The sequence below is a fragment of the Blennius ocellaris genome (genome assembly GCF_963422515.1).
Source record: "Blennius ocellaris genome assembly, chromosome: 9".
Lineage (NCBI taxonomy): Eukaryota > Metazoa > Chordata > Actinopteri > Blenniiformes > Blenniidae > Blennius > Blennius ocellaris.
The window spans coordinates 11,564,017-11,636,105 of NC_137658.1; the positions used below are offsets into that span (position 1 = coordinate 11,564,017).

The window sequence follows — 72,089 nt, forward strand, 5'->3', positions numbered from 1 at the left end:
CACTTTCTATCAGAGCACCGCAGAGAGTCCACTGACCACTGGTACCACTGGCCTGTGGTACGGCAGCTGTTCAGCTGCAGACTGGAAGGGCCTCCAGAGCGCGGTGAGGATGGCAGAGAAGATTATGGAGACTTCTCTTCCCTTCTATCCAGGACATGGGTGCCAAACGCTGTCTGTCACGAGTGAAAAGCGTCATCAGAGACTGAACACGTCCGCATCACAGGCGGTTCTCGCTGCTGGCTTCTGGCAGGAGGCGCCGTAGCCTGAGGTGCAGAACAGCCAGGCTCTGCAAACAGCTTCAGACCTCTGGCCAGGAGACTTCTGAACTGCAGATAATCTATAGTCTGTTGTTAGGTTTGAGGATGATGCAGTATGCAGTGCGATAATCCAGTACAATAATCCAGTGCAGTATTATCCAGTGCGTTTTATCACTTTATTCCTATTCACTGTTTTTTTTTTGTTTTTAAATATTTCTTTTACAGTTTGGTCTTAGAAACCTTTATTTGAAGTTTTTAATTACTTGTGCTTCAAATGTTGCTATCTGAGCCATTTGTAACAACATTCTGTTCGTGTGTGAACCTGCAGTGCGTATTTTGAATGACAATAAAGATTTATCTCTCTTCAATCATACATAAATACCAAAAAATCGGACTCAGACCAACAATAATAATTTAGAAAAACCTACAAAGAGACACAAATCAAGTTCAAAGAGATGCTAAATTATACTGAGGAGACATAAAGACATACAAAACAACCTCTATAAGAACAAAAATAACCACAAAGACTGTAAACAGCCTTGTTATTTGTCTTGAGGAAGGCAGGGGGTCCTTTTAAATGTCTATGCCCGAGGACCAAAGATCTTTGATGTTCACATGTGTGGTGTCGTTTCTGACAGGCTTCTAAAAGTCAGCGATGATGGCAGTTTTTCATTATTTCAAAAGACACACTGATGCACCTTCGGTTAGTCATCTCAACATGCAGTCGATCTTGTTCATTGACGTCAATGAAGAGTGGACGAGTTTTTAAAGCATGGTGTGAGTAATAGTGGTCTCACGCTGATCCCAGTGCAGTCGTGACATGCAGATCAATAGGAAAATATCAATACTTCCGATACCATGTATGTCTCCTGTTAAAATATAAGTATTATGTAGTGAGAGTGCATGTGTTTTTTTTTTTCTTCCTATTTCCTGCTGGGGGCTGGGGGATATAAGAGGGGGGGATGAGGTGGGGGGGGGGGGGGGGGGGGGGTAGAAAATAAACACTGATAAGGCTTTAATAATATTTACATTTAAATCAAGCATCTGTATGATTCCCATTATTTTTTTTAATCAAAATTGCCACAATTGCATATTCCCTGTTAAAATAATGAGGCAGCTCGAGCTGGGCCTCACATCAAATTACACAATCCCATTAAAACTGTGTCGACCCTCTGACTTGAGGCTTTTATTGCAAGAACTCACTTCCCATAGAAACAACCGGTCACGTATTTTGTGTGTCCATAAAGTATTTAGTTTTGTTAATGACATGACCTCTGCGACCCTGCAGGGGGCAGTGCTGAGGTGGTAAGCTTGTTCTGCTGCTGCTTTTCTCGCTGCACTGAGCTCAAAATGTATTCTTTCATCTAATTTTGAGTGAGCAAAATCACATCTTCACTCCATGATTGCAATTAATATACAATCAAACCTATTATGGCTTTTATTCAAAAATGTTTTCTTCCCCTTTCTTTCATTCAAACGTGTTAAATACTAAACTTTCTGACTCCTCTAAATCACATACGTTCAGAGTCTGGAAGCCTCCGACATTTGGCTGTTGTTATCGGTACTGCACCGGTATCGGTGATGTTCCGCTCGGTGTTACTCGGCTTTACTCGGGTGTTCTCGGCTCGGGGCAAGACGGGTGGTAAACTGTGTACATCGGTGCTTGTGCGGCCCAGCGGGCCGCTCCCGCTGACCCACGTGACGCGTGACGTCACACCCCGGTCCTCCTAAAAGGAATTTGAGGGAATGATTCTCCTGCTCACCAGGGGGATCGGCAGTGGCTTCCTGACGTCCACTTCAAGGAAGTCCAACAAGTTTCTTCTTTACCGATTAACTTTGTCGTTGTTCTTCTCGCTCGCTGCGGTGATCCGGTGAACTCGTCATGTCTGGAGAGCAGAGTCAGGAGGTAAGAGGCTGTGCGAGCGCTTCTGTGCATTCCTCCCTAACTTTTCACTTCTTTCTCTCCCCGAAAGTCAGTCAGTCGATCGATCGTGCAAACGTGGGGTTTTTGGATTGTCTGCGTCTGAACTGTGAAAGTTTTTGAGTCTCGTGTCTCCTCCTCTTTCTTCTTCTGTCCCCACTCTTCTTCTTCTTCGTGCTCTTTAATTACCAGTCAAATTATTGTCTTGCACACAATGGAGTCATTCAAAACTTTTTCCACGTATTTTGCACGTGAATCAGAAAATAAAATAAGCGTACGATTTAAAAAAAAAAATAAAGTACCTTCATATCTATCATATGCGTCCTCATAGAAACATTATGGTAATGCAATATAGGTGTTTATAAATAGCAATGCCATAAACAGAGACTACGTAACGCAAACATCCCTCAGCCTGATGTTTTCATTCAGCGTGTTAATGTAAATTACAGCTACACAATAATCAATTGGCAGTGTGTTGTTATCATAAGTGAAATCTATCCTCCCATCCATTACTTGTTGCTGCTCCAGCTCTCTCTCAGGAGGTAATTGATTTTTTTATGCTCTTGCATTTCTCCACAACAAGAAGAAAGCTCGTCCCACCTCTTTGGCAATTAGGACCCAGAGACCATTGTACTCGTGCTCAAACCTCATAAATGAACACAAACAAACTGTTTTTTTTTTTTAAAACAGGATTTCCACTCAGATCTGCAGGTTTTTACTGCTTGGATTATTTTGGGTGCTTGGCTGGCTGCTTGGCACTATATTGGAGCAGTAGGGCGATATTACTATTTCTGTGTTACCTATGAGCGCAGCCATGTGGCAGTGTTTGCCATATGTGAGCAGCTCTGTTGCTTTAAGAACGAGATGTTGAAATATAATTGCTGGGTTGCTGGGTTTTTAATGCCCTACAGAAAGAATGCAGACTTCCATAAGCCTCACTTCAGTTGTGGCCGTCTGCCCTTTCTCAAGTGTGCTTCTTATGAAAAAAAAAAAATCCATTGACTTTTACATAGTAGGACTTCTCCAGAATGTAGGGGTAGTTGACGTTACCGCTCTCAATCCTCCTCTGCAACCACCCCTCCCGTCTCCCTCCTCTTCCCCCTCTCTGTGACTCATGTGGGTGTTGGGCTGAAATAGTTTGGTGTAGTTTTACATTCCTTATATAGCCTCTGAGGAGTGAGCAGAGGCGAGGGCTTGCCTGTGTCACGGACAGCATCGGGGGGGGTTGGTCGGGTTTGCCAACAGACAGGGAATCTGCTTGCCCTAGCTTACTGACTCCCCAGCTTTTCTCGCGGGGATTGAGCTACCAGCCGGCTCCTGAGGACAAGGTGGGTCTCGGCCCGAGGTGGCCGTGTGTCACGAGCAGCGATGACACCTGACAAGGTGGAGGAGGAGGAGGAGGAGGAGGTGGAGAAGCACAGGCTGGAGTACGTGTGCAAGTACAGAGGTCATCGGTAGGGCCTTCACTTGGTTATTGGGAGGCAGCGACACAGTTTTTAATCTCAAGTTGACTTCTCGCCTTGGTATTTAGTGCTTTGACATTCACTGTCATCGCTTTCCCACGGTGAGGTTGGTCCATGTAGTTTTCACGGTTTATCAAGCGGTGAAAATGGTGTGAAAGATCGATAATGTCAAGGCAGGTTTGGATGTTGAGCACCCGTGGTTTTCGTGTTTTATCGCTTTGCCATTGTATTGGATGAATGCAATAAGTAGCCTGCAGCATTTCCACGGAATCCGCTAACTTTTAAAAGGACGTTGTTATTGTTCAGTTGATTGTTGACGCTGCAGTTTATTGTGCTATTCATTTACTCAGTCTCTGTGTGAAATGTTTTCCTTAGTTTGTTATGCAAGATGTATCTGTCTGTTAGTGGGTTGGTCAATGCAGGAATGTCAAGTCCCAGCAGCACCTCTGACATTTTATTGCTGCGTGTGTTAATCAGTTAGATGAATTCAAACACTCGCATAAACCCTTCCAACAGAAGACGTGTTTGTTGAATCACTCCAGCTTTACTCAGAAGATTTAATGTCGTCGAATGTGCGAGGAACGACTTGAGCGTCATTTCTCTTTGGTATGTGTGTGCGGTGTGTTTACATTGGAAACAAAAGCAGACAACCCGCAGCCAGGATTCCCCCCCCCCCCCCCCCCCCCCCCAGATGATCTAGAAAAGGACGAAAGGCCGTGAAAACTTTCCCATGAATTCTGGCTAATTGAGACATTTCTTCTTTTCCTCTCCTTCAAGGCTATGAACATGTACTCCGTCACCCTCAGCGGCCCAGCGCCCTGGGGCTTCAGGCTGCAGGGGGGCAAGGACTTCAGCATGCCGCTCACTGTGTCAAGGGTAAGAAACTGCTATTGGACGTCTTCGGTATCAGTGTACCATTGAGGCTTCCTCATCATTTGCTTGGGACATCGTTCTGTCAAGCCATTTATCTAAAGCTTGATCTATTAGCCAACATCTGTTGGTGTTAACAACCAGACCGCTCTCTCCAAAAAGGACTCAACATGAGCAAAAACATATGGCCTCTGATTGCTTTATTTGGCATTGTAGCTTGACACGGGATCTAATCTCTCGGCCGTGTTGCTTAGTTTCACACCAGTCAAATTATATCGGCCTAAATGTCAAACCGTTCCACGGTGAGATTTACCATTGCCGTGTCTCCGCACAAAAAGCGTCCAGCGGGTCTGATGTGGGAAACATGCCGTAGTTTATTTGATAGTGCTGTGTGTGCTCTCCATGTTAGGTCACTGAAACAATTCTCCAAATACTCTATAAACTGCTGTTGCTGTTGATGCGAGCAGCAACCATTTTCCAGGCCTTATAAGTGCAGTGCGCTGCTTTGCTTGACAAACATACAGACACACAAAGCAGTCAGTCCAACTTCCCTGCCAGGTATTTCACGCACCAGTGGTTTCTTTTCTTTCTACTCTGATGTTGTCATAATGCTCCCTCCGAAGGTGGGATTACCCATAAGTATTAAATGGACCTACGTTTATTAGTATATTGTCTTTGTTCCGCTTCCTCTATTATTATAGATAATTGAGACGTAATGGGTTCACCTTCGACCATTCACGTGTGATTGATATAATGATGTGCATAACCTCTCGGCTCTTTGTGCTAATAGTTGGTACATAGTCACCATGGACAATTAAGATAAAATCCAACAATCAGGTGCGCTGCTGTTTGTTCTTTTGAACTATATGGTGCACGGCCTTGTGAGTAGCATGGTGTGCGTGGAGCCGATGTACTCCTGTGGCGAGGGCAGCAGTTATCACCAGCCTTGTCAGTACATGTCTTGTATTTGCTCAGCTTTCTGGCAGGCATCGCACTCAAAAAAACACAATATTCCTCTTGGATGTTTGACAAGAAGCATTTTTCTGCTGCTCGTAAAAGACCAAACAGACCTACGAAAAATCCTTTTTTTTTTTTTTTTTTGATGAATGGCAGCAAAAGAAAAATAAGTTGTTTCTTTTTCCGGTGGGATATAGCTATTAGCTTTGAAAGATTTCAGTCGAGACAGTTGAAGCGTACTGTATCAATTGGTGAGTCAGTAGTTCTAGTTGAATTGTCTCCGCTCATCAACCCTTGTAGGATTGCAGTTTTTCCTGTAGTCAAGGTACATGCACATTATTTTCCACATTGAAAGAGCACTTCACATGCTCGGTAGTTCAAAACCAATCTTCACCGCCTGAGTTTTGTCAGATTCTGGTGAGCTCAAGCAGCCTGTTGTAAGACTGACAGTTGCGCTGTATGTGAAGAACACAGCATATTTCTATGCTTGGAACTGAACTACCAGCCAGGGTCGAACATATGTTGCTTGTTTCAGCACTCCACCAGGTTGCAGGGTTTATAAAAACGTGACAGGTTTTCCTTTCTTTGCCGCTCAGGGGATGTTGGCTTTTGTCGTGATTGCCGTGAAAGAAGGGACCGTGAACCATCGCAGTTGTAGAGGATGAAAATGGCCCAATAAGGGGTTGTAAAACCACAAAGATATACAATATCCCTTAGTAACAGGAAGAAAACTCAGTTCTGTACTCACTGCCGTCACGTCTGATGAATGTAGTGGGTGGTCTGTCTCTAGTGACTTGTCGGTAAAGAGATAAGTATCTCAGCTCAGTCAGTTTAAAGCAATTACTAAATGAAGACCATGTGGACTGACGGGACAAAAGGCTTTTAGACTGTCTGCATGGCAAAGAGATAGCAAGCGATAACTCCTCAAGGATCAATATATCTAAGTGTGTTTTTTGAAGAGCAGCCAGCGTTGAGCATTGTCCGAGGCTGGATTTATAGGAGCCGGAAGATATTTAAATCATTTCAGTCCATTTGTGTTGTGGATGATTGTGACAGTAGGAAAAAAAAAAAAAACCTTGAATTGACCAATTCGGACAGTATCTGAAGCTCTTTGGGCTGGCAGGTTGTGTGTCTGACTTGTTACCTCCTATATGAGTGAGTTGGGGTGTGGGTTTCCATGCTCTACAATGCTCTCGCTTCCTTCCTCTGTGTGCATGCTTGGAAAGCTATCCTTTCTCAGCATTCCTGGGATTTTTCTCATATCCACCCCGTCTGCTGCCAACAGACAATCCATTTGTCTCCTTTCTGTGTCTAATGTCTCCTCCACACTCGCTTTTCTCCTCTGTGTGACCGACACTTTTTGTCTGAACGGAAAACTTCTCCAGGCGGATCGTATGGATCATGGCCATTATTCTAAGTCACTGTGAAAGCAGGAAGATAAAAAGACCGACTGAGGATAAGAGTCTTAATGTTAAGGCCCCATTTACACGACAAGGTTCAAGTTGAAATGCATCATTTCTACATTTTTGTTTCAGAACGGTATGCAGGGACCAAGCTAACATTTTGAAAACGATACCGGTTTACGGAAATGGCAGAGACCCTGAAAACAATGTCGTTGGTATGCCAGGCCACGAGTTGGAGCTCTTGGTTGTTTTTGTAATGAAACCACACACGCACACATGCAAGCATGCAGATATTACTGGTGACTTCGAACTATAAAACTACCAAATCCCAGGAGAACATGGACCGGGAGTAATGACACTCTGGAGGCCGCCATTGTTGTTTTTGTCCGTCTACTGAGTGTGCGCCGAAGAAGCATTTATTACGACCATGGCGTGCATGCATAGTAGCAGTGTTTTAGAAAAATTGTGTTTTCCCATGTTTACACGTAGACTGAGTCGGATCATTTTCAAAAAGTTTCACCTTGTGAGCCATTTTCAAAAAGTTTTCAGCAACTCCGGGCACCATTGATGTATAAAAGGACGCCAAAACTCAACAGAAGTTTTCCATTCTCACTTGAAAATGTTGTTCCGTTATAGGGGCCTAAGCGACATTAAAAGGTGACACAAGCTCCCAGATGTGTGTTTATGTATAGTTTGGTTTAATGGTGTACTTGTCTGACCACATAAACAGAACTTTATGTGATGCTCATGAAGTTCAATTCTCACGTCATGGCTGTAGCAAACCAGCTATGTGTTTGAATGTCTTAAGACTCCCATGACCTTGAGAAGATGACGACGTAGTTATTTAAACGCCTCCAACGACGCCTCTAACTACGCCAGTATCAATATCCTGTTTTAAACTGGAAATGTATCAAATTTAGTAAGCGAGATGTTGTGGTAATCCATTTTCATTGCCGTTTCAATTGATTCTGCTACACTCTTGAGCAGCCCTGCAACTACTTTGAGGACGTTGTCCATATATCTGCCCCAGATCTCGTGCCACCGCGATTCCATAAACATTATGGTACTATAACGGAGACTCCGGAACTCCATCTGGTTTCTATCGACAAACGCATGCCACGGCACTGAAATGAAATGTTCAGGAGGAAATTACAAGTGATGTCATGTCGGTGCGCGAGGGGTGGGTGGATTGAGTGTCTCCGCACCACCACAGCTGGATGTGTCATCGAGTCTTATAATCCTATGTCTCTGTGTCTCTGTTTGGCTTGGACGCCATCTGTTGCTTTATCACCGGTATCCTCTTAAACACTCCCCTTTCTCCACTACACACACACACACACACAAATTCGAGGAAAGGAGGCCGTGTTGGGGGTACTGGGTGGAGGAAGGTTTTCATTAATAATTCAAAGAGTACTGATAGATTGGCCTCAGGGGGCATTTCTTTTGGCAGGATGTAAATGTCTTGTGTTGTGAGCTGTGTATTAAGGTGAGGTAGTGCTAGGTGTGCCCCTGTAGTCATTAATTGGGGGGGTGGGGGGGGGAGAAACCACATAGTTGCAGATTTGGTTTTCCATTTCTCAGAGTGATATTTATGGCTTTGCATCAGCTGTGCTGTGTGAGTGATGTAAGGACAGACTGTCTCTCGGCCTCCAAATAGCCGTGGAAAGAATAAAAGTGAGCTGGTGCAGAGTTACAAAGCCAGAATATCGGCAAGCTGTAGATAAACTTCTCCGCATTATTACTTCCACCAAAAAAAAAAAAAAAATCAAAAAACGAACATAATCAGCCCTCGGAGTGAGCGTGACGCCGCGGCTCTCCTGAAAATTCACTCGAGGGACGGACTTCAAAGGTGAATTCTCGACGTTGCATTTTGAAAGGTTGGCTAATGCTCTGAAATGAGATGGCGCGCCAAAACAACTCTGCTCTGCCAGAAAGCATTGAAACAGCTCGGCTACAATGTGAGCATATTTACGGCAAATTAGTGAGGTTACTTCCTTGTTTTGCCGCACTGGCACAGGGAGCGCTGCTCGTCACGCAGCCGACTTTGGTGGTGTGGCTGAAGCCATCTGTCACAGCCCTGGTTTGTAGATGGAGATCAGTGCATTTTGCATGAGCAAGAACATGTTTTTCACTGTCCTTTGCTGTATTGACAACCTGCTGGCTGAGAGGAGGAGAAGAAGGAGGACGTGGTGGGTGTAGGGTTTCTGTCCGGCCCCCGACCAAGCAAAGGTCTGAGCGCAGCAACTTTATCTGCTCCCTTCTCAAGTGAGCCAGCAGCTGCACTCTGAACCTGAGCCAGAAGCACAGGTGTCGGCGTCCATCAGCTATACGCTCTCACATACGTGTTGCGCGAAATCCATCAGGCTTCGGGATTTTATAAACCATTTCACAATTTGTGGGGGGAAAAAAAAAGAAAAAAAAAAAAAGGTACCCACTCAAACTGAATTTGTTTTCCAAATTATTTAGGACAAAAATCAACCTAATTGCTTGATGAGTAAGTGGGATTTATGCATCTGCGCTACATTCAATGCGACCTTCTGCACCTGACATGTTGTGAATATCATCGGTCACTGTGATTCGTCAATCATTGCCTGTCGTTGTCATTTACAAGTCGTCCTTTTCACAACCTTCTTAGAATTGAGTTTAGTCTTTGATGCCTGACGGTACATAAACCAGCATATGCAGCACATTTCAAATGTACTGTAGTGTCTACATCAGGTGTTGTACCAATGTAACCCTCCGGAATGAAGGCAGTGCTTGTTATAAAGCTATAAATGCCAGTCTTTAAAAAAAGTAATAATGATGGAGAGATCTGTGTACCATTTCTCTTCTAAACGGCTAATTGCAATCCTCATATGGAGCTTCTTTATTAATTCTTTCCCAAATCTCTGGGGGCTTCTGTCCATTATGCTGTGAGGGTATCTAATAGTGAGCTGGTTAACATTTTATAAGCTCCTCAGTCTAACAAAGATTAAAGAGCGTTCGTTTTGTTGGCGTTAAACATGTACAGCTCCCATGAGGCTTTGACAGCCTTTCTGTGGCTAAAACTAATAGGATGGTGTTGCTCAGTGCTAATGAAATAATTGTGTTTTTTGGCAAAACAACAAAATACTGTAGTTTTACTATCTAGTAAAATTAAAGGAAAGGAAACGCCATTCCAGCTTTGTAGCAGACCTCAGTGGCATTAAGCCAAACTGGAGTCTTTTTGTTTTTCTGTTTTTTTTTTTCTCACAGAATACCTTGCCATGTGTCCAGGTCATTGTTATTTTTCTCCAATGTAAGCTGCCAAGTCTTTGAGGTTCCGTCTAAAATGGAGAAATTATATCTTCCCTCACCTCTCTAATTACTTCCAGTGAGTGCAAATCAAAGGCAATTAAAGTGATGTTTGAACTTGGCTGTAAAATAAGAATAACTTTGCTTTTACCCGCATTTCTTCCTATTATTAGCCTTCCCATGTTTTTGAATGGGGACCAGCTTTAGCTGAGTTGTCTTCGTGGGGTGCAGAGCAGCCTTTTCCAGCACTGAGCTGTCATGAGTTCACTGAGCGTATTACTTCCCTGCTCACACAAGTGTTTATGTTTAATGTGCAGAATCAAAGCGCTGCGTGTGATGGCTTAGCTGAACATGGCAGAAAACTATTGATTGAAGCTCCGAGTCCTCTGAGCTTTTGATGAGCTAACATTTGCAGGGATCCATGACATCACAGAGTAATCCTATTACTTTTATTTTTTTATTTTTTTATCTCCCCCCCCCCCCCCCCAGAAGTCTTGGCACTGCTTATCTGATGCTGACCACTTTGTTCTTTGGTTATCTGAGAGTTTGACACACGTCTTGAGTTTCATTAAGCCACCCGGACAAGCTGACTAAGCCCTTACAAAAACCCCTGCTTGGCATCTTTTCCCGGTATATTAGCAGAGTTAAAAGGACACGATGGGCACAGTTGTGTATGAGCACATGTAGATAACCCACGACTGCCTGTACTGACTATGTCGGGTTGGTGCTGTTGAAACCAGACTCTGACTCGATAGGGTGCGTGACGGCACCAAAGGTTGATGTCATTTTTTTTTTTTGTCAGGTGGTGACTTACCTGTCTGAATGAGAAAAAGGTAAATGATTCATTCCGGTAAAGTGATATGACTGCTGGGAACATGTGGCCCTTGTCTGCAGATATCTCACAGTTGTGACTCACATCTGCGGTAAATCATCCGCTGCTGACTGATGACATCATGATGACCTCTAATGCCTGTACTTAGTCGTGTTGAGTGAAGCAGCCCCAGAAAGACAGACTCCCCAAGCTGATTATTAAGTGTTAACAGACGCTCCAGAACATGGCTGTGTGTGTGTTTTTAGACTTTCCGCATGTTGCTTTCAACTGTTCACATCGTGCATGAGCTAATGGCCTCCAGTGTGTTGAAATTAGGAAATAAAGAGTTTGATGGTAAGCCACAGTGAAATCTCTCATGATTAATGCTACCGTTTCAAATTCGGATCAATTGAATTAGTGTTTGATTGCAGTGCCTGGAAAAACCTCTTGGAATGTACAATCCAGTTCAAACTAAAGTTAGAAACCGTCTCCCGGACACAGACAGAGCAGCTCAGTTCAGCGCTGAAGGAAAACACAGTGCAACTCGATAAGGATTTAGTTGTAGTTTTAATAGTTTTCTATTCTAGAAATAGTTTTCTATTCTATTGCTTTGATTGAAACAGTCTGTATTCAATTATTAAGGTTACAGCGTTTTTGTCAATTTTTCCTGACTCTCATTAAGAAAAAATAGAAAATGATATGGACCAAGTAAAATACAATAATGCGTTTTATGCAACAGGGTACCCTCTGTTGGAGCTTAATTTTAATACTCGGGGCAAAGACAATAACAATTACATTTAGCATAATTATTTGCTTTCTTACTAATAAACAATATCATATTATTGCTTCAAGATTATTACAGTTAAAACAGTTTTAAAAAAACACGTTATTCACTTTATTACGCCATTATTGTAATTATCAGGATTTTGATGCCATCACATTTCACACAAGGTTGTAAGAAAAAAAAGATACTCTTTTATACATGATACTTTACTTTATATGACTGATGGTTTCTTTGAGATCTTTTGAGAGAGACTGAAATGAGACGTCTCTCCCTGTTTTAGTTAAACAAAATTATTTGTGTTGTTATTGAGACTTTCAATATATGGCTTTGTTTACGTCATTTATCATGATATTTGGAATCGTAGCTCCTGCATTATGTGAATTATATTGTCAGCTTTTGCCAGTACACAGTTTAAACTACTGTCATATGAAGTATTATGGTCACACAGTGACGTGTAGCACATGAGTCATTGTGATTTTAAGCCTTTCCTTTTTTTAATAGAGACATAATGTGACAAAAGTGAATATATAATAAAGATTTAAAAATTCCGAAGTTGTTTTTATTTCATACTGGGATCAGTATTTCACTTTTATTTTGTCATTTTGTTTGTAGTCACATTTAATTGGTCCGATAAATTAGCATCAGCCCTGTGAATTATGTCGTTACCCAATCTGCACTTTTGCCCCTGAAACAGAGTTTTGTTTTCCTCCTCTCTTATCACTGTCGTCTCCCATTAAATGGATTTCTCACAAGGGGCCCTAACCTCTGTCTGAACGTCTTTTGTTTTCCTACCCTCCAGCTGACGCCGGGTGGCAAGGCGGCCCTGGCTGGCGTTGGCGTGGGCGACTGGGTGGTTTCCATTGATGACTCCAACGCAGAGGACATGACCCACGTGGAGGCACAGAACAAGATCAGAGCAGCGACAGACTCTCTCACCCTCAGCCTGAGCAAGTAAGCGCCACAAAGCACAGGGAAATGCCACGCTATCGTTCACCTTCTGTTTGCTTTTCTTTTCCCAGCGTTATTGTCTGTCATTCCAACAGCAGCATAAATCATCACCCATCATCACACCACCTTCCTTTATTCATACTTGGAGAAGATGAGATATCACAATGTCCTTGAAATCACAACGGTTACGAAATGCATTGAAGTGATGGTTCATGCCATTGTTTAGCGTCCCTCAGGTTTAAGTTACTTTTAGGTTTGGACCTGACTGAAGCTCACTGCATCACAAAGGTTATAAAGTAATGAGGTGATTTCTGCCAGAGGCCTTTTGTTTGTGAGCTTGTTTGACTCTCTGTTACTTGTAGGATATTTTATGAAATGCCAAACAAATCATGTTATATTGGCAAAAACAAAACGAAAAAACCCCTCACAAATTGTACGACCATATGGTCATTTGAAACACATGTAGTTTTCTTCCTGACAGTCCTGCAACTTTGTAATTTAGAAATAACATGCTTTTCTAAGCTTTGTTGTGTTTTTGGCGTGTCATCTATCTTGTTTAAAGGTGTACCTGCGTCCGCCCACACGTGTATGGCACAAAAACTGCAGCTTTCATATTTTCATTAGAGAACCTGAAAAAGCATATTAAAAGTGTGTCCCATGTTGCATTTCTAAAAGTGGTTGCCAAACTCTTGTTGGCATGGACGAGTTGAAGCTAATTACTTTTTAGTGCATTTGAAAGCACAGCTGTTGGGCAGGTGCACAATTCAGCTCGGAGAGATGCCTCAAAATATGTTGGCATTTTGCTTGTAAATGTAAAATTAAGAACAAAAGCTATGCTCGGACTTGTGACAGACTGGCAACTTGTGCAGCCAGAGCCTTTTGGCTGGGATTGACTGCAACCCTTTATGGCTGCGATGCAGACAAAGTGGTTTAGAGTGTAACTGGATAGCAGGGCTGTAACTTGCACTCTGATTTTTGCACAAATAACATGCATTACTATACATTTATTATCCATCCCGGCCCCCCCCGGGTTCCCACCAAGCCAAAGGTGCAGGGATTTGACCCCACCGTCACCGCGTTTCGGTTATGGAAACGGGAAAAGGGAGAAAATTAAGCACTCATTAACAAATGGATGCAATTTAGAGCCACCAAGAAATGAATGATATAGGGAGAGGACATGTAAACTATGCAAACTTTGCACCTGGATATTGTTTTAACTCTACATTGGAAGAGCGCGTAAATTGTACCCGGGGAGAACATGCAAACTCTCCCAACGCACCTGTTTTGTTTTTTTCCCCTTGTGTAACAACGACATCACCTTGTCGATGTTACACAGGAAAATGTCGTCATTATCAGTTATTACATGGCGTTGACTGAACTTCAGGGTCTCTGACTACTTTCAGGCTTTGTTCAATAATATTCAGTCTTTATAATCCCTAAGTAGCCAGAGCAGAGGTGAATAGTCGGCACTTAGCAGCAAATATGCATGCCAGCAGCTCTTAAGTGGATGCGTTGGCTTTTGTTTGGTTCAAATGAACCATTTTCAGAAGAACCTTGGGTATCTTACAATATGCCTCAACTTTGTAGCAGAATTAGTTGAAACATTTCCTCCCATTAAAAGATCTAAAACATGGCCAGGGAAGTTAATCTTTCCTTCTCACAGTTCCTTTTCTTGCATGCATTTAATTAGGACTGGATAACCTTCCTATAGGCAGCGCTCACACCTGCTCACGTCAGAAAGTCTCAGCCAAAGTGTTTCATCAGGAGCTTAATTATAAGAAAAAAGATTTCTCCCCAAAAGAGAGATGAATTGTAATCACTCAAGAGTCTAAAACCTTCAGAAAATGAGAAGGTATTGACTTGTAAAGCTATAAAAATGAAGCTGCGGCTGTCATGGGACTCGTTCAGATTTTGTGATCCTCGTAAGTAATGTGAAAGTAGCATTGTTCACTTTAATGGTGCCTGCCAAGAGTCTCAGCTGTTTAATTCTCACAAATCTTCTTTGTTCACTTAGTTTGTTGAGAGTCAGAACAGCTACGGGCCATTTATATGGCTTTTCCTGAGAGCTGATCTGAAAATCCTAGCTGATATTTAAACTGACACAAATGTCGTAAAATAAGTGAGGAAGAAAAATAAACAAATGATGCAAGACAAGAATGGATCAAACCTTTTTAAAATATGAGTCGCGACTTAAAATGGAGTAAAATACAAATCAGATTGCATCCTCTTTAAGGAGAAAGTATTATAGAAGATATACAAGATAAATGAGGAGAAGTAATGTATTGACAAAGAGAACTGAAATGAAAATGAGATGAAATCAACGATGAAACACATTAACGTATTAATATTATCGCATTTCTTTCCACACAAAGAAAGAATTGTAGCACAAAGTACTTCACATCAAAAAACAATATATTGAAAGCTGCCGCCATTCATTCAGTGTTATTTGTGAGCAGGAAACAACTGGGAACACATTATTTTTACTTTGTAGTGAGAAAACACTGGAGGTAGAAACCTTTTCTGTACATAAATGCTGTTGGAGCGACGTTGTTTCCTGACAGGAAACTTCTTGCACTGTGAGGTCGTCTCCCCTGCTTCAGTGAGGAGTGACATCATGCAGTCAGGCTTGCCGTCGTACCCAAGTTTGTGAAATCCGCATAGCACGGTGTAGCAGGTCATAGTTTCTATGAGCAAATCAAACTTGGACAACCTAATAGCAGACAAAGCCTCGGGGCCCCCCGTCACCTCTAAGACTTCCCCTTTGATTTGGGAAAACTCTAAGAGAATAGTTGTAAAACAGTTCGCAAATAATAGGAACTAGTATCGATTATTTAAGTCTGATCTATCGTGCATTTCATGCGCCTCCACATTAAAAAGTTTTCATCCATCAAACCCAGCAATGAAGTTATTGAGTCTGGCTAGAATGTTAAAATGTCCGTCTTTGCTTGCAAACGGCCGCAGTTTGTTCCTCGTGAGGCCAACTAGTAACACTTCTGTTTGTACTTTCTGTGCAGAATAAGGTCGTGAACTATTCTGCAACCTACTGGATGCCTTTAAGGGACACTGAGGGTGTGTGAGACGGAGACGGAGACGGGGAGAGCAGGGCACTCTTTGTTTGGGCGTTCGACGTGCGAAGGGGTGGAAATGAGAGCAATTAAAAGAAAAGCTCTGTGAGAATCGATAATGCTGCACGGAGAGGGGATTAGAAAAAGATCTCTCTGTTTGTCATATTTCTATTTCTGTTTATGTTTCACTCCGTCTGTATTCATCAGGTGAAGGAAGATTAAATGACTGAGCAAACTGAATTTAAAGACATATTGTTTCTGTGCACTGCTCAAGGAAGGGAGGACTTCTTTTTCCACCATTATCTCTCAGGGAGTGGCGGTGATGCTTTGATGGACCTGTAATAAGCCTGTATGTTTACTTAACACCCGCCATACTTTTCCCCGCGCTCTGTGGTTTCCCTCCCCTTATTTCTCGTCTCCTTGTGGAGCCTGACTATTGTAAACATTTCACATTCTTCCACTCTCGTCTTGTTTTCTTTCACCAATGACTTTCTTCCCATGGATCCCGAGCCTCCCCTCTTCATCTCACCCCGTCCTGTTGTTATTACACTTTAAGACAAGCAAATATTGTTTTCCTGAAACACTTCTCAGAGAGGAGCCATTGTGGCTTTTATTTATTCCTATTCTGGCTGCCATCCACAGTTCTTTTATGTCAAGAGAGGAGGACAGCTGCAACGCTGATGAGATATGGTCTATTGTTTGGTTTAGTGTCTCATTTTGTTCAGCACCAATGATCATCTTGTGTCGTTTTTTTTATGGGAAAGGTTTTCCGCTTTATCCGCAGGTTTTTATAGAGCGTTGAATCAAAGAAAATATGACCGCTGGAGATCATGCCGCAGCTATAGGGACAGATTCGGGCCATATTTCAGTTTCAGTATCCGTGAACTAGAGTGCACGGTGATGCTTGAAATATGTCAGTTGTTTGTGCACGTTTGATTGCAGTATCAGGGGAGAAGCGGTGAGTAGAGGTGGGAGAAATCTTTTTTTTTTTTTTTTTTTTGCTGCCTTTATCTGACATTGGCTCGAAAGCCAAAGCACGCATCAGCTGAAATAAGTGATCCATGAAATGAGACGGGAAATGATTTCATCCACTGTGCATATTCAGTTTCAGAACAGGGAGAGCTAATTTCTTCCAAGAAAACTGGCGACTTATTCATCTCCAAATTCGCTCGTTTGCGTCCACGGGGCTAAAGTAAATACAGCACAAGAGCAGCGATTCCTTATGTCCTCGATCTCCAGCATGACTCACTGTGACACAGAGTCCAGAGGAAATGCGGCGGGCGCAAACATGTCGCTATGCTTTCCCTCTCCGCTCCCGCCCGATGTCAACCCGTCTTTAAATCGCTCTATCGGCGGCGGAGCAGGCAACGACACAGACCACATCCACTTCTCTCTGTCACAGGAAGTGCAGCCCATTGTCTGGCGTGTGATTGCAGCGTGAAATAATGAGGCCGACTGCAGTGACGCTTCATCCTATAGTAGCTTTGTTTGGCATTCGCTCACAGGTCAGGAGATAGTCGTAATTCACGGCCCGTTATTTCAGGAGCCCACAGCAATGCCAGGTTGGGTTGCCGTGTGGCGAAGGTGTAAAGATATTTTAATAAACGTCTGCTCCGGTTCAGCAGCGGCACCACAGTAAAGTGAGGCCCAGGATTAGAGTTAAGAAGTGTGCAACTCTGTGGCATTTGTATTTTTAGCTCGGTGGGCGACGCGAGGCTCTTCTGTTTGTGATTCACTACAGTAACTTCAGGTTTATTTTTTTTTTTAAATTGCTTGTTTCACCTCTTCTTACTTATTCATACCGTGTACTGAAATATGAAGACAGAGCTGAAGTTTTGTAGCCTGGAATCCAATAGACTTCACTTTATGCATGCCACGCATTCATAATAGATGGTTGACGTAAATGATTTACGACTAATGTACATCAAACCTGTTATGAATTGATTACCAGCAAATCTCAAGACGCTGTAGTTCATCCACTCCAACATAGTTAAACCTGACTAAATCAGTCAGTTGTTCACTCGAAATAAACGCGGTGATGAATTCCAAACATAAAGTATTATAGGAATTATTTTTATCTTCAATTTATGTTTAATTTCGAGGTTTTAAATCTCCCAATTTCAGCCTAAACGTTGAGAATCGAGAAGAATTCTTCAGAATATTGTCAATGTTATGAGCAAAGACAATATGCCTTTTCCCTTTTTTGTTTTTGGCATTTTCACGCATGGACCGCACCTTTTCAACCTATAGGTCACAACAAATCTTTCACTGCTGCCTCACTGATTTCATCTGCTGTGTTTCATTATGACCTGCGGTCTTACACAAATCAGTTAAAGTCATTACACTCTGACAAAAACAACATATTGTTGTCCAGTTTACGATTGCATTGCTTTTGACCCGTAAGCTTGCATGTTTGGCACGGGTGGATTTGATGCACTATTTATTGTGATTATGTTATGTTTGTCCTCTGAATGTTCTTCTCAATGAAGGATTGTCTCTCACACAGGCAGCGCTCAAAAGCTGTGTTTTATATGATAGAATTGTAGCTTCTTTTAATTGGTGGTTGTATCAAAACGAAGCTAATTACTCTCCTTTCTTTCCTCAGAACCTTCAAAACTGGAGGAGAGCAGAAGGTAAGACTCATCCGAAACCCTCCGTGTGAATATGTTGGCATGCTCTGTCGCTGCACTCCAGCGACACCGAATTTAAAAGTTCCTTTAATCATTACTCACGACTGGAGTCGCTGTAGTGTCGTGTCACTTTGTGTTAAATTCCTCCGAGTCACCTGCGTTGTGAAGCTCTCACACAGTCTGTGCACGGCGCGTTAGCCAAGCATCAACGGGTTGCTAAATGAGATGCTTGCTGGATGGACTGTTGAGTGTTGCCCCTGGAAGTCCCTGTAGTTTAATTTTGGGCCGCCTTGCACAATCCCCAGTGCCAAACAAATAGCGACAGAGCTACTTGCCAAACCGAATACAATCTGAATGGTACCACAGTGTCACAAACTGCTCTGTACTGCACAGTTTTTTTTTTTTTTTTAAGCGAAGGCAGCTGGCTTATAATGCTAACAAAAAGCCCGTGTCCCTTTTTTTGGGGGGGGAGTCTTTTGCAGCCTAAAGCTCTGTCAGAAATCTCATTACTGAGAGATGTCAGTTAAATTGACAGCGTTCTCACTTTGAGTATTTTCCATTTCAACCGCACCAGCAGATTACGTTGGCCAGCCGTTGGCCGGCTGCCAATACAAATAAGGCGACTTCTTAAGCACTTCTTCTGTGTGTAGAGGAAAGCCTGCAGGCTTTGACAGGACTGCTACTGCGGTACCAAGTAATCATTTGCCACGAGAAAATATTAGCCTGCAACCGGACAGCTTGGGATTGTGCAACCGCCTCAGGAATGTCTTTTTTCTTGGGGGGGGGGGGGGGGGGGGGGTGTGTGTGTGTGTGTGTCAGAAATGTCTTAACTGCATGTCATGCACTGTGCTGCATTGTCTCCCTCTTCCACACTCCTCACAGGACTCGCTCACTTCAGCTTCCGCTCAGCCAAAGTACTCCTTTGCCCCGAGCACGGCCATTAACAAGGTGGCGAGGCCATTCACAGCAGGTGGCGCTAGTGTCAACTCAGGACCTCTTATTAAACCCGTGGCCTACTCGCCTAAACTTAACGCCCCTGGCTCACAGGGCGGCGCCAGCACGCAGCAGCCACAGAATGGGTAGGTGGATATCAATAAACACTGTTACCTTTGGAGAGGCGACGTGACTAATGTGGGTTTATTGGTATTTTTGATATCTCATTATTCTGGCTTTATACTTGAAAGGAAGAAAGAAAAAAAAAAATAGCCCCTTCAGGATTTAGGAGAATCCAGCTCAATCACGGCCGCAACATGGGGCCAAAACCATGTCTCATACTTTCAGAAACATTACAGAAGCAGATAAAAAAAACAGCAAATGTCTGCTGACTCACCACTTTAATAGCAATGCCAGTAATTTGGCACACACGATGGAGAGCATATGATGATGCTTTTCTGTTGAAACTTGCGCTGATTGCTACAAGCGGCAGCGGCAATTTGAGGCCGTCATTATGGATTGTGTCACGATAAACTGTGGAGCTGTTAGCAGAATGCAGAATATTTAGTGGGAACGTGCTCCATCTGACAAATCGATGCGGCAGAATTTAACGGATGACAAACAAGGCTTCATCAAACGTCGACGTGTCAATAATCAGTCACAGTTTTATGGCTTTCTAAATTGCTAGTAAAATTTCCTCTGTTCCTTACAGCCTGTGCACTTGTATTAGTGACACTGGAGCGACCAAATGAACGTTTGTCAGCTATTTGTTTTTTTTTTGTGCCGATTGTGCGCAAAGATGTGGTTTAAGGTTAGGTGCAGGTAAGGCAACCATAGCTTGCGTTAAAGTAAGTCTGCAGAAAATGGATTCAAGCGAGTGTAGTATTTGCATATGTGTGTGATGCAAAAAATGAATTTGTTTTGGAATGTAGTCGCATATTGTCCCTCATAACAAAAGAGAAATTTCATTTCATTCCATTTCCTCTAGACGTGATTTTCTTTTTCCATTTCAACAGATGAACTATCTACCTTCTGGGATTATTCTTTGCATCCTTGAAACTTCAATCACTAGTTTGCTGGAAATGCATCTTGTGGAATTCACTCGGCAGCACACATTTAGTTTCTTTTATTCACCAGGTAGAAAAGTGGGCTGTCATGGTTGTTCAACAGAGTACTGAACATTTCCCCTCAAATACAACTTCTGATTCACTCAATTAATAATATTTGTACTCAATCACAGGTAAAAGTACTGTTGCTAAAAAATACTCAAGTAAAACTAGAAAATACTCAAAAACTACAGATAATTTAATTGCATTATTGATGGCTATTTCAATGAATTTGTCTGAGAAATGTGCATTAAACATATATCTTATTCAGATGAGTGCATTATGAGAATTAAACTTTTGCAAGTTGTTGAGAAAATGAGAAAGGAACTTAAAAAAAAGGGCTTTAATATTATACTAATGATAATGTACATATATTACCTTAGCGGAGGTCCTAACAACACCTACTACAATCCCAGCTGCCCTTTGTCCCTGTTGTCAGTGACTATAATGTTTATATTCCTTTTTTAAGTGCTTGATTTCTTGAATCCAAACGTGTTGCATTGTCTTCCCAATTCCAAAGCTTTTCCTAGTTATTTGAAAGTTCTCGATTTTAAAAGTTAATTTATAGCCCTCTGATCAGTGCATGGATTCTGTATATTTTCTGGTAATCCATTATTATATGTATTGTGTGTGTTGTACTAATGTACGAGTAAGCTACTTAGAAGAGCTTAGTGAGGTACAACAACCCCAAAAATGTAATGGAGCAAAATCATTGATTTCAGTACTTGTAGCTTCCACTCCCCTGGTGTTCGCCTTCTGGTCATTGACATTGATAAAGTAAGAAAATAATTATATTTGTTTAAAAAAAGAAAAAACCCTCCAATAATATATTATATACTCCGACTATTACCATTATGCTCAGAGACAATTAACTTTAGTGCTGTGAAATTTCTAGGGAATCTCATTTCGTATGTAATTTCATTTGAAGCTAATTCTAATTGACTGGACTGTGGAAATAGTTTGGTCTTGCTGCCAGATCATAGGAGAAATTTGGGGGGGGGGGGATGTTTTGGCCATGTTGCATCTTTTTTTACTTTAACTGTGGAGTGTTTTCATCAATCCACTGGGTTTCCAGCTGAGACGCTGAAGCGGACAATCACTAAATCACAATTAGAGTCTCCGGTTAACCTTAAAGGCATGTCTTATAGTGTCTCATCAGTTTATAAGAGAGATATGTAGTGCATCAATTATTGTGATGAAAAAGATGAGTCTTGTTCTTCTGGAAGCTGTAATTGCCCAGTTTTATTTTCAGCCCAATTTCAAGATTTTCCCTTGCAATTAGGGACTCTGTTAAAATATGTTTTACAAATCCAGCAAGTGGCAGACTGGCACGAAACGGTCTTCAAGGACGGGACGGTCCACTTCTTGTAATTTGGGTCACGGTTGTGCTTTGACTGGTGAGCTGCGGCGTGTTGCTGTATTTAGCCTCACTCATAAATTCTGCTGAGTTCTCACATGGCTTTTACAGCTCTTTTGCTCTCTCGCTCTGTTTTTTTTAAAACTTTTTTTTCCTTATGCAACACCACTTACTTTCTCTGCAGTGGCTTCACGTATTTGTGAAGTACCACCCTCTCCTTTTTATCCTCGAAGACGGAAGGAGCGCTGACCATTTCGGCGTAGTCTGGTGAAAACGTTGTTCAATTCTCCTCATAAAACGGCAGAAAGCGGCTCATGTCTGATGTGTCCGGGCCTGACTCCTAAAACAGGTTTGGTGTCATGCTGTTTGTGCGGTACGTACTCTTGTCATGATGCGTCACCGCTCTGGCATTTAACGTGATTTCCAGTGTATGGGAGCGCAAGCGAAGTGCAGTGTCAAATAAATTGGGGATAGTTTTGTTTCCCCCCGGCAAAGGCTGCACCCATTTACATAACTCTTTGTGTTCGGCAGCCCGTCTCTCCGAGTCATTTTGGGTCAGGGTGACAATGGGCGATCTGACAGACGAACAATGCTGTCCTTCACCCACTGAGCCCGTTGACAGTGACGGCATGTCTCGTGTCACCTCCCGCATGCTCTCTGCATTTTGCACTGTTTCCTTTCCTTTTGGTGCGTACGTCTGTAGACATGCATTGACCCCCCCCCCCCCCTGCCCGGAAAGCCAAGCTCTGACCCCTTTCTCTCACTTTGTGTTTTCCTCTTTCTCTTTCATCTACACAGATGGAAACTCTTGAAAAGTCAGTACTTTTTTTACTCCTTTTGTAGTCTGATGTAAAATATTGATTACTTGTTTTTGTTGAGAGTAAAGGTGTATATACACACTACAAGAAGAGAGAGATTTGGTTCCGTCTCTCAGGGTTCAGGTTTGAGAGTTTCTGTGGTTCATTTTCGACTCGCCGTCTGACAACTAATGTGCGATTGGTTGGAAATGTGAAGCGGATATAGTTAATACTGAAAAAGCCATTATGTCACCTACAAGCAATTTTTTTCCCCCTCCCCCGTCTCGTCCAGGAGTTCTCAACTTGAGCTTCTCATGAAGTATGAAATTACAGAATTTCTCTGTTCTTGCAGAGTGTGTATCCACCTTAACTCTCCTCTCCAGAGGTGTCCAAACTCCTCAGGCCACATGGGAGAAAAATATACAAAAGGCAGAGCCACCCATTGGAGGTTGATGTTAATGATATGTTGCTTCACCTCTTGTGGTTTAATAGTACCAATCACAGAAAATGTACATGATACTTGATTGCTGGTTGTAGTTTGGACCCCTCCGGACTCATCGCATGTACCTGCGACCCCCCATCGCTGATTACATATATTTTCTGGTTTGTGACGACTGCAGTGGTTCACAGAAATGAAACCGGTCTGTTTCATATTTTCATTTTCCCTTTCATAACTCTGTCCAGGGAACACATCCTCAAATAGATTTAGTTTTTGCCTTTGGAACAATTTACTCGAAGATAACTCAAACCTTTTTCCGTCTTTGTCAGTTTCTTATTCGATTCAAGACAAAACTACATACGTGAACTACTTCTATAACCTTTTTATTTATGAATTTTATTCACTCATTTTTTGACTTCCCGTCCATCTTTTCCTTCTAGCATTATATCAGCGGTCTTTACTTCGTCTTTGGTCTATTTTACAGGGGTGAACCAGCTTACTATGATGATATCTACCACGAGGCCAAGTAAGGGGACAGCTGCATGCTGACTGTGTTGTCAGCTCTGAAGCTTCTGGTGTGCAGGCTGTTTATGAAAGCGGAGAAGCTGCTGTTTGTTGGTCGATTCAGCAATAAGATTTACACGGCCGAGATGGCACTTCATTAGAGACCATTCATCTTTTGTCCTTCCCTTGCTTCTTGATGAATGCATGCTGCATTTGACCTACAGCTGTGATGAAAGGGTGTTGGGTATGAAAAACAAAATCCCTTTTCTCTGCTTTGTTGAATGTTTCAACAAATATAACAGCTTTTAAACACATAGTGGAGTATTCCCTCGCACAAGGCCAGCTACTGAAGGTGATTGGCTCTTCTCCTCTTGAGTTATATGACTGGTATAGATGCGATCGCTCCTGTAGTAATATCCTTTTATGAGAGGCTACATTGTGCCCCTGAGAAATCTGGTAATGGGCATCCATTAGCTCTTTGATTACATGACTCTGATACTAAGCATTAGATCTTGCATGATGTGCTGGGGATGCCCTCCTGCTTTCAAGATCAGCCGGGTTGAGGGGTGCGAGTGGTCTCCGGGTATGGTTGTGTTAACGTTGCCCGCCCTGTGCTGCTGATGGGTGTATGTGCAGGCACGGCCTCAGGGTGGAGAACATCCCCTGTTTTATCCCCAACGATCGCAGCAAGAAGAGGCTGATCCAGGACACCGAGGACTGGCAGCCCCGCACCGGCACCACCCAGTCTCGCTCCTTCCGCATCCTGGCTCAGCTCACAGGCACCGACTTCAGTAAGTCAGGGCCCGCTCACCCCCCCCCCCCCCCCCCCCCCCCCCACGCAGCCGAACTGAAAGCCGGAGTGATGGGCTGGGGTTCGGATGGTTGAGATAAGATATGAGGGATGGCGTTTATTATTGAACAGCTGATCTGATCGCACTGACTACCAGTCAGAAAGTGACAGAGAAAAGATGGATAACAGGTTTTTTTTTTTTTTTTTTTTTCATTTTTCAGTTTTTAGAGCGACGCCACAAATGTCAGGTGGTTACTTTCATCTGTGACAGCTACGTATTTTTTCTCCTGGCTGTAATCAGTACCGGAAGCCACGGCGTTGTTTTTGTATCACTGACGTCGATTTTCATGCCTCTCGTTATCAGCTGGTTACGTGTGCAAAGCCAATCATATGTGCGTGTGTGTGGGAGTTTTTAATCAGTGAGCCATTCTGATGTGTGTGTCTCCTGGATCTCTCAGTGCAGGACCCAGATGATGAAAACATGAAGAGGTCCAGGTAAAGGCTCGAGTCACGCCAACTTTAACAGTCACGGGTATTTGTGTTTGTGCACTCGTGTGTTGAAGCTTCAGTTTGCTGATTGCTTTGGGGAAATCATCTCGATTTTGAAATCCCTCCCTAACCCCATGTTGTTATGGTAATATTGCTACTTTCAACAATGTCGTGAGTTGTCTGATGTGCAATGATGTATTAGAGCCACATTTGGGAAGCAATGAGGATTGAATCTAAACTTTTCGGTGTTTAATCGCACAAACATTCTTGAATGTTGCAAAATCTTCAAAGTTCAAATTAATGTGGCTCTAAGCACGTTTTCGTGATTCAAAGGTGCATTTGCATTCTCAATTTTGAAATGATCCGATTGATCTTGTAGTAATGAGTGAAGTGGCTTCTTGTAGTTTCTTTAATTTCATTTGCTTTTTGGCTAAAACGTAGATCAGATGGGACTGATACCATTCACATATAGGTCTTTTGAGATTTGCCTTGCATAACTATGATAATTTCTTCTGTTCCATGCTGTTTCACCAGTTTAAGGATTCTCTTCTTCACTCTATGAGCTCTCCCACTCATGTCACTGACTCTTTTCCTTGCAATCTGTTTCCTTCATGTCTGTCTCTGTTTCATGTCTGCATTGCCTGCGGTCAGGGAAAAGTTCCTCACTGAGATTCAGAGTCCCCGCTATGCCCGTCTGAGGGACTGGCACCACGACAGGTCCGCTCGCGCTCTCAATATCAAATCCTGAGCGACACCCCAGACGCAACCTGGGATGCAGAGCCTGCTAAGAGATGGCCACACCGCAACGACTACGTGACAAAGATGATGACGACGACTGTCCGACGGCAGTTCATAAATTCACCTCTGATACACACGGGCTGATCAAGAAGTCTGAGGAAACCAAGAAAAGCAAACCAAAAAAAAAAAAATAGAAATATATAGAAGAAACGTAGGTGACAAAGCCCAAAGTGGAACCTTGCATACTGAGCCGAAGTGTTAAGATGGCCTTCTGAATTTCTGACTTGATGATTGCTGACAACACACTGGACCACTGTGTTTGTGGCCCGGTTTTCGAGTTCACACTGCTTCACACTGAGTAAACCCTTGGGAAGAAGAAAAAGGAGGTGGGGGGACATTATCAGTAGGAAGCGCTTCTGTTTGTTTCAAAGTTCAAATCCTCCTTGGATCTCTCGCTTTCTCTCTTTTCTTCCCTTGTCCTCCATTTCTTGCCTGTTTACATTGCGAGGCCTTCATCCTTCACGGTTTTCATTTCCGAATCTTCCCTCATCTAATAGGCTTCTCAACCATTAAGAAACACAAAGAAGACAAAATTGTACTTTTGTTTTGTTTTATTTCTGCTGTCATCAATAATCTATAAAACATAAAACATCTGAAAAAAGCAGCTCTGGTTCTTCTGTCCTTTCTTCTGTGCTTCTTTCCTTCTTGTTTATTCAGCATTCGTGTTTCTTTTGATAACCAGCTCCTCTTTCCCTGTTTTTTCTTTTTTTTTTTTTAAGTCTTTGCATGAGTCTTTATGCAGCACTCCCAACAAAATGATTATGTAAAAGCAGGGATTTTCTCAGTATTTATGAATAATGGGGTGTCTTTTTAAAAAAAGATGAGGGTTCAAGGTTTACTTTTACCCCAGAGAGAAAATTAATGCGCAGTCAGGCTTAAAAACAACAAACGAATGTACATGGACTCCACCAACTATGAGGAAACGCAGGCTTTGCAGTTACGTAAAATAAAAATAAGTGGGAGAGTGTTCGAAATGTAATAAAAGATCAACATTACCATATTTATATTGCAGCCAGAGAGTTTCTGCAGTGCAGTGACCTTGCACATAACAGTGAGGGGAATGAAGAAAGAAAGAAAAAAAAAAAAGCTGAGGGTTTGGTGGAAATAACTTTTAATCACTGCCAGCATGTGACAGGAATCATGCAGAAGATTTAGATGCATACCAAGAAATAACTTTCAGGGGAAAAGACATGGAGATTAAAAAAGGCTTCTCAGGCTTATCAGGGGCAAGTAGAGAAAATGTTGGAAGGTGACTTGCTGTAAGATGATATTGCCAAATGGTTTGTGATGGGAACATGTGGCAGATGGTTGGCAGGTGAAACCCGAAGCCTGCAATAAAGATCTGAGCAGCGGGTGGGAATAAGAAGCGCACGTTGTTCGGTGAATCTTTTGAATTATGGTGTTCATTAATGCTTCTATTTTTAATGAAACGATCATAAATTAAATATAATTTGACCTAGAGAAGATCAACTGGGATTTGTCTTATGCAGCACTGATTATATCACAGTCATCTCAAAACTCTTTTACAAAGAAAAAGCCATCTATTTCACGTGAGCAAGCATAGGTGACAGTGGGAAGCATTTTGAATCAGTTGAAGACTTCTTAAGCATTTATTTAGACACCCCGCTGGTGGGGAATTACAATAGTCTACTCTGGAAGTAACAGATGTGTGGATTAGTTTCAGAGTGTCAGACATGTCCCTGGTCTTGGAGGCATTGCAGGTGAACGGAATGTTTTACTGACTTTGTCACTTGTTTATTTTGTGGTACATAAAAACAGTTGTAGAGCAACTAAAGCCCTTTTTCTGGGGGGGGGGAGGTGGTATATAAGCGAGAAACAAGTTTAATGAAAGTTGGTCTCATCCACCTGAGCAGCCTGCGAAAAGGAAGCCTCTCCTCCCTCAGGTTGTTGTTGTGGGATGTTTTTGTTGTCATACACAGATTCTTGCAGAGCCGCACCCTCCCTTGCCTCTCATCCGAGTAGCGGGTGACATATGTCAGTGGCTTCTTGCTCCTTTAAAAAAAAAAAAAAAACCATCAAAAGCTGCTCCTTTCGCAGCCGGATGCTGAGCTGCCAGCATGCTGCCTCTGCTGTCCTCGCCCGTGTTGATGTATCCCAGAGGAATGGAGGCAGAAAAAAAGAAGAAGCAGATGCACATCAGAAATCAGAGGTTATAAGCGTAAACGGCAAAAGTGAAACGAGATGTTGCACGTCATTGAACGACTGCAATCTGTATTGCAGCAATTGCACACCTGCATGACATCAAGCCTCTGCTGAGCCGAAGAGAGGGGAAGAATTTTGAAAGCAGCGTAAATGTCAAGAAAACAGGACACGGGCCGCTTCATGTGGGACTGAGCTGCTGTTCGGAGGCCGTGCACCTGTTTGCACCTGCAACCTTCAGCTTGCTGAAGAGCTGCAAAAGAAACCTCTGGAAGTGGAACCGGGAGCCGGAGTCGCTGGCCTGGTGCCATGTAGGGCAGCACAGCGAGGGCTCGCACCCTGCTGATGGCAAGAGCACCGTTTTGTGAGGTGGAAGGTAAGGCCCCAGAAGGCGGGCTTTTCAGAGGAATTCAGTTGACCATAGGTCCGTGTGTCAAACGGGCTTAAATGGTCTCTGCCTGTTATTTGACCTGGCTTCCAGATCCGTCTTATCTGGCTGCCTTTCACTCGCTTTCTTTGCAAAAACATTTCTGGTCGGGAGGTTTAACTTCCTCACTGTCATCAGGCCTGCAAGCCATCTTTTTGTTGTTGCAAAGGGATTTAATGTCCTTTACTATTCAGAGTGTGCATTTTGGAAAACAGCAGATTTCTTTTATTTCGTTTCCTGCTAGATTGCTCCCAGCTGCCTGTAGCTTCTGCCTCTGTATTTTATGTTTAGTGTTTGGATACACGAAGAGTGGAATTGATATGCAGACTTGACCCGGTAGAAGCAGTACGACACAGTGGGGCTGTTGCAGCATCGTTCGCTTCAGATTTTCCTCTGTTTCTGGCACATGAGAAATGATTTCATCATCTTTCATTAGTGTATTGTAAATGGCACAGTTGATGATGTAAACATGATAGATGCCTGAGGCAGTGTCATATTTTTTCCTCTCTCTCAAGATAATACATCTCCAGAGCTCACTGTCTGGGCTCAGAAGTTGTTTTTCTGTCTCGTTGATGGTTTGAAGATTTTCTGAATATAGTGACGCTTGCTGCGGGTAACAGAACTTTGAAATGTAGAAAACCCTTTATTTCAACACTTCGGCAAATGCAGGCTTGAAGCGAAACTCTTCTGCATCTAAATCTGACAGCGCTCCGCATCTGATGAGTTCCTCCTTCTTTAACTTTGCCTGTGAGTGATGTCAATCATTCGGAGAGGGTGCTCATGTTCTCCATTGCTCTCATTAGTGTCGAAGCTTTCTGATGTGGCACTAATGCGCCAATTGGATGCACATCTGTAGTTTGACTTATGTCTCACAAAGTCTTGTTTAATCATGTGAGATGATGATGATGATCTGCTGGGAACGGCTCAAAATGTTTCACACATGTCTTAATATTGTATTTTCTTTAATACCCAAGTTACATTTGGCACACTAAACCAGCTTGTCAGACAAGAACAGTCTTTCCTGTCATAACTTAATAACATAAGAAGTAATGAAAGTTCTCACATTGTTCTCTTGCGTAGAAATACAGATGCTTTTGTTAAAAAGAGATTTAGTTGCATATATAGTGGTCTGGAGCAGTGGTTCTCAAAGTTTCTTTTTTTTCCCCTTGCAAATTTCCTCGAAGAAAGTCAGTTGTCCTCTCTTTGCTCTCTTTGTGGGCGCACATGCACACGCACACCACAAAAGCAGGAGCCTTCAAAAATAATCAATGGGGACATTTTGCTCTGCTCTAGATCCTAGAAAGTCACTTATTATGGTTTTATTTGACATGTGCAATTTTATTTTTCTCGCAACAGGACCGGCCTTGGGCCTTGAGTGGATAGATAGATACAATAATAGTTATAATATATGGGTGAATTGATTAAATAATGGCTCTCAAATGTATGAGAGTTGAGATATTCTTCCTGTCCATTTCTTTTCCTTTGGTCAGTAGCCTGAAACCTCCCATACATGTTTGATACCCACTTCATTCGTGGTAGGTTTGCAGAGGTAGAATCTGTCTTTGGATTATTGGAGGAAGCTGGAATACCTGGAGAAAACATGGAAACTCCTCACAAAAAAAGAACCCAGCTGTTCTCGGTAAGAGACCAAAGTCCCAACCACTGGACTCCACCCCGCTACTAATATCCCGAAATGTTTCTCTTCAATCGACTCACAAATGAAAAAAAAAAAAAAGACCTATTGCTACTCTATTGGCTTTTTGAGTCACAGACATCACATTTTGTCTTTAACCATCAATTAAAGGTTTCACCAAACATAATAATTAATTATGCATTATTGTGGATAAAGGGAAAATTTAAAATGAAAAAAATTATTGCAATGAGACGCTAACCTAATTATATATGTAAGTAACTTACTAACCGGTTTTACATAATGAACAGTAAAAAGTACAGATATGCGTTAACGCATCAAAACATTTGGCCCAATCTGGTCACGCCACATTATGACCACATGCGCCTGTTGGAGGAGATCACAATGCTAAGAGCTCAATTGCACGTCTCCTCCCAGCTCCTGAAAACAGGCGTAAAAGAGTTGCAAGAAAAAGGACAACAATCTTCAAGTAGTAGCAGGTTGTCTGTCTTGCATCACTCATTGAATCCCTGAATACTGTTAAGGAAGATGTTTGGTGGTTCACACAGAGCGTAACCCATGACAGTGGAATAGAGACAATCCTGGCCACCAATCTAAACATGACATTCACTGAGAAGTAACCATGGTTACTGTGACGTGTGTGTGTGTGTGTGTGTGTGTGTGTGTGTGTGTGTGTGTGTGTGTGTGTGTGTGTGTGTGTGTGTGTGTGTGTGTGTGTGTGTGTGTGTGTGTGTGTGTGTGTGTGTGTGTGTGTGTGTGTGTGTGTGTGTGTGTATATAAATGTGTATGTGTTGTGCGTACCTTTTACTAATTAGTCATTTTCTCCCCACAGCCTTGAGCCAACTCCCTCACCTGCCAAGGCCCAAGCATCAGAGAAACCAGATGGTGAGTTTTTGCTCCTGCTGATGCGTAAAAAGAAGCCCAGCCGCATCCAGCGGAGGCTGCGCTAATAGATTCTTACTCTTAAGTGTCAATACATGGGCATCGGCAGCAGCGGCAGCAGCGGCCTGAAATGCAAAACTGTCACAGCAGACATCGATATACATTATCGAAAACTGGCACTCCTTCACAGTGACGTTAAAGTCTCATCTGAGCCCCAATCCAGCAAACATGACCTTGTTTTTGTCCGCCCCCCCCCCCCCCCATTTCTGTTGCAGCCTCCAAGACTGCAACTGTAGCAGCTGGCAGCTCGGATCCGAGCGGTCGACCGCCGTGGGTGACCGACCCCAACTTCGCCGAGCGCTTTCGCCCAGACAAGACCAGCCTGGTTGTGACCCAGCACCAGCAGCCGGTGCAGCCCACACCCATGCAGAACCGCAGCTCCATCCTGCAGGCGGCGCAGCATGCGCCCGAGGACAGCGGGAGGACCCCGCTGTGTGGCGCCTGCAACAAAATCATCAGGTGAGGCGGCTGACGGCCCGATTGATCCAGTTTATCGCAGTGATAAACTCTGTTTGCTCCTTTCGTGTCATCGGAGGCAGTTAATATGCTCAGCGAGGGCCCGCGTGTCTGCTGCAAATGAAGTCAGTCAGCAAAATTCACATAGTTTGGAGACATCGTGTTATCTCCCGGGACATTTCACTGATAACGGAGGAATCTTAGTTCTTATTCTGGTCACTGTTGCGAGCAAACAGAGGAGCTGTTTTTCATCAGCTGAAATTACAAAAGTTCTCTGGAGACCTTAAACAAAATGTCCCCAGTCTCCCTGTGAGCTGAAATGGATGCAGATGATTTAATAAAGTCTTGGACTGGTTATTAACGTTTGCGATTTCCAGGGGCCGGTACCTGGTGGCGCTGGGGCGTTCCTGGCACCCGGAGGAGTTCACGTGTTCGCAGTGCAAGGCGCTCCTGGAGGAGGGAGGCTTTTTCGAAGAGAGGGGTTGTGTCTACTGTACCAAGTGCCACGACAACCGATACGCGCCCAACTGTGCCAAGTGCAAAAAGAAGATCACAGGGGTAATGGCAGCTTTTTAATGTTGAGAAAAATCATCACGCCTGAGAATTCTTCCACTTGAACCTTGTTTGTAGAGATATGTGCTCGAGGTGTTTTTCCACACCAGACATGGATGTTTGTCTCCAGAGTGAAAGGCTAAAAAAATGCATGACCTTTTTCCCACCCTGTCAGGAAATCATGCATGCCCTGAAGATGACCTACCATGTTCAGTGTTTCAAGTGTGCAGCCTGCAAGGCTCCCATCAGGAACCAGGCCTTTTACATGGAGGAGGGAGAACCCTACTGTGAGAGAGGTGAGGGACTGAGCGGCTGCAGTCGACACACACTGTGCTCCTCAATAACACATGAAAGTGAGCAACCTATAAATAAACACGTTTTTGCTTTCAGAAATTGAGAGAAAACAACCTTGTGAGAGTAAAATACCTGTTTGAGAAAGAAAAACCTCTTTTACTGTATGGACATGCTGATACACACTGACATCTGATAAATTGCTGGTTTTTCTCCAAGAAAGGCTGTTTACCCTCATTCTGATCTCTGATTGGGCAAAGTGGACAGACATGCCCACTTTCACTAATGCAAACTAGATGCTATTGACATGTCTGCTCTATATTCTAGGAAATGTCTTATATTTTAGTTTTTTTTTTTTTTATACGCACAGGTGGTTTTTCTACAAATATCGGCACATATTTTTGACAATCCAGTATCCATCCACTGTATTGGTATTGGTCTGGAGTTTGGTGAAGGTCCACACAGTTTGCCCGTCAATAAATAAATAGATAAATAGAATCTAGATTCCATGTTTAATTTAACAGTGGCAGCATCGGACAAACGTAGGATCTAGGATCTCACACGCATAATTCTGAAGCAACGTCAACATTTGAGAGTAGAATTTATCTTCTGCTGGAAGCCCAGCAGGGTCGACTCACCAATGTGACTTCACGTTCCCAAAGCTGCAATGAAATTATACTGCGGTGTCTATCCAGATAGCATCGTTGTAGATACCCCATGAGGGTATTTTTTTCCTTTTGTGTGCTGTGCGCCCTCTCATGGTGAAGTGCAGAGTAGTGAAATATTGCCTTTAAAAACTTAGGACTTTGTGCTCTTGATTCTCATTCATCATCATCATCATCATCATCATCATCATCATCATCATCAGCCCACCTGAAATGTTCTTTGTTCTCGTCACGGGAATATAGTTAAAACATCATATATACTGTACACGTTGAGTAATGATAACTTAGAAACTCCAGCTTCTCTCGATAAAATAAACAAACTCTGTCCGTCAGTTTTCACTGAGTGCTTCGTTTGAATGCATCGTCACTCAAAGACTGTGTCCTTCATTCATATTTAATAATACAAGGCTTCCTGTCATTGTCAAGGCTTCGTAAAAAAACATGAAGGTGTCACCATGGAGAAAAATCGTCTGCACTGTATAAAAAGACATCTTTAGTTTTTTTCCCCCCTCTCTCTCAGAAGAACAATTGGAAGATTTCTCTTTGTTTCGAGCGAATCCACCAAGGCCGAGCTGACGGTGACGCCCACAGAAAGCCCAGTTTTAACAAACTTTAAACACCGTCTGGCTTTGAGCTGGGTTCAGAATTAAAGGTGATGTCTCCGAGTAATAAAGATGAAACATTGGCAAAAGGAAAAGCGTGGCTGAAATCTGAGCTCGCTGATTAGTTCCAGTGCCACATGGGAGCTTCTCGGCCCATGTAAGTCTCTCGGTAACATCACACACACAAATCAAGCCAAACATGTTTATTTTAAGTCGGCATTGGCTTTAAGTACGTGGATGTGTGTGTGTGTGTGTGGGGGGGCTGCTGACATGCTGCCTCGCTGCATTTAGGCTGCGATCGAGCTGCTTTGATAAAGGCTGTTTGCTGTTTCAACTTAAAATGCGTGCCGTTTAGGATACTCTGCAGAGGCAGGGGTGCAGAAACAGAAAATTGCAGCCACTGGGTGATTCAGAGGTCTTATAAAATGCATTTTGTGATAAATGTGTCTCCTTTGAAGAAGCTTCTCAGCGCAATGCAGCCCTCACACGTTTTTTTATTTATTTATTTTTTAAATCCAGCTATTTGCAAAAGCACTGTTGCAGTCTTGCTAAGGGCTTTGGCATGGGCCTGTATCGTGAATCTGCTGGCACACAGCACAGTCACTCATGAAGTGTGATGTTTTCATCTGCTGTAATCTATTTAGCTCCAGTTTACTTCATACGTTTCTCTATTGGGTTTTATGAATGGTGCGTGCGCTTCTATTATGCTCTAAATGATTTAGCGCTGCCTCCCGCTCAACCACTGAGGCTCTGACGTGGATTGCTGCTTTATCAGTGGTGAAGCCAGAACCTGAGTGCTCATATTCTGAATAATGCCTTTAGCTCTGATAAACATTCTGCTGCCTCAGCATCTTGCAGGAGGGATTGTACAGCTCTCACCCACTCACTCTTGAGCAGCAGCATTATAACCTGACACTTTTCCCCGGAGTCCTCGCGATGAAAGAGACTGACAAATCCAGTCAAGTATCTGGAGCAATTTTCCCTCATCCTAATCCCTGCCTCACACTCTGGAAAGGCACTAACGTATAGTGGGTGGACGACGCCACGTAAACACCCGGGTTATCGAATGCCCGAAGAGGAGGCGGAGACTAACGTTCTGTGCCAAAATAGCCTCATCCATCTTCACTTCTGTCCTTCAGGCCCTTAAGTGGCTATATAAAGTCAGATGTTTGACATTTTCGGATGAATTTAAAATATGTGAGAACCTGTTTCATGCTATTTATATTCTGTGGTTCTGGAGGCCGTGGATTTTGCCATGGTTAAAGCTCTTTTGATTTGAGGAAAAATTATGCAATTTTAATGTTTGCACAGAGAAAAATTAACCCCACATACACCCCCTCTCTCCTACCCTGGAGGTATACGTGATCAGGAGGCAAAAATAGTACTTCATTAAAAATAAAATAAATTAAGATAATACTGATGTTCATCTGCACAATAGGATATCAAATGTTCACATTTTTAGACCAAGGTTTGTATTTCAAACTCAACACTTTTATATGAAACGGTTGGCTTTAAGGTTCCGTCAAAGTTTTTAGACATAATTAATCCCAGAAAGTCTGCAGATCTGTATCATACAAGCATATGATTGAGGTGGCATGACACCCAGTGCGTTTGTCCCCCTCTTCTAGATTTAATGAAGAGAGATGTAAAAAAAAAAAAAAAAGAATTCTGCATAAGACCTTCAAGTAAATAAGTCCAAGCCATGCACAGGAAGAGGGGAAATTAACAGTATTTATGGCCCTGCCCCACAACTCATCTAATTGCAAATCCGATTCCGGCTCCCATGCATACTTGATTTTAATGACATATTGATTACTTTGTGATAAGATAAAGTTGCAGGCCACTTTCTTGTGGGGATTTGGAAGGAGCAAGTCCTCCCCGGATAGTTTTACAGGCGCAGCAGGAAAGTTTTGAAAGGTCTGGGGGGAAATATTACCGGGTTGTGATGGCGAGCTTGACATCACCCTGAGCTCATCACCGTTTCTCCTCTCCAGACTATGAGAAGATGTTTGGCACCAAATGCCACGGCTGTGACTTTAAGATTGATGCTGGCGATCGCTTCCTGGAGGCCCTGGGCTACAGCTGGCATGATACCTGCTTCGTCTGTGCTGTAAGTCATTTTGATTGATAATGGCAGCCCCCACCACCCCCCATCTTGTGACTGTCCCCGCACAATGGCGTCTGAAAAACTCTGTCAAGTTTTTTTTCTTTTCCCCCTCTCGGCCAGTCTTTTTTAACCTGTCACCTGCAGTCTGTCACTCCCTCTATTACAGAAAACGCGGTTCAGTAAATAATGTGCTCCTGCTCTGTCCGGTAGAAAACTGTATAAATTCACATTGGCAATGCTGCAGACCGATATGGGCTCTCCTCTGGTTCCTCAATCTGACTCTCTGTCTCCTTTCATCTTTAAAGCTTTGCCAAATCAACCTGGAGGGTAAGACGTTCTACTCGAAGAAGGATAAGCCCCTGTGCAAAGGCCACGCATTTGCTCCGGTGTGAGGGAGCGAGCGAGCGAGCCTCAGAAGAAGGATCCCATCTCTCTCTCTCTCTCTCTCTCTCTCTCTCTCTCTCTCTCTCTCTCTCTCTCCCCTTTCCACTTGTTCTGGCCCTCCGACACAGCCATATACAGTCTACAGCCCTTCTTTCCAAACTCTACACAGTTGAACTCGACCTGTTTTTCTTTCCTTTATCCTGCAGATTGTGTTTCTGTACTTGAGGCTTTACTGCGAACTTCACATGTCGTCACTTTACTGTGCTGGTAGGACAGCGCACACCTCACTGCCTGTAATGCTGTGTTGCAGAACTGGAAGTAGTCGAGGAGTGATTTCTCATCAGTACTAATTATTAAACTTTGCATCGGCCTTTCATCTAGATGCGACTGTGGCCGGGGAGAAACTCCCCCCCCTCCGCCCCCGTTGTCGCTCTCGTCCTCCCTCACAGTATCAAGTCAGTGTCTTCCAAGTTGGAGGAGCCATTGAACTGCGAATAACCTCACATATTGCAGTAATGATCTGCCACTTCGCCCACACTAAGTGCAGACAAGCGGTGGCCTTATTCAGGACCCCGGCCTGCTCATTAAGTCTCACAGTAGTGCCCTCAAATGTAATGCGGGCCGGTCGAGCAGAAATGAGTGGGGTCCCTTTGCTGCCTCACTTCATAGAAATGCTTCATCACTCTGATAACCGAGCCCGTCCAGTAGTTTTACATGTAATTTTAGGTCCTGCATTACTCCTTAATTGATCCAGTTTTGCTCATTTTTAGGTGGAGAGCACGCTGTTACTGTTTTAAAGTCTCACGTTCCAACAGCAGAGAGATTCACTTGTATTATTGGGACATTTGTAAAGCCCGAGATACGTGTCTCATGTTACTATGATATTGGGATTATTCCTTAGATTACTTTCAAGCCGTTGTTAAATATGTATTTATGTTGCTTCAGAAAACTGGCTTTTAAATGTTTTTTTTTTTTTTTTTTTATAGCTGCTGAAAAGTTTCAAATAAAGTTATTGTGTGATGCCATGTGCTGAGACAGAGCGTAGCACTGGAGTGGGTCTTTTTGTTCTTTTTGTTTTTTCAAGACCGTCTGCTTGCAGATAACTTACAACTAGATACAAGTAGGAAAAACATAAATTGTAATTTCCTTTTATAAAGCGATTGTGATTATTGCAATTTCCCCCCCAAACAGTCTTGGTAAATACCCGGAACATGGGATAGTTAAAACGCTCAAGTTTTTCTGCATTCTGAGAACCTTTTTAGGAAGTTTCTTTTTTTTATTTCTCAAGAGAGTTATGGGAAACTTTGCCGTCTCCAAAATAAGCCAGAATAAAAAAAAACCCAACAACTTAAAAATGTGCCAGTTCTTCATAGTTACAGCATGACTTCCAATATGTAGAGATGATTGAAATCCTAATTTCCATGAAGGACCGTGCCTAAAATCTGATCTAATGTGGTTTATTGATTTAGTTTATCAATGGACCGACTTAAATTCCAAGTAAAAATATAAACAATAGTATGGTTGTATGATACATCTGCAATGATTATAAAGACTAGATGTAAAAAAACAAACAATGAATTTAAATGTAAAGTTGGTTTCAGTACAGTTTTAACATTTTCATAGCACTTGTCAGAATTATTGATCATGACAATGTTCATAGTGCTTTAAAATTAATTCCTAATAGAATAATTTTGTTAAACGGTCCTTTTTGCATGACGACTTGAAGACATTTCGACACAAATTTCTTTCCAGCCCAGTTCCCAGACTAGTAAAATGACGGTATGAAATTCTTGTCCATTCCAGTTTTGGCTCATAAATGTACTCTTGTGTAATGAAAATAAATTATGCTTGTACTATGACTTTCATGCCAATCAGGTTTTTTCACCAACAATCAAAATGTAGGGTGCTTTTACTGTGAGTGCTGTTGCAGTGTTATGCACTGAGGAAATCAATATAAACGTATTATTGTCAAAATAACTGGTTAATATAATTTTTTGGAATTTTTAAACTATGCAATGCCATTCCTCGGGCCACGTTTCAGCCGATGGGGTGTATTGTTTAACAATAAGGAAGAAACACTGAAAACCATATTTGAAAAGTAAAAGGTCCAGTCCTTGAATTAACAATATATAATTTATTTACAACGATTTCGAATTGAATTACTATACATACCTTTCTGAAATGTCATAGATAGATATATATACATAAGGCCAAGTAAATACTTGAAAGCACTTAGAAACGAATTTCCAAAATTCTACCCACAAATCCATATCATTGTCCAAAAAGTACAGAAAACCTCCCTCAGAAGTTTTTCCATCGCCACAAAAGTTTTGACAACAATTTACATTAACAATAAGGAACACAAAAAGGTAAAAACAAACAAAAAAACAGAAGAGAAACAATAGAAGGATTATACAATTGCATAAGCGCTGTGGCATGTAATAAATACAGCATTTTTGACTTGCAGAAAGGCAAGGAACATTTAACTGAGGAACTGAATAGAAAAAAAAAACATTCACAAGTACAGAAGTCTATTGTTCTTAGTTCAAAAAGAAAAGAAACGTTCAGTCAGAGCGACAGGGAGGTACGCGCACACACACACACCGAATAGTTATGAGTGACACAAGAAGTACAGTGGTGAGATGTAACATTTTTTCCTCAATGACACAGGAGTGAACTTACAGTATAAAGTCTAAAAAAAAAAGAAAGAAAAAAAAAAGCATCTTTGTTACTGACAAGTCTTAGACGGAGCCATCAGGCCCAGATTTCACCATGACAGGAAAACTATTCATCACACACGCTTCACACACTCTGAATAAACTTGCCGACTTGTTGGACGAGTTCGATGTGACGATGCTGAACACCCTGGTGGCTGGTGAATTACATTGCCGAAATGTGCTTATTCCACACATCCAAGACAATGGGGGGGGGGGATAAAAGTTCACACACAGTCTGACTGTACAACTGCCATGGCTCATCTAAACGTACTGCGTCAACACTGGCTCGTCAGCGTCAGCGGGCGGACCTGTCCTCCATCTGCAATTAGCCGCCGTACAGTTCCAGCGCAGGGACTCTCTCAGCACTGGAGACCGTTTCCCGCCGTGTATTTAAATGCTTACAGTTATAGAAATAACCAAGTAGACGTATGCAGAGTAAGGACGAACAAAATATGTATAGAAACTTCCAGTAAAACAGTCTCTAAACCCTTAACACTGCAAATAGTCTTCACTGCTAGATCGCCAAAGAACAGTATATAGGCAAACACGTCACGGTTTAGACTTGACAAATGCTGCGCCAGTTAAGTGTCTTTTTCTATTTTTTTCTTTTTGGCTTCATATTAAAATATAATTTACATTTGTTTACAAAGTGATAAAATTAACCGACACGTATTACTGCTCGAACAGACGGCGTCCACTTGTCTCACCGACGAAAAAGCAAGGAAAAATGAGCGAGAAAGTGGTGATCGGGACCTGAAGTCCGCAGTTTTTTTGTTTTTTTTTCAGTTAAAAAGACAGAGACTTATTCTGTACTAGCTGAGAGTAAAAATAGTGCTGAAACGAGAGCTCGATGGATACAAGGTGAGGGTGCGGTGGCCTCAAACGATACTCAGAAAACTTTGGTTACCAACTCTGCTGATATACAGTATGCAAAGTGACAGCACACGGCTGGTATAGAAAAAGTATTTACATAGTACACGTGATGATTTGTTTCAACATGAAAAGATTCATTTAAGGTGTAATCATCATTTTAGCTGAATAGGGATTGATTCAAAGGTTTCTTTCTTTCTTTTTTTTTTAAATGGATATAAAGGTAACTCTCTCTTCATGGCATCTCTATATAAAAGTGATTTGTGAAGGGGGAGGCGTGTTTTAACAGGTTCGGCTCCGGGAGCTGACCAGGGCTGAGGTGCCACACAAATACCAAACGACTCCGTTTGAAAACAAAGACAACAACAAACTCTTCCTTCACTTCGAGGGAAACATAAATGTACATTCCAAATAGCTGACAATCATAAAAGAGGCTCCATTTAAACCAAAGGGTTGAAACCACGAACGCTTGTCGGACGGTTTGTAATGAGCGAGGATTTTAAGGAGGATCTATTAGGCTGATCTGAGGTGTTTTTCCAGCTTTGAGCAAAGCTGACTGTAGTCCTGCATGGAGCTCTATAACCTCTCTCTCTCTCTCTCTCTCTCTCATCTGAAATCCCAACATCTGATTGACCGCCTTCCCCTTTCTCTCAGTAATTTAACACCAGCTTCGTTGTGTTGGCAGGTGCTACCAATAAGAAGAAGTCTGCAGTCTGACATCATTTCACACAATCCTGGCTGAATGTGGAAAACTTTTTTTTTTTTTTTTTTAGTATTCATACACCAAAAATGTGCAGCGTCACACACGTGACACAAAACGCCGGAAAAGCGTAATAAAAATCCCCTTTAAATGAGTCAGGCTTTCTTCACACCTTTGAACAAACAACTTCACATGCAACCCTGAGGCAGACACAGAGAGAACTATGGCTAGTTTGGGATTGCGCACACTGTTCACCAAGCAACTTGCTGGATTCGACAGATACTTCACTAAAAATATTACCATGGAAATGAATTTTATTTCAGCACAACTAAAAAGAAAGTAAAAAAAAAAGTAGGAGTGAATTTGCAGTTTTTAATATGCTGCATGGATCTGCTGGATTTGTTTTTTTGTTTTTTTTGTTTTTTGGTATCCTGGCAGGAAGTAACAGAAAAAGAAAACCCTTTCAAAAGATCTGCAGTGAGCAGAGGGGTGACGTTCTGAATGAGCCACGCTTAACTCCGAGAGACGAGCTTTCCTCTGATGTGGAAATACTGTTTGCCGCACAGCAAATATAGAATTCCCACCAACGTAGCTTTATGAATAATATAAACAAAGCGGCACATTTACCCTCTCAACGTGAGTAATCGTTTTGAAGATTTTTTTGAAGAATTTGTTGTCAGAATTTCCGTGAGAAACACACTCTACATTATTCATACGGGATAATAACCCTTTTGGCCCTGTTTTTATACCAGGCAAATTAATGTAATCAACGGGAAAATGGCATTTTAGAAATGAGTTTCAATGACATTCTGTGTTCACATATATGCAGTGGGAACGCCTTTCGGCCCTATGGCTCCTTCATTAGTGGAAACAGAAACATGCCACCATGAACGATTGCGGTAATATAAGATGTGGAATATACTTGATGGATCAAAATTGCAGGGTTTAAATAGAAATGGCTCTCGAAATATGACTTTAGCTAAGAAATTACTTTCTCTCAATCTTTGCAGTTAAAAAATAAAAGTTCAAATCTCACATGTAATGATTCAGAAGCAGGAAAAGTTAGAAAGTGACTCACAGAATCACGATGTTACATTCACAGCAGCGATACAAGCTGAATTGAAAACCACAGAATAGATGAGGTGGGTTCTTTTCTTTTAAATTTCTCCCTTCAAAGGGCTTTGACATGTGCTACAAGCCTCTCTGTGTTAAACAAATAATGACATGTGTGATACGCGGCGTCGGCACATGGTGCCGTGCAGAGCGTCTGGCATGATGTTACGTAACAAACCCTTTATTTGCATATGTCACCTGCTCACTTAAACCTGAAATGACTTACACTTTCTACCACATGTCTTTTATTTCACGTTTAAGTTTTTTTTTTTAAAGATAATATGAGCTCAAAAGTTATTTGCTGAATTTGCGATTGTGGCCATTAGTAATAACATTACATTTGCATATTGCTCCTCATTAGGCTCAACTGGCCTGTTTGAATAAAAAAAAAAAAAAAGGCGTGGTGGTAATTAGACATTTTGTCTTTATAATAAATTGAGGACTTCATTAATCTTTGATGGAAAATAAAGGGTATTTTCTCCACTGAGTTGGTGAACACTTTTCCTCGCACAGCCAATCTGGATTTTTTTTCCACATTTGGTCATTTAAAGAAGTTTTTTTTTTTTTTTTTACTGTGTTTGGCAAAACTCAATCTGACATAAACCTTTTACGGTCTTCTGAAGTGAAGAAGTGGGACTCCTCTGCTCTTCCATTCCTGCTGCAGTTACTGTTGTTTAGTGTGTGTATGTGTGTGTGTGCGTGTGCGTGTGTGTGTGTGTGTGGATCTGTGTGCCTGTGTTTGTGTTCTGTATGTTTCCTCTGCACCAAGTCTCTTCCCCCCACCGTTTCTGGGTTAGCACTCGCCGTCGGAGACCAGGAATATCATGGCTTCCTGCTTGCCAATGTCAGCCATGACGGTGGCCAGCTGGTTGATGTTGCCGCTGTGGAAGTGTTGTGCCTCCCACAGGTCCAGGATCACAGAGGTTGGGCTCGCTTTGGATGCAAAAAAGCTCATGTGTCTGCAGAGGAGGGGGAAAAAAAAAAAAAATCAGAAAAGATTTTATTAAAGCGAGCTGTGTGCACATATCAGAAAAGAGCGTCTTTCATTTTCTCTCCACCAAAAACAGTCTCAGGAAAACCTTTTTCAGCAGGTATTTTATTGTGCCGCTGCCTCGTGTAACTCTGTCAATGTCAGGTTTTATTGTGTGTTATATTGCTACAGCCTGATATCCCGTGTTGGAGCTCTGAGTAAAAAAATGATAAAAGGTATGATAGCACAGTCTGGCTCCTGAAAGTGCCATCAAATACAGAATCTCAGGCAATTTTCATTTGAAGCTTAACACCGTCGCCCTCATTTCTCTTTATTTGATGTTGAAATAGACCCTAAATCTCATATAGTAAATCCTATATGGACTTTCACAGTTAAGTCGGAAGTGACCTTTTCCTTTTAGGAGGCAGAACCTTTACGATCAAACCCAATCAATGACAACAAAGCAGAGGCCCCAGCCAGCTGTATATTTGATGTTGAGTGAGACCTGTTCCCTGTGGTACCTGGAAGATGCTTGTTTGATTTAATGGCCTTTTTCTGTTCTCCAGATGTCTGGGCCTTTAACTGTTATGTAGAGCACACATGACATAAAAATAAGAGACCCCTGGCACAGGGAGAGATTGGGTTGTGAGTGTTTGGTGTGAGACAAGGCGTGAGAAAGATGGAGAAGAAAGTGCCACCGAGTCCTTTTCACCTTGAGAAAAGGTCAGACTGTTTGTTAGTTCCTGGAATCATCTATTTGCTGAAGCATCCTGTGATGCTTCCAAACATGCGCCTCCTTTGACAACCCACCAGCACCGAGAACACAGCGAAACCACGCTATTTTGAGTCAATTGGATTTTTATAACGGCTCTTCCTCTGTGTCGGGAGAGCACAACAAAGAGACAAGTTGTTCAAAAGGAGGGGGAAAGAAAAGAAAAGAAAAAAAAAACTCATCTGGGAACCCTGTGACATTATTCAGATAAAAAAGACGGGAGCTTGGCGTCCAACAACGTCAGCCCCGCATATTCACCTCGCCGTGTGAAACACGAGCTTATCTTGTACGGCTCAGACGCAGCCGTCTTCACAGTCTTGGGAGAGAAAGATCAAATAAAAGGTTCTTGGCATTTTAAGTTTTATTGATTGGTCCCGTTCCGCCAGGTCTGAACATTTTACACATAGAGAAACAAACAGAAAAATGCTGCATGACAGAGCGGCGAGGATCTGCTGCCTTCCCGGGAAAACATGTTGTTAAGGACAGATCAAACAGCAAAGCAGTTGTTTCTCCCCGAGGCCTAAATGAGAATTGATTACGTTGAGCAAAACATTGCTAATTAAACCGGTAGTGCATCAATTCAATTTGTGATAAATTGGGGTAAATAAAGTTGATTGGACAAATTAAGTGTACCTATTTGATTTCATTACGGGGTAGAAATTAAATCGGGAGGATAAGGAATCGATGCCCGGCTTCATCCTGTTACAGGTCCGCCGGTGACAGAGTACAGTTACCGCGAGAGCGAATTGGTCTGCGGCCGACACGCAAACCTCCAAACCTATTCCATCTTTTCTGGCCGTTGATGGGCAGCTCGCTCGCTGCCTTTCCAATTACGACTGTTAAGCAGAATGTCGCAGGTAGAAGTTTAGCTGCACACTTTAAGCTGCTTACCTGTTTCTGAGGGAAAAAGGTAAGAAGGGGGTCATGTTTTCTTGCGGAAATGATAGCTGTATCCATCAAGACCACATTAATCCTATAATGTTAGCTGTGTCAGAGGAGGATTATCCTGCTGAGGCATTACCTTGTTTACCCCAACTTTAGGAAAAACACTCGACTCCGGTGATGCACTTTGCACCGATTGTGTCGTGCTTGTGCGACCTCCACATTTATACAACCCTTCGTCAAGTATTTTAAACAGGCTGCAATCAAGTGCGCACTCACGGCTGTGGCTGCATGAAGCTCTGCTGAATTTTGTTTGGAGGCGCTTTGATCCTCCGAAGATCGCCATGATCCGCTCAACGATCAGATAAAGCCCGGCGGCATCACACGGTCGGTATTTACCTCTCAAGTTTAAGTCTTTGTGCTAGCATTCTCCAGTCGGCTCCATTGGGACAAGGGGCATCCAGGCTGCTGCAGATCTTTTGCCTGATGAGGTACGGGATCTGAAAGGCGCTGGGCCCCGCGAGAGCCGTGGCATTACTGTCCATTAGCAGAAACTCTGAGTCCACCGCCCGGGTGTCCTGGTGGGGGAAACATGTGTTGAAAGAATGAGAGTCGTTTTCTTCGGCCTGCATAGGAATGACTCCTTGATGACTAATCAAATATGCAGAATAACGGCGGATGCATAATCAGTGGGTAGTTATGCTTGAACGCTACCTTGGCAATGTTAAAGTCGAGGCCAAAGCTCTGTCCCTCCCCCTCCACCTGCCACACGCACAGCTGGCAGGTGAGCTCGCAGGTGCCGAGGCTGAGCCGCTCCAGAGTGAACGTGCAGTGCAGGTACCGCTGGGAACCGTTCCAGATGTGGTAGAACGGGATCTCCTGCAGAAAAGAGAGGAGGAGGGAAAAAGAAAAAAGCACAGCGCGCACAGAGAAGCAGCAGCGCAGTCAGAACCTTGCATGATTGATTGTGCTGCACTTTGGTCAACTGTTGTTAAACGTGCTTTACAAATATATTTGACTTGACTTGACGTCTGAGGCAAGCCATAACAGGGCCGCCTGCTTGGAATAGACGGAGATTACCATTAATTACTGTGACATAAGCTGTCATCATTAGATAGAAACGGCTGACTGTGTCTGAGGGAGCAGACTGACAACATACAGACACGGGAAACAGGAATAAATGTGGTGAAATTAAAAGCCGTCTCCCCAACTTATTTAATCAGACAGAAAAACCTCATTTTAGTTTGAGGAGGTTTCACAATATATCTGACACACTGACATTACATTCATTTCTAGTTGATTCAGCTTTTCCCCCTCAGGTACACACACTTGGCTGATCTACAAATGATGCTGATGGTATTTATGCTGAAGCACCACATTTAAAGCGCATCATGTGGCAAAGATATATGTACTGTATGTATAATAGCTTTGCTGCACCGCACTAGGTTCTATCTAGCAAACAGTAACCACAGCATTGGATAGATTTTTTTTCCCCCCACATGGACAATTTCTTTATCTTCCTCTGTGTTGCTGCATATTCATGACTCATTTGCATCACCCAAGAGAAACACAGAGGTTGCGCAGCAAAAAAAAAAGAAAAAGAAAAAAGGGCAGGAACATTAACGACTCACTTTATTCTGAGTTCAACAACTAAAAAGACCTCAGCTTTCATGGCAAAGTGGACCTGCAGCACATTGTGATGGCCAAACGGGGGCACTGTTACCCAGACAGACTGACTACAGCAGGAACTGGGAGAAATGCACAAAAGTCTTCACTGGGCCCCAGGGAGACTAAAGGCCTTTTTGACTGCACTGCTGAGAGGGGAATAACACTTCCAAATGAACAGGCACAGTCTGGAGGAATAAGCCTCTGTTCTGGGATGCATTGTTGCTGCTGCTGCTTGCTTGGCACAGCCTGTGCGCTCTCTTTGGGGACCCGGTGCTCAATGCTTACATAGTTACAGCCAGAACATTTTCTGACTCTCATTGAAGCAGCCCTTGTGTGTCCATCATCGGGCTGAGGTGTAGTTGGCCATGCAGGTGTGGAGAGTGCAGCAGAGTTGGAGAGTCCACCCCCCCCCCAAAAAAAACAAAATCAGGTTGCAAAGTCCCCGATATTTACATACTGCTCTATATTTCACCAAAGCTCCCTTTGAGAGAGCTGCAGCAAGTGTAATCAATCAGTTTGAAGCTGTGGGTTACTGCGTACAGCCCAGCCCAGCCCCACCATGCACATGTACACACCTCATGCATGGCCACAAAATATACAGTGTCCTTGCTATAAAGAACACAGGAGTGCACACACGCACTGATAAAGATTCCCTCTGCTCCGATAAATGACTTGAAATTTACCCGCAGTGCCAAGAACCGAAAGGTTATTGGACAGAGACGTCCTGTAGTAACAGACTGAGAAATGCTCCTTTGTGTGAATCTTTAAAGTGAGCAAGTAAAGCCGAACCCAAACGCGCTTAATTAAAACTCCGAAGCAACTAAAATGAAAACAAGTTTCCTGAGAGATGGGCAGACGATGAACTCTCATTAACAATAAAAAAAAGTTGCTCAGGAATAACTTTTGATTACCTGGTTACATCACTTCTGATTCAACACAGACTATTATTTAATTTTTTTAATACCTCTGAATGGATAATTTAACAGAACTTGGATTCCAAATTGAGCACACAGGCAAGCCCAATAAAAGAATAATAATAAAAAAAAAAAATTCCCACAACTGCTGATCTACAAATTTGACGGATTCAGCCAGGCACTTGTATTACATCTGTGTGTTCATGCTCTGATGTGAAGTGACTCTAACGGCCCCCGCGGCCCCTCTGGGCGGCCCAACACACCTGGTAGCCGGCGAGCAGCTTGCTCCTCCAGTGCGCCTGCGGCATGTCGTGGATAGACAGGCGCAGGTTGTGGTAGCTGTCTTTGAAAAGCAGGACATGGGGCTCGTCAATCAGGCGACCCCCGAGCTGCCGCTCCATCTGCATCACCTCCTGATGAAAGAGGAAGAGGCAGGAGAGAAGCGTCAAGGGAAGTACACTCGCCGTCTCTGTGGTACGTGCAAATGCGCCAAACAATCCATAACTGTGCGAGTTTAGTGTGTATACTCCGCGAGGTGCATCGCTCTCACACAAGATGGTGCGGCTCGGCGCAAGAATGGGTCTATTCAAACTGGAAAAACAAACACACAAAAACACGAACAGCAGTGGGGAGGCAACAGGGACATGTGACATGCATAAAGGGTTGCTTGGCTCATATATGACACACACACGAACACAAACTCAGTGTGACCATGAAGTGGGGGGCACAGCACATGTTGGAACAAGAAGGTTGTGTCACTGTGTGGAGCTGGAAAGGACAGGATCAACTTCCCTTCTCAGGAGCTTTAATGACACCACAAGGTTGAACCCCGGTCTCGCTGTATGTACGCCCAGCTTTCTGCACGCCCAGCTTTCTACAACTGCATTAGCATGCAAATGCTGCAGCCACCCCAGCCTACTGGCTACCTGGGCCGTGATGGAGGAAGTGAACGAGCCATTAGTCAACTGCTCATTGTTCTCGCATGGCGACTCTCCTTAATTTCATTTTTGTTTTCGTGCCAGGAGAGATTTGTAAATGCATGCTTAATATTTTAATCTCTGTGGGACTTGCTCAGTGGACCATTTGTTGCCATCCAAATGACCATCTGGAATGGGATGATAATATCCACCACATTTCCCTCTGATTTATCAATTGGTTCTGAGCTGGGAGCTTTGTGCTGAACAAGTCCTCGAAATATCCAGTACTTTGGATCTTGCTCACATGTGCCTCCTCACACTCTAATCAGAGGAACATATTACAACAGCGCAAACAGAACTCTGAAATCAGTAGTGTGAAAAGACCTCAAAAATAAGATATGTTGCTTTAATCTGTGCAAGGAAAGAAACAAGATGGCAGCAGAAGGAAAACAGTGAGCCAGGATGCGCCTCAGATTCGACGAGACGCAACTCAAAGACAACAGCTACAAGAGGGAGACTGGTGTATAGATAGTGGCCATATGTTGAGTTTTGCATGCCAGCATGGTTGCCCATGGTATGATTTCAGCAAAGATATCTAATTAAGGTGGAGAATGGCGGTAATTTCTATCTGCACAACACTGATTCAATTTTCTGCCCTCTTTCCCAGGAACGGGACGAGACTGATTCCAATTATAATGGAAAGGAAGCTGTTAATTATCCATTTGGAATCTCTACCTGTGTTATTTGATGTTCTCTCTCCTTCACTGAACAAGCACTTTTTGGTTCAGCCTGGGAATTGAGTTCCATGTTAGCTCAGTGCATAGCTAATTTCCATGTTTGCTTAGTGCATATCCTCTTGTTAACATGAATATTATGCCCCCAGTGATGATCCAACTCCTATTCTGCATTTACGTTGCTGTATTTATGTTTTTACCCCGTAAATGCCACAGAACATTAATAATGCACAATGATCTGACTGTATGTGGCGAGCTGGAATATACAGCTGACTGTACTGACACACCAGAGCTGTGTGATGTTACCCGGCCCACTTGCTCGGAGGGGGAAGGTCAGACAACTGCTCTGAATCAAAGCGTCGAGGTCTAATGAGTTAATAACAGAGGGCAGTGCTTTCTCTACACAAAGCCCTCTGCTATTATGTCTCGTACAGACACAAAAGGCACATTATGTGGGCTTCCTGAGAGGTTCATTTAAACAGTTCTTAAGCGCAATTATTTGTTGGGTGCGATTAGCATTGCAAATTGGCTGGTGGACTTTGATCAGGTCTTTGACCTATAGAAGCGGATCTATAGGCCTTGCAAGCAAGAGAACAGCCCAGAATGCCAATTATCTTATCATCAACATCTAGCGAACCGAATGAATACTAACTCCCCTGTCTAGCAGTTTGTCAGGTTCAAGGCTGACATGCTGGGATTACACTCAAACAGGGTCTAGGACATGATCCCGCCGCTAAATGACAGGGACACTGAGCCGACTGGGCGGAAACATAGCACGGGCTTCTCCTTTGAAGAGTGCATCCTCAAAAAGACATCGTCTGCCTCATGCATTGTTCATGTGTGTCTAAGTGACGGAGAGTGTGCATAAGAGTATGTTTTTGTTCAGGATTTCAGCATATGCTCTGGACTGAGAGAATAATGGCCCTCTTTACGCTCCATTATCCTGTTAACAAATGACACTGTGAGCCTGCTAATAGATGAGAAGCTAAATTTGAGCATATTATTTGCTCTTTCTGGGGAAAAACAATGCAAGGTTTTGAATTAGTTTATCAAATCACATATTAATCACGACCTCGGAGCAACATTTTTGCTGCCATTCAGCAGAGATGAGAAGAGCTGGTTCTCTTGAGATACCCTGAACCTGGGCAGCTATGGAAACATTAAGATGCATGAGATGGGCAAGAAGTTCAAGTACCGCAAGAGAAAAACCCCTTTTGTTCTGACGGAATTCAAGATAGCCCGTGGTGTGTGTGAAGACTGTGAATTTAGAGCCGGGCAGAGCCAAGACCACCCCCTGACATTCAATGAGGCTGGCTAAAGAGAGTGAGATAGAGCAGGGACGAGTGAAAAGAGCAGGAGAAGGAGAGAAGGGAGACAGAGGCAGCTTAACATTTGTGTCTCCAGGTCACTCGAGTGGCCAGCTTTAGCAAGAGAGATAACAGGATTACTGCAATCATGGCCACAGTTTTCTATGACTTCAACCCCCCTTTTTCTACCCCACCCCCCCCGCCACCATCTATTTGTCCCTCCCACCCCGCTCCTCGCACATCCCCTCGTCCTCCCGGCGTGGACCAGAGCCGGGGCTGTGATGGACTGGGGCCGGGCTCCACCGGGAAACAAGAGACACTCATACAGCTAATCTCTTCGGGATGGTGCTGACAGAAAGAGGTTAGTGTCTGCACCAAACTTTTTCCAGCAACAAAACAGCCCGCCGTCGGACACAGGCACGAAACAAACTGAAGAAATCAAAGGTGTTAGCGGAGGCCTGGATGTATAGTAAGAACTGGGCAGCCACGAAGCTGCAGCCCTTTCCTCCCAGCGAGGTCAAGCTCCGACTCATATTTTTCTCTTGTTTTGCCTTTGTGTGTAATAAACTGATTAACTTAACTCGCCATGATGGGGATTATGAGCACTGCTTGATCGATTAATTAGTCAAGCTACAAGCGAGAGCAACACGCAGGCGTTAATATCCCCATAAACCCACCCTCACCCCTGTTCCACTGTTAGCAACGTGGTGCTTAAAAATGTGCATTCATAGTGACGATCCATTTTCAGTGCTGCTCTTTTCAGGCAAATGCATTTGTTTATAGAGAGGAGCCTGACTATGTGGGCTCCATAAATCTGTGTATTTGTCAGCAGGATGTGACAGGCTTTTCCTCTCTGACTGAGAGTCTATCAGTCTGAGCTCCAGTGGCCGTGCCCGCTACAGTCAACTCTGATTAATAACTACAAATAGAAGGGACTTGTCTGCTCAGTTATAAATGGGGACTGTGTTTGCTAGGAAAAAGATGCACATTCTGCCTGATAAATCACAAGGCATGACTGGAAAGAACAGCACACAGGAACACAAAAATATAATATGGAAACAATTTCTCAGCTGGGCTCCATGATAAAGCGGACTGTCCTGTTTAAGTTAATGCCAGCAATTACTGGGCTGTATATTTTCTTTTCCGAGAACGTCTTGCTAGTAACTTTTCTGATGGAGGGATCCGAAAAAAGAAAAAGTGCATATTACCCCCTGTACTTGCTGCTTTTCTCTTCTCTCACACATGAAAGGAGAAAGTTTATGTTCCTGTGCAGCCGGATGCTCAGGAGTGAGTGAGGAAATGTCAGTGAGAGCACATAAACACTTTAAGAGCCCTTTAAAACCCAAATAAGAATCATAGCTTGAGGTCAAAAGAATCCAGGAACAACTATCTAACCAGTGGGACATCAATTAAATACCAATTTAAACCTGGGATGTACTTCTTCTTTTCTTTTTTTTTTAACAATCAAGACACAAAAAGCTAAATGTACTCGAGTCATTACAGGGAAACCGACAAGGGAGTACATCTGCAAGCAAAAATATCAAGGGCACAAATGGACTTCCTTTCTGTCACCATTTCAATCCCCGGACCAGAGATTTGGGAGTTTATGGCTATTAAATGTCACTTTAACCTCACGACAATAATGATTCTGCTTAGTTACTTTGAAGGATCTGCCAGGAAGCAGGTTAACACGTTCACTATGCAATATGCCGTCAGGATGATTAGGATCCGGATAATTAGGACTAAACTCCGAGTACCTGAGGACGATGGGAGTGTCAGTTTTGAAGAAGTCGTAAAACAAATTAAAACTGTGACCTGATTATGAAGCCATAAGAAGATCTGAGAGCTTCAGTTCAATTCATCCTCTTGGGACTATGAAAATAGCCCAGCAATCTATGCAGAAGTTGGGGAGGTAATTCAGAAAATGGGGGACAAGTATTGCATTTTCTCTCTGGTAAAAAGTATGAAACTTCACTTAGCTTTGTTGTATTTTTACACATGTCCACACTGTGTAAGTGCACTAATGGATCATCTTGTCTTGTTTCATCCACTCAGGCTGAATTAAATATTGTGAGGGCACACAATGATGCAAAACATCAATAATTCCTCTTCAATGCAAACTAATTAAAACTTCAATAACAAATCTGCTTTGAAAACATAACCATCAAAAAAAAAAAGAACAGACTTTTTTTGGCAAAATGCTGGGAGTTAAAAGTACACAAATTGTATTGTTAACTCTCTGTGAGTACATTAAAGAAAACTTCACAGAGGCTGCAAAATGCTCAGTTCTTTCATATTGTACAGAGAGTGAGCCTGGTTGGGCTGATGGGGCTTTATTTTTCGTGTGGAGTATGCATGTTCTCTATCTCTAGGATCCTGATTTGGATGAAGTGTTATAGAAGGTGGATAATTGGATATTTTACTTAATACCTCTGAAATTCACATAATAGGTCAATCAAACAAATTGAACTAGCAAAGAGAAATTTCTGACTAACTCACTTGAATTGGTACTATTTATCATGGTCCCTGAAAAGTACTGCTCAATAAGGAAATGCTGACATGTGCTTCACCTTCCATAAAAAATAAATCTGACAGAAAGTGGGCGGACTATAAATCATTCTACATGAACACTGCCACTGGCCTCACAAAACACAGACATGTGGGCGTTAAATAAAAAAAAACATTTAGTTATCAATAAACACAGAAATATTTTGCTATTGTTCACTGCGGATTAAACTCTGTGGAAAACGGAGTATTTGATCCGTTTGTCCACAAAATGACAGATCTTGAATATCACAGCCACACGTGAAAAAGGAACTGCACCGATCTTAAAAAAGACACCTCTGTCGGCGCCCTTCCAGTTAATTAGACGCTGGTGTTCGGTGCATCTCTGCACCGAGTCGGAGGCCCGGTTCACTGCAGGTGTTTCAATCAGTCGTGGGATGGCAGAACATCAGTGATGCTCTCCCACAGGTCTGGCCGGGAACAACCGAGTGCACAGTGAGGGCGCTACCAAACGCCGATTATGTCTCCTCTGCTGCTGTGCCAGCCTTGGCTGGGCCCATCAAGAGTGGGACACACATTAAATATTAACTTAATTGGTCCCGGCAGAGCCCTGCTAACATACGGCAAGCATCAGACGAAAATGTCACTGTTTCCCCAGAGCCCCCACGCACTTAGGATCAAAGACAATAACATTGGTTCTAATCTGCTGTAATTGGGAGATAAGAGATTCCATGGTACAGCATGCATAAGTGCAGCGAGCACGCGCGTGCACCGGAGGGAGTGTGTGTCTGTCACTCTCCCCGACAGAGGCTTGTCAGAGCAGATTGACAACCGGCGATCATGGGAGAGGAGAAAAAAGCTCAGCATCGCGTTTGGTTTCTACAGTTGCCTCTCTCTGCTGAAACACTTTCTTTACATTGCCCATCAAAAACAGCCCGTTTAACTGTTTCATGCAAGGATGGTTAACTTCTTGAGTGAAAAAAAACAAACAAGGTTGAGTATGCTAGTAGACGTTAAAACTCACTTGGCTGAAGGAGTACAGTACGCCAATAAAGCTGCTCTGCCCTCCCCCCTCATGTACCACCTACTGCTCCTCCACCACTGTTACTTACTACAATTAACTCTAATGGCAGCCATAGTGAAAGTCTAATCATAAATGGTGCATTTTAAAGATAGTGATTAGTGATTAGGCTGAACCTCTCCAGGGAAGTTTAATCTCCACTCAAAGTAGTTAATGTACTTGCTAAATGAACTGCTCCCTCCATAATAGCACCAAGAGCAGTGTGGAGTCGAGATTACTAAACAGTGCGGGCCACGTTCTAAATCACTCACTAAAAACTACAAAACCCCGGAGACGCCGTGGCTTACCACAGGACCAGGTTGTGTGAGAGACGGGGAGCTAATGCACTCAAGGGCGCCGAGGGAGCCGCAGAGTATGGCAGCACAAGTGCTGGAGTCAACAAGCTCAGATGTCCTTTTCCTGGCTAAGAGAGCGAGAGAATAGCAGTATAAGAGCTAGCCAGAGGGAGAGGCAGTGAGAGAGAGCATTTTTGTGCACCGGTAGCCTTTCCTGTATCCAACACAGGATGCACAAGGTCACTTCAACAGTCACACTGCAGCAAAACACCACGAGGTCAACTGATGATCTGAATACACAGAACAGCCTATCATTAGAGGGGCTCTGACAAGCAAGTACAACGTTAGTGGGGGTGATGTGCGTCTACCTCATGCACATTTTTACATACGCCACTGCATTAGAACACATCTGAATGTCAGCCAGCAATTTTCCTGAGCACGCCTGCTCATGCAATAGCTGTCAGAGACCACAAAGAAAGCAGCAGGGGTAGAATCAAGCCTCAGTGAGACAGATGTGGGCAGGGAGAGGCTTCTGTACTTCCCACCCTACAGCCACAGCCTGTGCACAGTTCTCATCTCATCTTCAGCTCCCTGGAATGAGAGAGTGCTAATTTCATTGCGCGCCCCCAGTGACTCCTGTTGTTTATGTCCCACCGTCATCCATAGATTGTGCTGGTGGCGGACCTCCGCACGAGGGAGGTCAGCTATTACAGCGAGCAAAAAGTGGACTCAAGCGCAAAGTGGCAGTTGTGGCAGTGGGTGGTGTCAGAAAAAAGAGGAACAGCTTGGAGAGAGAAAAGGGAGGTGGGTGAGAAAGAGAGAGAACAGCGAGAGAGGGAGGGAGCACAGGGGTTGCTGGGAAAAGATTGGGACAGGCTCTCCTTTTAATTTACTAATTAACCATGCAAATGAAATCTTAACAGGCTACTCAGAGGCAGTCCTCGGGGGAGGGAGGAAGGCATTAGTGCTTGATTATACTCCGTCCATGAGGAGGGGGGGGGGGCGGGGGGGGGGGGGGGGCGAAGCAAAATATGCTGTTGAACAAAGTGAAGGGAAACTTCCTGGCCCGTGGCAGCCATGCAGAACGGCCAACAGCGTGTAAAGAGTGAAACCTCCCTGTCGTGCACACAGGAAACAGAGCCATCATATACTATGATTTACCTGAAGAAACGGTATGCATTGTCTCAATAGAACCATCATTTTCACAAATTACATACTCCCGAAGTGCACATGGTGTAATCAGGCCTGCAATATTGTTAAATTTACCATGGCTATACCTAACTCATACATGTCCAGGCTGATTTCTAGCAACCCTCCAATGTGACAGACAATGCTATTACACATAATAGCCCACCCATCACTCAGCTGATGTGAAACCACCCAATTGGTGCAATTCCGAGCCTGGGAGAATCTGCCGGCCACACGGAATGACAGGCAGCGCCACATTTGTCACAATTTACCTTGAAGACGTCCTGCGTGTCGTCCATGCAGTACACCCTGATGTTGTACTCCAGCGTGGAGCAGTAGGCGTCAGAGAAGAGCACCAGTCTGAGGCGCTTGGCTGCGCCCATGTGCAGGGACTCTCCCACCAGGGCGAACGTGCCCAGCTGCTCCGAGAACAACCGGCATGTCTCGGTCTCAAGCTGGCAGTAATAAGGCTCCGACACCAGCTCCTCCCCCATCAGCAGGACGTCCTGCGATAGAAAGAAAATAAAGCAGAAGATGTGGATGGGAGGTCAAGCACCCAATTTATGTTGGAGGTGAGGGTGATGTGTTTGCTTGAGCACCCGATGTGTGCATGTGTGGGTGTGTGTTTGTAGAGGGCTTGTTAGGAGGATGGTGTGGCGCTGAAACAAAGCCCCCATACTCTATTCTTCCTGCTGTGTGACAAAGGCACATCTAAGCTTAAGGTCTTTAAGGTAATGTTACATAAGATTCTAGGAAACACTTTAAAGGGAATACTTTGTTCTTGCCTCAAATTCCCTTTTCACAGCACAATGGTTTAATACACACTGACACAAGGACACACATTCCCTCATACGAAGACGCACAACCTATAGAACACCATCAATTTGCTTAATAATGCATGAACGAGGTGCTCAATTGACATGAAAGGAGACTCGAATAGATTCCTGGCAAGAATAGATGGTTCTAGACAGTGGATGTGCAGCGAATATCCGATTATTGGGATCTCCGGAATTTCCTACAGCATGTGTTTGAGATTTGTAAAGAAAGGTATAAACAACTGGCCAAATTATCTGCTAAACAATAGAGCGGCCGGATTTTGAAACATGTCGCAAGAATTAATTGGTACTTTACTTTGCCATGCAGAAAAAAAACAACAAACTGATGTAAAACAATGAGAAGCATCGCCTTACATTTGAAGTGCTGTATAACAACTGCATCACTAACAAGGATGACAGACTTGCAAAAATATCCCATTTCATCACAGTGCGAGATGGTTTTTATGAGATAATTCCACTCCTCTCTGGGCTAATTTGATGGGGACAAATTGGACCCAAGGTGACAAGATTTTCTCTAAAATCCCATCATGCAAGTTGACTGACTCTTCCTATTAGCCAATCAAGCTGAAGAGAGCATTCTGCCTGCCAAATGCCCAGCGAGCCCCTCTAGGATCGATTCAAACAGACACCATCTACATCAATAGAATTAGTATTGACACAATTCATTCGCTATGCAACCACAATGGAGTCTCACGTTTTCATCATGTTAATATTTCTTCAAAGTGAAACAGAGAGTAGGGTGGCTCAATTACGCCACTGAGCGCTCACTCTGCGAGCAATTCTCCTCTCCTTCCCCGTGTCTGTGATCTATTTTCACTATCTCTTTACGTCCCCATCTCTTGCAAATCTTCCCTCCAGATCTGCATTACCTGCTCGTCTTCTTTGCCCTTTTCTCTTTGTCTGGTTTCTTTCTTCTTTCTGTTTCCGTTGCACTTGCCGCTTGTTTCCACTCCCGCTCTCTTGTCCACCTGGCACTTTATTTCTGGGCCCCTTTCGTGGCCACGCAGTCAAGCCGTTGGGCTATATTTGGTCCGGCTGATGATTAAAAGCGCTGGTCTAACCTCTGCCTCAGACAGGCCAATCCATCCCACAGACACCCCTCTGCTGCCACGCGGAGGGGGGGGAAGCTGAATAATTTATGCACAATATCGAACATGAAAGAAGACCTACTAACACTCCGAAGCCCATCAGCGCCCTTACCAAGCTCCCTGGATGAGTCCAGATTTGTATGTTGTCTTGAACTGGATTTGTTTGTGTAGCGGAGCGTGCCTGTGTGAGCATCGACAGCAAAGGTTCGTACCATGTTTGTCAGGAAATTTGGCACTCCTGGTTACTTTAATATTTCACGGCAAGAAATATAGGGAGGGAACACTGTAATTGGGAGCAGCGGTCAAAAATGGTCAAGGAGCACTCAGACAAGTACTTTGAGGATCAGTAATTTGCTTAGAGAATTTCTGTTTTGAGAAACATGTTGCCTAGCAACTTTTGAGCTGGAGCGAGCTAGTGCTTCCAGGCTTTTGTTCCAGCTCAATGAGAAAACACCTGATGGTCAATATAATTTAAACCCTGTGAAGCAGACGCTGGCTGAGAAGGAGCTACCGCCGCGCTGCAGCTCGCAGCGCATTTCAAGTCTCGGCTGCACAAAGTTTTCGGAGAAAGGCTCAGCGAGTTCAATAAGACATTACAAATTCACTGGGTGGCAACTTTGTCTTCTTACAAAAGATTTGCACTGGAGTTATAGTGCTGCCTCACCTCCCAAGCGCCCTCGTAGCTCTGCTTCTTGAGGCGGACGGCCCAGTTATCCAGGCATGCGTCAAAGCAGTGGTCCATGCTGAGGATAACTGGCCGGCTCAGGACCACCCCGGGAGGGCCACAACTCACAACGGGACTGAGCAGGGTCTGGCAGCCGGCCAGGGGTAACCTGCACCGGATAGCGAGAGAGAGAGAGAGAGGAAAATGAATGGAGATGAAGTGCTTTTACTCATCAAGTTATTAGTGAGAATTTACTGGTGTGTTGTAAGCCCGCTATGATACTGTCACCTCGGCAAATTATCTAGCAGCTGTAACAGGGAATAATGAAAGCCTGCTGGACTCACCCGCGAGCCGGGCCAAGTTGTGATGACTGAGTAATAACATAACACTATCGCAGCGTGCTGCAATGACTGTGCCTTGAAAGACTGAATGCAACAAGCCAGATAAACAGTGTTTTCCAAACAATTCATTTAAGTTAAATAGTGCACATCCTGGCAAAAGGCTACGTTATTTATTTACATCGCCTCCCTCCACAGTACTGGCACACACTCTTAAGCCTTTCCTAATGGAACAGTAGAGCATCAAAACAAACAGCCTAGTGGCATCCAGGGAAGACTGCCAGTTAGACAGTGTTAAAGAGACCCACCTTAAATCTTCCTTCCTCTGCACAGTGAGATAAATCTCATAGATCTTCCCTCTGGGGATGGCCTCGGGAGGAATGAGCAGACTGATTCCTAATGCAAATAACAACAAAGGGGGAGAGAGAGAGAGAGACAGAAAGAGAGAGAGAGAGAGAGAGAGAGGGGTAAGCAGGATGGGGGACAGGCTCATTTGTTCTGACTGAACAGCGCTTTTGTCATCTCACAAAGGAAGCCAGCCCACTCGACAAAACTGTATGGCTGCAAAAACAAAAAACAAATCTTTTCTGAAGGTCAGAGGCAGCCTCCTCCAGGTACAGTAGATGCAAATCTGTGCACCGGCAGCCGAGGCAGCGCGCGTCCCCATGGTCAACAATTAGCTGAGACAAAAGCACATGCCGCATCGCAGTTTAAATGTCCTCCGTCTGCCACCAAGTAGATAATTGAGACCATGGAACAGACCACTCCTGGAAAATTGTACTTCCCCAGGAGAGTGCAGGAATGCACACTGGAGAATAGAGAGCTACTGAGGTAGTTTGAGCCTGGTGGCACTGCGTTGTGATTCTCATGCCAAGCTCGTCCACTTAAAGTGCTGTTTAAAATGTTGTTCAAATAGTGGCTGTCTGACACAATTTTAACAGTGTCCAGACTGTAAACTGGGTCCACTCACCAAATAGAAAAAATAAATAAATCTGTCTGAATAATAAGAATGTGTATAAACCATGTCTTCCATTAGCTCGCTCTCAAACTGTATCACCTTTGAGTAGATGCACACAAGAGCTGAGTTTGATGTTATTTTTGTACTTGTGTGTGTCCCTTGGAGGGGAAGGGTGCCAATGTGTGGTATATTGTGTATGTCTTTGAGTTAATCCATACATAAAACATCGGTAAGAAAAGGCACGAGAAAGCGAGAGAGCGAGAGAGAGAGATAGAGAGAGAGAGAGAGAAAAAGAGAGAGCAAACATGCAAAAAGACTTCTTCTTTCACGAGATACTGTCGCACTGGCTAATGTGCCCATCCTACAATGAGCCACGTGAAAACACTGTCTTCCAGTGTAATTATATAAGCTCTGTACTCTGCTAATGTGAAGAGGGGAACCAAAAATAGTGGGCTAATGATGGTGGACTTTGTATATCTTGTATGAGCCTAATCTCTACTATGACTATCTTTATTCCTCTCTCCATGCACTTAGCACACAACTGACACTTGTGGACATCAGCTAGAAACTCAACCAGCCCTGTCATTAGCGAGAGGCCTAATTGGAATAATTGGTTTTACCTTTTTATTACAGAAATCTTTCAGGGCATGACGTATTTGGCACACACTCATTTGATCTCATCAGAGCACAGAACATTCATTTTTAACAATTTACGCTGTGCTGTGTAGATTATTGATAAAAGCTTTAAATAATTGCGCATTTTAGATACTGCGGAAACAACAGTGCTGCCCTGGTGTCTGATTTCATATTGCAATTAGTCACTCTTTAAATAAACAAGTGAACCTTTCACCCTTAATCCACATTAATCACCCCTCTAAAATGAGACCTGCATGTATTTCTTAGATTTCATCGGTTGCTCTTACAGCTGTTTATAAGCTAATCTGTACCCCTGACAGAACTACTACAGGCACCCTGAACCACTTCAGGTGAAGCCCTGAAATACTTGTGTGTTATTATGGCTTGAACTTAAGTATCCGACATGTGTGAGGTTTAAAGCTGAATATTGTAGGTTGCGTTCAACAAGACAGTAGGATGTTTATGAGATTCAGCTGTTACTGATAAATTCTTCTTGTTAATGTCCAGTCACAGCCACTTAAGTAGGTGTAAAAAAAAAAAAAAAAAGCAAATAAAAAGGACTTGTTCCACCAGTATTTCTCTACATAGCAGCAGATGTTCAGTTGTTTAGATTCTTTCTCTTATTTGAAGACTAAGAACTACTAATTTGTCTGGTGTTATACAACACACTCCCTTCAAGCTGGTGTCAGTGTGCATTCCAAAAAAGCCAGGAGCTGTGAACATAAAAAACATATGGACTAGCAGGTAAAACATTCACGAGACAGTGGTCCCGACTGTCATCTTCCATCATCCACGCTACATAGAGACTGGCAGCAAGTCATGCTCCACTTTACTGGGTCGCATGTGTGCGATACACTCCGAAAAAAAGCTCCGAGTGCTGTTCAGTTTAGACTACAATTGGATTTCATGTCATAGATAATGATGAACAGGTGGAAAGAGCACACGCTTTCATCAACTCAAATGAGCTGAAACAAGCAGGCTGATGCACCAGAGTTTGTTTGAATGATACCAAAAAGTTAAGATGTAAGTGCACCCTCAGGGTCTGCTGAACTTTTGAGTGTACAAAGCAGCCAGACTAAGACTGCTTGGAAAGGGGGGAGGGGGGGGGGGGGGGGGGGGGGCATCTAGTTGGACTGTGGCGCAGTTTGTTTGGGGAATGAAAGCGAAAAAAGACCAAACACAAGATTTTCAGATAGCCGATGAACGACTGAAGAATAAATTAAGAGGCTGAACTACAGATCCATTTATCTGCTGATCATAAACAACAAAGAAAATCAGTTCCTGAGCTACAGACTTTAGGCAATGAATAGATTACATTAAAGTTCTTCAAAATAAGATGATCAGTCATGCAGAATTACTGGAATTATCTTCATTTACCTTAAAATAAAGTTTACATAAGCTTATGTTTTTAATAAGCTACTTTTGGTATCTGGTTTATTTTCTTAATGCAAAGCAAAATAATCCTGAAGTGGAACAAAACCTCACAACAACAGAAACATCAAACAAACTCTGAAGCCTTGGTGTCAAACATATGGCCCGTGGGACTAAAATGGCTACTCTGGGAGTTCACAGTGGTCAGTGGAAAATATTAACTGCAGGGAACATAAAAAAACACTAAATTGGATAATAGAACAGTACTAAGAGGAAGTTACTTCATTTCAAGCCAAATCTCATTAAAATGACAGCCATACTATGAAGATCAATATGCACACTAAAGTCTGCAGAAGTTATGCAAACAAGGAAAAAGCAGGCTAAAACCAATCTTAGTTTATAGAGACAGTAATTTTCACAAGTATCAACAAATTTTAGATTGTACTTCATAGGCTTAATAGGAAGATTCCCACAATGTTTCTAAAAAAAAATTGAGACATCAATTTGTTTTTCTTTTAATGTTTTGTTTTATTTCAGTATTTCAATGTTGAACGTAGTATTCTGCTCAGTTCAACATTGGGACGGTGTGGACACACCAAAAAGATCAACTTGGTGATGAAATTTAACCATCTGAAATGTTGCACGGAGGATGTTTGACAGCAAAACGCAGCTTTTTGTCACATTTTAAGGCTTTTTTTTCCCCCACTTTGGTTCACCGAATTGTTTTTACTGACAAAAGCAAGAGAATCACTGAAGTACACCACAGCTGCAGCACCCCATTACTCTTGGGATTCTTCACAATCAATCACAGAATAAAATGAAACCTGATGAGTCAACTGCAGCAAAACCACAGTACCCACCTGTACCATTATCTCAGAAAAAAACAAAACAAAAACAAAAACAGTCTTATTTCTGTTCAAAAATCTTGGGAATAAATAAAAAAAAGGTCCCAGATCAGGAGACTTTCCCCTCAAAATTGGAGGCCTGATGTTGCGAAACCCAGTGTAACAATGTTCAGTTTACTTTTTCCGCCCAAGTCGGTTGAACTAAGCAGCAGGTGTGTGCACCTGAATGAGAAACCCACCTGTGTTGGGGATCGTCAGCCTCCCGCCGAGGAAGTTAAAGGTCCCGTAGGAAGCGTTTGCTACATCGCGGGGCAGCGTTTTAAAGTAGCTCTGAGTGGACAGCCTGCTCACGAAGTCAGCAGGGTCCGGGTTGAGCTTGCCGTTGTGCAGCGTGTGCGAGCCGTTGGGGAGCGGGTCCAGCAGGGGCCCGTTGGTCATCGAAAACTTCCCCGTGGCATCATGGCGGGAGCGCAGGCTCCCCTGGTAACTGGTAGTAGTGGTGGTCAGATCGGGCTGGATGGTGAGCAAGTGGGAGTTCTCTGTTAAATTACAAAAATGGAAACAGACAAAAGCAAATTGTGTGAATTTCTGAGTGACGGGTGGGTGTGTGGGATTTTTCGACATCACAGAGACGGGCCTCACACTCTGTGAAGCTGTTGCAACACGCACAGAAAACAGAAACAAACACAGAAAAAGACACATGGCGCAGAAAACAGAGCACTGACACGTGCACGATCTTGACAAACACAAACACAAGTTCCACCAAAAGCCAGTCAATTCCCATCATCCGTCTTTCCCTCCCCCTCGCTCTCTATCGCTGTCTGTCTCTTTAGCAACCACACAATCAATTCCAACCAGAACTCAGATACAGCTTAGCGTCCAGAATGTATAAAAGCCTTTTTTTTCTCCCCCCCCCCTCCTCTCCTCGGTGAATCAGAGGCACCGCAACCTCGTTCCCCATCTCCATCCAACTCAAGACAGTTGTATTTCTATTACTTGCTGTTAAACCTCTGAGGCTCTACACAGGCCGTAAACAGAGTGGGTACATTTCCTGACAATGAGGTGGTGCCGAAAACATAATGTGTCAGGCAGACGAATAAACAGCTCGTACATGCACACACACACACACACACACACACACACACACACACACACACACACACACACACACACACACACACACACACACACACACACACACACACACACACACACACACACACACACACACACACACACACACACACACACACACACACACACACACACAAACACACACACCATAATAAATCTTGCTTGGACCACAACCCACTGTAAACACATCAATTTTGCCTTCACAACCACAGACGAAATTGGTGCTTCATTATCGACGGGTGCTGCACAGTCACGGTGAGGAAGACGGACAGATCGACAGACACACAGACGAGAGTAGAACAAAGAACAGTGTCCTACTGCTGTGGGGGGGAGGCCTGCGTGGCCGTGGTGCCCACACACCTGGCTTGCTGGGCTTGATGCCCATGGGCTGGAAGCCAGTGGTGAGGATGGAGGAGTCGGCCACGTCGGCGTCCAGGCCCTCCTTCTTGCGCCGGTAGACCAGGACGACCACGATGAGGAGCAGAGTCAGACACAGGGCCACCGCCACCATGCCCACGTACAGAGCCACATCTTCGGCCCCACTCACGGCTGCAAGAGGACACAGAAGAGAAGTTATTATTCAGAAAAAAAAGCATTTGATCAGGTTGTTGATTGACAACAGCAAAACATTCTTCAGTGATTCCCAGAGAACAGAAAAAGTACAACTAAAGAAAAAAATGTTTTTCAACAGATTTCATCACATCTGAATAGAAGTCAAATGAATGTTTGTTTTTAATTTCAGCTATTTAAATCAAACCTGGTCTAGTATTAAGTGATGCTGATTAGGAATTTGCCAGAGAGCGACAGGTGAAGTCTTGTCTTCTTTTAAACTGCTGTTTTTGATTGACAAATAGGAATTTCCTACCAAAAAAAAAAAAAAAGAAAAGGTGCTAGTTGAGGGCCAGTTCTTAAATGTACACCACCAAAGAACTGGTTGTTTATCCATTGTCAATGGAGCCACGTGAGAGCCACGTCATTGTGTCACTGTATGCATCGGTTTCGTCCGGGTCACTCAATCTGATTTGACTTGCACCTCGGATGCAGATCAAAGAGCCAGGAATCATTGCGTGTCCTCGTCGCTCCATTGTTGTTTTTTTCACGTCCTTCTTGCATTTGCCCCGGACTGGCCATAGAGAAATTTTTTTTAATAAATAAACAACGTGCGAATGAACTTGGGGCTTATTTTTCAACATTTCAGCTTCCCCTTCAACATCAGGAGGAATGGAGGTGTAGAATGATAGAACGCAGCTCTACAGCCATTTATAATGACAACCTACGTGAAACACATGCTGATTAAAGTTCTCTTTCAAATGAAGCACCATTAAAAGGCTCATTTTATGGCTAAAAAATCCAAGCTTTTATTTACAGTAGTATGTCGTTTGCTTTTTAGTTGCTGATGAATCAAAAGTATCTCTTCTGTAGGTAGAAAATAGTGGGGCATCTCATAGCGGAGCGCGCAGGCAACGCAGCCATAATGCAATACAAGACATGGAAGGGAAGTTAGTTACAATGTTGGAAAAAAAAAAATGACAATGGAAAACTGTTTCTAAATTATATATCTAACATCGCTGACTCTGTGTGACAGTGCAGGAGCTCTGCAGCACAACAGTTCCAGAGCCACGGCTCCGCGATTGCGAATTAAATGATCTTGTTCCCTCGCATTATTAACTTGAGGGAGTGACTTTTTATCGCGTTCCCACGCGTTAATATTATACTTTTTTCTATAGCCCCTCTAGGGCTCCGTGTTTGCTGTAGATTTCAGAATGTTGGTACGGCGTTTCTTCTGCCTCGTAGGTAGCGATGACTCCGCCCCCAGCTGATGATGTGTCAGGCTCCCCGCTGGCCCAGCAACGATGTGGGGCCAGTGTAGCACCCGCTCAGACCCTGATAGGCCGGGGATTTGGCGGTGGAAAGACAAAGAATTGGTGCTAAATCTGGCCCTGGCCCCGAACTAGCACCTGGTTCTTTCTGGTGGAAAAGCCCCCAAAGGTTTCCATTTTCACACATCCCTCCAAGTTTATTTGTACAATCTATCTCTTGTGTGCAGTTTGATACCAACAGTTATACAGGCTGCCTGCAGGTCCTTTGATGAATTCAATTGTTTTTTTTTGAAGACTTCTTTTTGCATGAAATTGTTTGCTCATGAAATACCAGTAACGATCAGCCTTGAGACAAAAACAAAACAGTTTAAAATCTACACACCTTTTAGTTTATTTACAGTACATTGATAATTTCTGCTGTCTTAGAGTTTTGTTTTTTTCTTTATCTGGGTTTCAATAACCTTGGGAAAAGCTGGGAAAACACGATGTACCCCACACTTTAAAAAAGAACAGATCATTAATGTTGAAGCTTATAATGTGGCAAGTTTCACAGGTTTTCATTTGCACCTCATCTGAAGCCTCTGAATGGAGTTCATTAATCTAGGGGCAGTAAGTTTGACTCCACAGTTTCTCCACTGAATCAACTGCTCTGACACACTTCAGTCTGCTCGAGCAATGTTATCCTGTATGTCATCTACATATATCTTCAGCATGTCATCTTCAGCGCCTTCAGGAAATATATAGATGAAGCAAACCAAGAAATAAGCCGTGGTTCAAATAGCATGTATGTGGAGGGAAATTTCTGGGGACAGACATTTTTAGCTCCTTGGGAGTTGTCTTTGCAGCACTGATGTGACTCCGTTGCATCGTCTTCTGCAGCATTTCTCTGCAGAAGCTGCAGCTTGTGGAAGCAGTTGTACTGTGTGGTGCAGCGAGGCAGCAGCAAGATTGTCTGTGACTGTCTGTGGTCACGAGATCATCTGTGAGCCCCTCTCACTTTACGAACTAAGACCACAGATGTGAGGCCGTGATGAAAAACATGGTCCCAACGGTGCACGGCCTATCTATCTAAACGTATTGCTGGATTTTGGAGTTGATTGGTTGTCGTTTCACTTAACAGGTACAATTTCAAAGAGGATCAAATGTTATATGGTCCAAATATGTCAAAACAATCCTTGGGGGAGTTCATACATTTGCACAGTACATTCTGTGGAAGAGTGGGACTCAATGGCCTCTTTAACAGCATAGAACCAGTCAAATAATACTTCTTTTTCACTCCATGCTGCTCGAACTTGTCCCTGGTGGTGCACTACAGCTACAATGCTGCTTTGCTTTAAAGTGTATCTAAAACCAAAAAGTAGACTACTGAAAAGGGAGAAGAGTTGGAGTAATAGAACGACAGTCAATTCCCCTCGCGGTTGCTTTATTCAATTTCTGCACTCTAGACGTATATATAAGACCAGCATGTTACTCCCGCTCCTGTGTTTTTCTCCCCTTCCACACATGCATGCAGGCACACGCACATACACACTCATGAGAAAAAGATGGGAAATGAAGGATTTGCTTATGAAATTCTAGCACCTCTTATTGAATGTCTTTCTTGCAAAAGCATAGGAGTGTCTTCCTCCCAGAAGTACAGTATGAAGATGACAGCTGAGCCCAGACAAACATCAATGTGTGTGTGTGCACTCGGCGCGTTTGCGTGTGTGTTTTTTCAGGAGAATGGGATTCGCCACGGCTGTCTCCCTGGGCCGGGGGAATTTGGTGGCGGAGGTGGAGGATGCTCCCGGGGCCTTTATGAAGGGCCATTGTGCCGGGGAGTCACGGGGGCGTAGCGCTGTCAACCGAACACAGTCAAGGAGGGGACAGATTGAACAGTGCAGCTTTGAGGGATGGAGAACAACAGCAAAGGTTAGTGCTGCAGGCTGGCGTGTGGTGAGCTGACAATAAAAGTAGGAGGACAGAAGTAGGAAGAGAGGAGCAAATGTACATGAAAGGATATCAGAATTAAATAAGCCCACAGTAAAAAAAAACAACAACAAAAAAACCCCAACTAAGTAATGGGAGGACAGCATGTGTCTGCGACTGACAGCATGCGGGATTTGCATTTCTGCGGTAAGCAGCACGTCCAAAAGGTTTGTCAAAATCAACATGATTAACATTAAATGCGTCATGTTCTGATGAATATTTGCAGACTTTCGTGGTGTTTTTTCCACCACTACTGTGGGATCCTGCTGCCTGACAGGAACCGCAGTTATCCATGGAAACACCGATTTGACAAGTTTTAATTGGTGTTGGTAAATCTGTGACATGAGAATGGCACAATTAAATTAGATGAGTGCTAACAGTGGGAATTCAGTAAAAGAAAGTATTCCAATGTTCACTGCATGGCTCTCATTTTCTCTTCATCTCTTTTCATCTGTTTGTCCTTGCCTTCTCCCTTTTTTCCTTGAAAAATTGATTTCATTGGACAAAGCTGCCTGACAGACCCAAGTCTTTAAGAGAAATGCCAGAATCTATTTCATGGGTGATTATCTCAGTACAATCTGATACTTTAAGTAGCGGGATTATATGTAGCTAACCTCCACGGCGGCTCTCACTAAAGCCAGAGATCTCTTGACATGTAATCAATCGTGAATGACTGGCTGAAGATAAATACAATATTGTGTGTTTTGTTCTCGACATTACAAAGTGCATCTACACAGAACACACTTAAAGCATGACTAGTCTTGTGGGATGTAGACTAGATATTTCCTCCGCCTTCCCATCCTGCCCATTTACCTGCCTTAGCCTCTTTTTCGACCTCCCTCGTTGTCTGCCTCTCCGCTCCGGGCGGCGTTGAGGTGCTTAACCGCAAGCAGCCTGGCTAACACCTTCCACCTTCCACAGTGAGCTCCAGTAAAGGAGCAGAGACTGCGGCTGAACCTCTCATTAAAGTTCTCAAATCCAATTGTCTTGGTGAGGCAAAGGCCAGATGACGCAGTGATATTTGAACTTCTGCAGTCCACTGAGAGACGTGCAGTCTGAGTAAAGACAAAACAACACCTATCAATTGAGGAGACAACCAACTGCTTTCTAATGACTAGATGAACATAGCCTTTGATTGGCCAGTGGCTGTTTACTTTTTAAGGTCATGCCAAAGACACCTGGCTAACCTTAGATGCAAAGATCCAGTATCTCAGCTCTTCCTTTTCCCCCTCTGCACACACCATTCTTGCACCCAGACAATAAAGTCAGTCAATCAGTCGACTGTCTCTGTCTCTCTCTTTCTCCTTCCCCTCTCGCTTTTCCACTTCCTCTGTTCAGTCTGTAATCTCTGGTGGCTTATCAGAGCATCTCTGAGTGAAGTTTTTATCTGACCCACCAGGTGTCACAGTCAAACGATCCCGATGCTCACTACAACCCTGACCAGCAGACCGCTCTCGGATCCTCCTGGCCCTCACTCATTGATTTTCATGATGCCCGCCAATAATTGAAAGGACATCCATCACACTTTAATTGACATAGCTAATCAGGTTTTTATAATTGGATGGGCTTTACTTTAGTCCCTCTCCAGCGTGCCCTCTCTCTTCCTCTATTTCTGTGCACACTTTCTGTGTACCAATTTACCTCTCTTCCCCTCTGCTGGACGTCACTCCGTTGTTCGCTTCCACTTGACTTAATTGCAGGCAAAGAACTTTTGAATCTCTTTGCGTGTGACCTCTCATCATGACTGACATCCGCCTGCAGATAATATGTCCAAGTGATGAGGTTTTTTTTTTTCCCTCTCTCGCACATTTGACCCTTGGCTGGTCTCGGTTTGGTCTTCTCTTGCTGAGATTTCAGTGAAGCTCCTCAGACATGCTCCAGGGCAGCCTGGTTAAGGATCAGTTTCTGGCTTGAGATGGGTGGGTATAATTCATCTCCTCTGTGGCAGTGTATCTGGCTCCTGCTGAAGTTTGGACTCTTGCTCTATTGGCAGTCTTCACAATGTCCGTACCTGATAGTCCTAAACTCTCTCTCGCGCGCTCTCTCTCTCTCTCTCGCTCTCTCTCTCTGCTCCCTTTTCTCTCCTGCATTGATAAATAAGAGCTTTGGAGCCTGCTGTGCCTCGTTCCAGGGCATTTATCAGAAGACCTGAGAATATATTTCATCCCATGGCCAATCCTAGTCACTTGCCCGAAGATGAATAACACCGGAGTTCCTAAGGTCAGGGAAATATGGCTACTAAAACTCTCAAAGTGAACGTGACCATTACTATCTCCACAATACAGTCGTCCCATCCCTCAGCAAGTCCCGGTGAAATATAGTCGAAAATAAATGCTTAGCCATTTTTCATGCGGCACCGTGACCCTGCTCTGACAAACAAACCCGTGACGAAAACATCAGCTGCCTTGCCGCCAAAATTGGCCCCTAAATTTAAAAAGAGACTAAAGACAAATTAATAGTTTGATGTGCTTTGCACAATCAGTTGTGACACCCCCCCCCTAAAATGGGAAACGGCTGCAAATTAAGTTCATTACCTTCATTACACACATTAAGCCAAATAATTGTTTTTATGTTGTCCTAATTTCCTGTGCCTGAGAATATGAGCATGATTCTCCCTCTATCCTCTCTGTGCCCTCTAACACCTGTCTGCCATTTTGGCTCTGGCATGCAGCCAGTATGTTGATTATTTCCATGCACAGATTTTGCATAGCTACATCTTGGGCTTCACTTGTTTGCTTTGTGAAAATGATCCTACCTCGGTCAGATCTGTTTATCATTGAGCTGTAACACAAAGCTCTGTGCCTCACGCTCTTAATAATCCAAGCAATACCCAAAACAATAACCTTGTCTAACGTATGTCATCTCTGGCTTAATGAGGAAGATTAGTGATGTTCGTGAGGTCCTCCGACAGAGGACAGCTTTTGCTGCAGTCACTTTGGCTCACTCTGCAGTTGTTTTGTTCGATTACACTGGAAGAAAAGGGTGCCTTTTGTTTCGGGAGGGGGGGAAGTTTTCCATTTCAGCTAATAGCCTGCAGACATGGTTGAAGTATGGGAGTTGCTGACAAGCCAAAACCATCTTGCTATTTCGCTTATTATAATACTTCACACAGCAATTGTCTATGGAAACGCATCTGCTGGGAACAGATTGGGATAGGCATTCTTCAGAGGCCGGCGTTCTGCTCTGCACTGTCACAGCAAATACTGAGTGACTGTGCCTGTGTGTGTTTGTGTGTGAGGAACAATGACTGGCATCTTTGTGTATATATCTTGCCTCTCTGGGGAGGAGCTGCTGACCTTTGATGATGGGCCGACAGAGCTCGCTGGCTCACTGCGCCAGTCGAACTCAGTCATTGGCTGAACCACACACGCGTGCATGCACACACTCGCGTAGTGCTAAAATACATACCCGATGCAACATTCACATACAGCGCATCTCAGCAGATGCTATGCAACGCCAACCCCCCCACTCGCCCCTCCGCATGCATCGGTCCATTTGATCACATCAGTCAGTGCAAGATACATAATTCAGTTTATTAATTCACAAGCCCATGTCAACGGAATCCCTATTAAAACTCAGTATTTGCCACGCACATCAGCCAAAGAGCACATGATGCATAATATATATATATATATATATATATATATATTTTTTTTTTTTAACAAGACGACGCCCTGATTGTCATTGTTTTTGGATGGGAAGCTGCAATCCGTCTGTCTTTGATATCTGTAGGGAGCTATAGAGCCCTGTCTTCATGTCCATCTGGTCTGCAACGGACCCTGCGGTGGCACTTTCCACTCAGCTGCCGGCTCGGGCTGTGTGAGCTTTGTGGTTTCAGATCCTGACAGTATGCACATGCTCTATTAATGACACAGGAGAGTGCCACCACAGTGTGAACCAATTTACATAAAAAAAAAAAAAAAGAAGTAATAAATTCTGTTTATTCCGCAAACCTATACATGCTTTATATGTACACAACATCAACATGCATGCATCACAGAGGACACAAACACCCCTGCCATGTGTGTTTTCACAGCCGATTTGACCCGTGTCACTGTATCTGTCAGGTCATGTTTTAATCAAAGAAAGGACGCTTTAATTTGCAGGTCTATTAATAGGTCAGGGAGCAACACAGCCTCATCCCACGTGACAAGGCAGTGTATTATCTTAGCAGCAAGTGTCGTACCTGTGGTAATTAGAAATGATAATCTGAAAAGGTCACGCAGGTGGGAATGAGCCTGTATTGGGCTGCAGATGAATATGATGAAATAACCCTTTTCTTTATGAACCTTTTCTTCTGGGAGATTAACTCAACATCCAGGTGATCTCTCAAGCAGGGATAGAGTGATTATTAGATCTGACAAACAGAAAAGCACAACATTTTTTTTTTTTTTTTATGTGAAAGATTTTTTGAATTAAAAAGGCCTGAAGGGAACAAGGTTTTCCCTCCCATCCTTTTGTTCCAGCATCTCTTTAGGGGCTAATTGATGCTAACGCTGTACACCTGTTCTTTGTGTATGTTTCTTTTGTTGATCTTCTTGTTTTTGTATTTGATGAAGCCTGTAACCAGAACTTCTTTTTTTTTTTCCCCCAAACTTTCTTTTTATGTCTAAATACATTTTCCATTTTGGCTAAAAAGCCTCATGCTTTTTAGCTGTGTGTTTTCTGGCTAAAGCTCACAAATGCTGCTTTGGACACATTTATGGATTATAAAATGCTCATTTGCCTCCCATCAGCTCGGTTATAACACAACACAAACATTCGTCCTTTGATCCTACCGCCAAAAAATGTCTAAGAGACATCTGAAACGGCATTGTTTCTGCTGTTCTGCAGAGCTGATCAGTGAAAGCGTGGTTTGCAGGATGTGGGTGGTGGTGAACTCACTTTGTGGGCACTGTTCGCTGGTACAGTTAAGCGACTGGTAGTCAAGCCCTTGACATTCTTTCCCCCCGGTGCCAGGTGAGGGTTGGGTGCAGTCTCTGCTCCTCCACATAGAACAGTCTGCACCACACGCCGACCACTTGCTCCACTCACTCCAGCCTCCATCTACTAGAAACACATGATAAAGAAACAAACATGAGTGAGTGCAAGCACACACCGAGACACAAGAAAAAGAAAAGAAAGAAAAAATCAAACTGATTCACTTCAAACACTTATATTTTAGTTCACAGGAAAAGAAAACTATTGATCGGAGGACATGCTGAACAGTTTCAATAAACCAAGCTAGAAATCCACTTGACAAACAGCGTGATCTGTTCAAACTCGACTTGGTGAACTTCAGATGCAACAGCAGTGTGAAAGTAGTGGTGTCAGATGAGAACAAGTAGTGGAATATTTGTTGCCATTCTGTGCAAATGTACTTGCTCTAAAATGGGAACCTGGGAAAGAAAAGCTTATAAAGACATGCAAATCCACTTGCACGCACTCAAATCCAACAGCTGCACAGCGAAACCATCGCATGTCGAACTGCTGAGGAGAGCCATATTGTGTCTATTCTGATTTCTTTGTTTACCTTCAGCATGGAAATCAGATGCAACTAAGTAAAACCTCAACGGTACGCAGGTAGTGGAGAGCGTGCTGCTGACTGTTTGGACATGAATGTTGATAGCTTGTCCACATCTGGGTCCAAATGTTCATTATATGTATTAGATGAAACATTTAACTTTAAAATTTGTTGCAGATAAATACATACAAACACAAATATCCCAGATTATAGTTTTAACATTTCTTATTACAGTATAAAAAATATGACTTGGTTTACGTTCCAAGGGGAAACAGCATGCTACTGTTGTCATTGTATGGCAGGTCGCAGTGTGGATGAATGCAAGTCACAATCCAAGCAGCCTCCCTCAGAACAGAGAAGAAAGGACATTACATCTGCAGAAGAACTTCAAACACCCCACCATCAGCACCAGCAAAATGAAACAAAGGAAAATGGACATGTAATAGTTCTGAGCACGCCTGGCCGTAAGAAATGTCAGCGGCT

The 72,089-nt window shown here is 43.3% G+C and overlaps 2 protein-coding genes across 2 annotated transcripts in view; one reads left to right on the forward strand and one right to left on the reverse strand.

Moving 5' to 3' along the window:
• The first annotated feature begins 1,912 nt into the window (after positions 1-1,912).
• On the forward strand, positions 1,913-36,870 carry pdlim7 (PDZ and LIM domain 7). Its single transcript, XM_080502782.1, has 13 exons — positions 1,913-2,163; positions 4,419-4,517; positions 12,539-12,690; positions 18,358-18,385; positions 19,265-19,461; positions 24,155-24,309; positions 24,767-24,803; positions 30,666-30,718; positions 30,991-31,234; positions 31,609-31,789; positions 31,959-32,079; positions 35,336-35,451; positions 35,754-36,870. The coding sequence occupies exons 1-13, from the start codon at positions 2,140-2,142 to the stop codon at positions 35,838-35,840; spliced, it is 1,494 nt and encodes a 497-aa protein (XP_080358908.1). The 5' UTR covers positions 1,913-2,139; the 3' UTR covers positions 35,841-36,870.
• A 5,155-nt stretch (positions 36,871-42,025) lies between these two features.
• The window catches only part of unc5a (unc-5 netrin receptor A), a gene marked incomplete at its 3' end in the record, with an annotated part of 143,655 nt that continues 113,591 nt past the window's right edge, over positions 42,026-72,089 (reverse strand). Inside the window, exons 7-16 of the mRNA XM_080501739.1 lie at positions 70,988-71,152; positions 62,676-62,864; positions 61,421-61,720; positions 57,680-57,767; positions 57,034-57,202; positions 54,718-54,951; positions 46,702-46,851; positions 44,571-44,735; positions 44,256-44,434; positions 42,026-42,191 (exon numbers count right to left, since the gene is read on the reverse strand). Of these exons, the coding sequence (XP_080357865.1) occupies positions 42,026-42,191; positions 44,256-44,434; positions 44,571-44,735; positions 46,702-46,851; positions 54,718-54,951; positions 57,034-57,202; positions 57,680-57,767; positions 61,421-61,720; positions 62,676-62,864; positions 70,988-71,152 (1,805 nt within the window). The remainder of the gene's footprint in view (positions 42,192-44,255; positions 44,435-44,570; positions 44,736-46,701; positions 46,852-54,717; positions 54,952-57,033; positions 57,203-57,679; positions 57,768-61,420; positions 61,721-62,675; positions 62,865-70,987; positions 71,153-72,089) is intronic.

Bases quoted from the DNA above. Each gene is read 5' to 3' on its own strand.
- pdlim7 (XM_080502782.1), top strand. From the start codon at position 2,140: ATGTCTGGAGAGCAGAGTCAGGAG. The intron at 12,691-18,357 runs GTAAGCGCCACA...TTCTTTCCTCAG, and splicing joins CTCACCCTCAGCCTGAGCAA to AACCTTCAAAACTGGAGGAG. The intron at 24,804-30,665 runs GTAAAGGCTCGA...TTCTCCCCACAG, and splicing joins GAAAACATGAAGAGGTCCAG to CCTTGAGCCAACTCCCTCAC.